The sequence below is a fragment of the Patiria miniata genome, unplaced genomic scaffold (genome assembly GCF_015706575.1).
Source record: "Patiria miniata isolate m_02_andy unplaced genomic scaffold, ASM1570657v1 HiC_scaffold_1, whole genome shotgun sequence".
Taxonomy (NCBI): domain Eukaryota; kingdom Metazoa; phylum Echinodermata; class Asteroidea; order Valvatida; family Asterinidae; genus Patiria; species Patiria miniata.
Window position 1 is genome coordinate 14671200 of NW_024037047.1, and position 72089 is coordinate 14743288.

Genomic DNA, 72089 nt, shown 5'->3' on the forward strand with positions numbered 1-72089 from the left:
TAACACCAAATCAGATGGGCTCATCGAGAAGTTTAAAAAACAAATTGGTGGACATGGTGAGTGTCATGTTGAGACCAGTTCAGAAAGACTGGGATGAGCAGTTTTCTTATGACATGATGGCCTATACTACAGTGCAGCCAAAGACAGTACGTCAGAGTCCCCTTAATTACTTCATGCTGATGGGACGAGAAATAACCGTCTCCTGGATGCTTTGACAAAAGTACAGACGAGGCAGAGGATCCACTGACCACGGACTACGTCCAAAACCTTTTGGAAAAATTGAGTGGCGCCTTTGACAAATCAAGAGAGAACATGAAGACAAGCCAACAGCGACACAAGCGAGTCTACGATAAGCAGGTGGCGGGGAGAGACATCAGAAGTGTCATGTAAGTATGCCTATACAACTCGGCAAGGAAGGAAGGGCTTTTAACCAAGCTGCAGGTCAAATGGAAAGGCCCATACCTTGTAACAGATTAGCTGTTTGATGTGACATTCCGCATCCAAGAGAGGCCAAGATCCAAACCTAATGTCGTGCATTACGACAAGCTGAAGCTGTGCGCAGGGCCTTGTTTTAGGACTGGCGGGTAAATTCCAGATCTTGTCCGAACAGTCAGCAGAAGAACCGTCAGAATTGCCGACTACAGAAGAAGAAGATTCCGTTAACGAGAAGGATACAAGCAATGAAGAGGAGAAGCAGGGTATTACAGGAATAATCCATCCGCCAAGTCAGCAAAATGATGACGAGAAAGCGTCTGAATCAAGCCAACTTGTGGAGAATGGAGTGGATGTCGATCCAAAAACACAAAAACATCAAAACCAATCAAACAGCAAAGGTATGCTGACAGACAACGAAGACCAGTTCGACTTAATGACTACGAAAAACGTCCAACTACAACGATAAAAACATCGGCCGTGGTGATTAGACATAATCATCGAACAGCGCCATCTAGTGACACCAGAGCATTAACTGGTATGGTAACGTTACACGTAGCGCGCGCGTATCCGTTGGTATGCCAGCGCCACACAGCGTAGTGCTCGTGCTACGTACGTACAGAAAATTTATTCTCACTTCAGACTACGTACAGTTCACACGCAATATGCAGCACTTCCGACCACTATTCAGACAACAATTCCGACGACGACTCCGACACCAATTCCAAAGATTCCGACAGCAATTTTGACAAGACGAAGGAGAGTCCTCAGCTGCAACTACGCAGGGGAGATCAAGATGCCGGAAGACAAGGGCAAGCGGGGGAACGACAAAGCCAAAGACCGGCATGGAGACCCTCGAACCCAGCCCCAGCCACACAAGCCTAAGTACCACTGCACTGAGCCAGGGTGTGAAACAACGACAAAAAAATCCAACCTCGTCCGGCACATGAGGGAGTGCCACAGGGAGGATTCCCGATTCCGCTGGCCGTATGCGGAGAATGGTTCACAAGGGATATACTTCCGAGATCCACATGAAAAGAACCACCGGGGTGCGGGCAGCAGAAGTCCCAGGGCCAGAGGTCCAGACCGTCTTCATCACGCCCTACCCCCAGGCAACCCGCCCCAACCCACACTCCACCTTTACCCTGCCACCTTTTGCCCCAAAACCCATCATCGAGCTGCAAGCGGCTTCACCAGCTCATCGGAAGCGACCTGCACCTGAATCAGCCACCGGGGTGGAGCCATCAGCGGGACCACACCCACGGACGGGAGAAAAGGCGTGAAGACCCTCATCCGGGAATACAGCGCCCCAATGACAGTTGATTCGTCCACATCGGAAAACGACGGCAGCGAGGCCGAACGTCATCTGCCAGAGCCTTCTCCGACCTTTATGGGCACCACCAATCATGCTAATCGCATCGAGATGACAAAAACAACGACATTTTTTCGCCACGACGACATCTGCTATGAGGAGGAGATCAAGAGGATCTTTCACTTTCCTTAGTTATATCTTCCACATTCCGTAAGGTTTTCTTATCGTTAATATTTTTCAAAGTTATAGTTATAAAATAAGATGTCATCAAAGTTTGTTATAATAACTGGTTGGTTTAAAGTTGTACACATTTATAACGATGTGTTCATTATAAGTTGTAGTTCTGGTAATTATATCTTTTACAGTTTCAAGAGTTCAGAACCATGGTTGTACTGATAATTTTTTTGGTATATTGCTGTCAAACCTAGTTATGGACCCAAACGTTTAAACCAGAGCTGAGGACTGTTTTATACAACCGTTAACATGTCGCAGGCTAGAATTAGTGTTAGGGTTAGGGTTATGGAACATCGGTGTTGGGGAACATAGGTATTGGGGAACATAGGTATGCACCCCTCCCAATGCCTCTTTTTTTTTCGACAATGAAAACTAAACAAAGAAAATTTCTTCACATGAAAAAAAGTAAAACTGCTGCAAACTGCTTACTGACTGGATGGACCTGAAATATATCAATCTTAAAATTAATGTGGCCTGACGTTGCGAACTTAGCAAGTTCTTCTTCAGAGGCTAAAACAGAAATGACAGAGGTACATACATTAACATGGGGGTGCACACAAACATGCAGGGCTGAAAGAAGAAACACAAAAGGAGGATTAGGTGGGAGAGTTGTGGAAAGATGCAGGGGAGGGTGGATGAGAGAACAAAGAAACAAAGGAAGATGGCAAACCACAAGGGGTCTGGTGTAAACAGGGGAGGGACCAGAAAGGGGAAGGATCAAAGGTCACACTACAGTTTTTACTCCCTCTCTCGATTTATCCCCAAAGGTTTGCACCTGTCTCACACTCCCTGCTTAGGAAACCTCCCACCACACCTTCAAAGGAGATGGAATCAAGTTATACATGGTGACTCTATTAAACTCATCAATATTCTCTCTCAGCAGTGTCAATTTACACGTGAGGACCTCCATCAGAATATTACCCACCTTGACTCCCAACTCAAATCCAGTTGTTCTGACTCCACGTACAGGAATTTCCATGATGAGATTGAAAGAGGTTTGTCTAACCTTGACTCTGTCCTACTCAACAGGAGAAACAAGAAGATTGGTGGCTTGCTTGCTAAGCAACAGCAACGCAGACACAGACGTTCCAGACGTCCTAGGTCCCCATCTACCACGCCACCGCCAGAACCCCCTGTCAACACTGTAGTTAATCTTTCTTCCTCATCAATATCTGACGCAGAGCACAAACTTCTCTCCAAGGGTCTCAATTTTTGTCCCGCTCCCCGTTCTGTTAACCAGGTTCAGCTCAGCCAAGATCTCACGGAATACTACCGTAGAATCCGTCTGCGTGAGTTTTTCCTGGACAGTGAACCGTGTGAGCCAGAGCCTTTTCGAGTCAAGAGTTCATGGGTACCCCCCAAGAATCGTGTGCCAGCCATAGAGACATACGTTCAAGTTATCAATTCCCAAGTCACTAACCCGGACAACTTCCCCCACAGGACTCATGATAATCTCCCCAGAGAGGAGCGCCTGGCTCTCAACTCCTTGCGCTCTCGCACCGACATCATCATCAAGCCAACAGATAAAGGTTCAGCTGTGGTCATCATGGATCGTCAGCAGTACATTGATGAGGCCCACCGCCAGTTGGATAATCGCACTAACTATACCCGCCTTGACTCTGACCCCACAGGCACTTTCTGTCAAGATATACAACAGGTACTTGACGATATGCGATCACGTGACCAGTTGTCGAAGAAAGCTCACAAATTTCTTTCTCCCTGTGATTGTAGGACTGCCAGATTTTACCTTCTACCCAAGATTCACAAGGCTGGCAACCCCGGTAGACCCATCATCTCCGGTAATGGCTCACCCACGGAACGCATCTCCCTGTTCATTGACAGTTTTCTCAAACCCCTTGTCCCACAGATTTCGTCATACATTCACGACACCCCAGACATCTTACGCAAGCTTGAAGGAATCAAGGACCAGATTCCCAGCACAGCCATCATTGGGACTTTCGACGTCTAATCTCTGTACACCAACATCCCACATGAGGAGGGTGTTCGTGCTTGCTCCTTGGCTCTGGCCAAGGCAGGACACACGACTCCTCCCATCAGTGATGTTGGCACCCTCATGAGACTTATACTAACGAAGAACAATTTTTCCTTCCTTGGTGAACACTATCTACAGGTACACGGCACTGCAATGGGCACTCGCATGGCCCCGTCGATGGCTTGCCTCTTCATGGGTGACCTCGAAGAACGCATTCTTGCCTCGGCCCCATGTCGCCCTTGGATCTGGTGGAGATATATTGATGATGTTTTCTTCATCTGGACCAGTGATGAGGACAGTCTCTTGACCTTCACTAACCACATCAATTCCTTCCACAGAACCATCAAATTCACATCGGAGATCTCAGCTCACCAAACCCACTTTCTGGATGTCACCGTCCGCAAGCAAGGCAACTCACTAACCACTGATCTGTATTCCAAACCCACAGACACCCACCAGTACCTCCACTCCTCCAGCTGTCACCCCAGGCACTGCAAAACTGGCATAGCGTTTAGCCAGGCACTCAGACTCAGAAGAATTTGTTCTAATGATTCCGATTTCTCCCGCCATACACAGATACTGAGGAACAACTTGGTGGCCAGGGGTCACAGCTCTCGCCAAGTTCATCGTGCCATTGCCAGAGCTAAATCTATCCCCAGAAATCTAGCTCTCACGGGAAAGGCCCCTGATGCCATGGCCAAACCCATGATTCCCTTGGTTACCACGTTTCACCCCAATCTCCCTCCCCTCCGCAAAATCACTAATGACAATCATCATATCCTCCATACTTCAGATCGCCTTGCCCGCGCCATCCCCAACGGCCCCACATTGGCTTACAGGCGCCCTCGAAATCTACGGGACTTGATTGTTTGAGCTGAAGTCCCATCCTTAGATGCATCCCCTCCCACCCAGCATGGTACTTTCAAGTGCAGTTCCAGATGTGTTGTCTGCCAGATTCATATCCAGGAGTCTGACTCCTTTTCTGGCCACTCTTCTGTCACTACCCACAGAACCATTGGTAACATCACTTATAACACCCCTAATGTCATATATCTCATTTCTTGCAGGGTCTGTGGAGTGCAGTATGTAGGTGAGACTAAGAATACGCTCAAGAAGCGTTTCTATGCCCATCGGTCAACGGTCAACACCAAGAAACTAGACACCCCTGTTGGTCATCACTTCAACCTGCCTAACCACTCCATTTCTGATATGATTTTGCAGGGCATTGAATCTCTTGGCCATCGCAAAGAGTCAGTTCGCCTCAGCAGAGAGAAGGTGTGGATGAATCGTCTTCGAACTATTCAACCACATGGTCTCAACATCCAACTTGGAAATGATTAATCCTTTTCTTCCTCCATTGTCCTCTGTTACAGATAATCCATCTGGTCTTCCTTGTTTGTGTTTACACATCTTCCCCCATCTTTAATCCCTTTCCACCTCAATACTGTCCCCCCCCCCGCATCATCCCTTCACTCTCACACTCTTTTGTCCGTTCCCACTCCCTGTGACCTTGATCCTTCCCCTTTCTGGTCCCTCCCCTGTTTACACCAGACCCCTTGTGGTTTGCCATCTTCCTTTGTTTCTTTGTTCTCTCATCCACCCTCCCCTGCATCTTTCCACACCTCTCCCACCTAATCCTCCTTTTGTGTTTCTTCTTTCAGCCCTGCATGTTTGTGTGCACCCCCATGTTAATGTATGTACCTCTGTCATTTCTGTTTCAGCCTCTGAAGAAGAACTTGCTAAGTTCGCAACGTCAGGCCACATTAATTTTAAGATTTAAAATGTCTTCACGTTAATTCCTGTCATTAATCAGTTTTGCTAATCCTAAGGCGTGATTATTTTAGACACTCGGTCCTACTGCAACGCCTCATCCACGCCCTCAAAAAGCCTGGCTTCTAACAGACTATCCAGCACCTTTAGAATACATTGCCCTACCCCTCCCCGCCCTGTGGCGATACGCCCTTGAGAATCACTGCTACATTCAGTCTTAGTATTTCACTCAGCAATCGTCAATTTATTATATTATTTGTTTTTAATCCAAAGTGTTCTTGGTTTGTGTGGAGAGCAAAGCAAGGGTATGTTACTTCGGTCCTCCACCGGAACCTGATCCTGATCATCCAGATCACTGGATGAAGCAAGTACGGGGATGTTGCCCAGGAAGGAGGGAACCAACCCCAGCTGGTATAGGGAAACCTCCCCAAGCTGGTACGCAGGAACCCACCCCGGCTACTACGGGGAAACCTGCCCCAACTACTACTGGGGAACCTACCCCAGCTACTACGGGGGAACCTACCCTAGCTACTACTGGGGAACCTACCCCAGCTACTACTGGGGAACCTACACCGGCTTCTACTGGGGAACCTACCCCAACTACCACAAAGAAACCTACCCCAGTGGGTAAGTCACTATGTGATCTTCTAGACCGATTGTTAAACATATATCACAATATAAATAATTTTACTGTGTTACATTTTGAATCGTTATCATTTCGTTTAAAACAAGACTTGTCGATGTCATACAGTGCTACGAACGACCAGAACGAGAGGGGGAGATTCAACTGCTATCCTTGCACTATACATTCATTCCAAATTGACCTTAGGAGCCAAACAAGTGGTCTCAATTGTGTGAACATTTCTGTTTACTACGCCGCAAGAGGGCACCCTGCTTATCTTCAAGAGCTGACTCCAGAACTGTCCCAATTAAGGGGTTTATTTATATTCAACATCGTTTCAGAAAGTAATTTTCAGGGTGAAAATTGCTTCCTGTATCCTGATTCGTTACTGCAATAGCAAGTAATGGATTTATGTGGTGTCTTTTTTGTTTCAAACGAGTATTACGCATTTTAACGTTCAATGGGAAATACTATGGCCACTGCACCTCAAAAATAACACACCGTTTCCATTTTGTACATGATATAGGATTTCCTGGCTATTTTAAATCGTTTATCATTTGAATTCAGCGTTTCTAATAATTATTCGAATTCGTCCATCTACTTCGATTTATTGCACTTCCAATGTATTATTCCGTCTCTTGTCAGACAGTTTCAAATTCAGTTAAAGCAAAATTCAAAATATGAGCCCACGTTTTCGTCCCGGAATATTCGATTTCGTCTCGTCCAAGCCAAACCGTGTTATTCAGATCTCAAATTCGTCTAATCGATTTATATAAGACGAATTCGATATCTGAATGCTGCCATTCGGCAACAGCTAAGACGTGTTTGATCTGTAATGACACATATTCTCGAACCGGATACTATAGAGGGTAACTAAACTTTGAAATTGAATGCAGAAAGACTAAATTTATTTTGTTTAAGCTTGTAAAAGAATTTTGAGGTAAAAATTGGATGTTAAGTTTGGTGAATTTGAATGAAAAATGTTTTAACATAGCCGGGAGAAAACCTATAATAATGATGCAAATAAATTCACTGTTGTCAAAAAAAACCCAATTTTTTTTGCAATGTCGTGAGATTTGCGGTGTCTTGAAAGATGTTTAAATGTCGTGAAAATATTGTGAGATATAGTGAAATAATGTATACGTTTTTGATGTATCTTAAGGGCAACTATATATTTATCTTCATTAAAAAATAGTGTGTGGAAATGTTCAATTTGTGAAAATTGGTATATTTTACCGCTTTCTACCAACAGCTGAGTGTCGAAGTCCACAGCCTCTCGGTATGGAGGACGGGTCAATCCCTGATGCTCGCATCACAGCGTCCGGTACTTATGCTGACCGTCGCCCATTTGAGGCACGTTTCAACAATGTTAACTCATGGAGACCCGAGATGTAGGTATCATAGGGGAAAACCATACATTGAGCTCCACATTTCCATCCCTTTGCATTCTGTAATATGATCGGTAGCAATTACACCATTTATGTATCATTAATATCAAAATGGAAATACCCCAACTGACACTGTTCCATCCCGATTTACTCTACAATACGACCATGAAAGGCAAGTTAGGTGCTCAGCCCCGGCCAAAGTAACAAGTGGCTTGGTTTATCTCCAGAGAATAAATGTGTGCTTCGCCGGTTTTAAAACTAAGTTTAAGACCGGTCGGAGTCTGGATGCTGATCATTACCCGAGCCGAAGGTGAGGTTATTATTAGCATCCAGACTCTAACCGGTCATTAAAAGAATGTTCAATGACGGCTAAGTCTTTTTTCCCCATTTATTAACGACTTAAATGGCTTGTATATATCATATGGTTTGGCAAACCAAGGTTGTTAATACAAATATTGCGTACAGCACTTGTTGACAGTTGCTGAAACAAGTATTCTGTGTCATTTGCTTTGTTGTTCTAAACAGTAGAAATACACAATACATCGGTGTTTTTTTTACGAAACAGGTTTTAGAGTCATTGCGTTAAAATGGATATATTAAATTTGAACAGAATGAGCAATTGCCAGTACTTTTTCGCCTATCAGTAGTTCATGAAATTTTCTTTCCAGTTATTATTATTTTTGGTGCTTAATATATTTTTTTTTAATATGAAATATATTAAGGGACGCAGCTTTTTTTGATTCGACCTGTATCACATGATTTATTTTGGGTGGATTGTCGGTATTACCTAACCTTGTTATTGGAAGTTGACAAACTAGTACCTTGGGAAACTAATATCGGCTGTACACCGTAAAACCATGTTATATTTGTTTAAAAAGCACAGTATTTCAGGGAGTCAAAAATTCATATGACACTGGAAAAGTGTTTTAAACCAGCCGGTCTGTTTTTATCAACCGTGTAAAGCCGGCCATGTTACGGGCTCTCGACCAACAGGACATTGGGTAAACTGTCTTGGGCATTAGTAAATGTGGTACTACTTCACAACCAATTTTGTTTTTAAACACCCGTCCGCCCCCATATTTTGTTCTTGTTAGTATGTCGAAATGCCGCTGAATTACATACTGTGAAAACAAGAAAGTGGTCTCCTTTCCAACAAATCATTGTATTCACAAGCGAATTTGTTTGTGTAATCTGTCATTTCATTGTATCTCATCTTCTTTCACTCCTCCCATAGCCCCGACGATTCCTGGATCGAGATTGACCTCGGTGAGAGTACTGTGTTGACAGAAATCGCCACTCAAGGCTTCGCCAGTGAGTACGTGATAGAGTACCACGTGGCGTACAAGAAGCAGCCCTCATCTCAATATCAATACGTGACGGATGGAAACGGAGACGTCGAGGTAAAACACCGCAAGCTGTATGTGTAGCTATAGAGTCAGCTCTAAAAAAAAAAGGAGTAGGCCTACATTAAGTTGATTACTTACTCTATTAACTCAAACATGTCTTCAAATGTGTGAAAGATGTAAACGAACATGTCAAGCATAACATATCACAATTATTAAGTTCTCCCGAATATCAAATAGTTTTAAATAGCCTCTGATGAATAAATATACCGAGGTTTAATGATTGCAAACATATAACGCAGTTGTTATGAACAACACAGAACCCGCTTCCTGGACTCTACCACGAAAAGCCAAGAATAAATTATTCAATTTGAACTTAAGAATTTAAGGAGCCAAAATTATCGTACACCGTCTGGTGACGATGTACTGTACGGTTCATTCAACTTCTGAATCCACAAATTAAACGTCATTTTAATGATGGTCTTGCTAGATAACGAACCATGTTTATTAGTCGGTTCAATTTGCGGTTGTTAATTATATTCTGCGTTTCAACTGTAAAAGCATAAATATGACGCCAACATCCCTGTCACTAGCCTGTTTGATGGAAGTGTGGTGGCAACGGTATCATATTGCGTAGTTTTAAATATATAAGTAGAGCATCCATCCGAACAAACCGTCATGGTATAATTCGACGTATAAATCGACTTCTCGTTTCGATGAAAGATCTAATCATTTCCATCTCTTTGGTTAGTCTTGGTGGAAGGCAATGATACTTGATAGACAGCCTAAATTGTGCAATGTGATATTGTATTCGATTATTGTTTCAGATGTTCGATGGCAACATTCATGGCGAAATCCCGAACAGTAACGTGTTTGATGAGAGTATGGTGGCAACGGCAGTGCGCATTGAGCCCACTGAATGGAATAGTTGGGTTGCTTTGCGATTGGAGTTGTTCGGATGTCGTCTCCAATAGATTCTGCTGTGTCGTTTACATAGATTCTTTTCGATAACGCTCTTATTTCTTTCAAATTTCTTTAGAAGAATTTATCACATACCTCATTAACAAATAAAATGCACTTTGTTACTACGGTTATCTATATAATAATGGCTAACTGTGGTTAACGCTAAATATTGCAATGGTAGTTATTTTGGTAAGTTATTTTAGTTTATTCTGTTCACCGCTGTGCTTCGCATGTGCATTGTGTGTATTCGACCAAGTAAAGAATTGTGTAAATGTTAAAATTAATTCATAGATAATATATAAATGTTCTTGTGATCTTAACAGGCGAAGTCACATGATTGCACTGCATTTTGGGGGGAAATTTTGAGCGTATTAGTTTTTAATAATCACTTAATCACATATTAATGTGGATTTTCTGTGTTACTATAGGTAACACATGTTATGATCGATTTTAAAAATGCAACTTGAACTCGCTTAGTACATTTTGTATACACGTTTTAAAAGGGTCAACATTCACTAAACTATTTGCTGAATATCAAAATTAAGTGTATTCGTGTTACATAATTGTATTACACACGTCATAAAAGGAAATATATCACAATATTTTTACACCTTTAATACATGTAAAACAGCTTTATTGCCTTGTTTTTTTTACTTGCTGCCTTCTTTGCAGACGTAATTGGGGAAAAATCAACATTTTAGTTGTTATGCTAATAAAAAATAATATTATCATGAGCCAAACAGTGATGTCATTCAAGGCAGAACAGTAGTGCTTTTATAGCAGTGTGTACGAATATATCAAACCTTTCTTTATTTCCTTGGAGGAAGTTCCACTTGTTACTTGTTTATCATGTTAAACAGCTTGTTTGGACAATAATAAGTATCCAATATTTGTCAAAAGTTTAAGTGTAGGTAATTTTGAAGGAATAATGTTTGCACTGCTCATATGCACTTTTGACGACGAGTACCTTGTGTGATAAAAGCAAAATTGCGCCGTCGTATATGCATTGATAAAAGGATTTGCTAACAATTATTAAGATCTTGTATGTATTGATGCAACACATAGTAATGAGCATGAAAACAAGATGAGCTGAATTGCACTGCATGTTTCCTTTTAAGGTTTGTAGTACTCTTTTAATAGACCTGAGACGTTATGACGTAATGTTTTGGTTTACACATGTGCGTTCCTACGGTAGCAAAGTTGAGACGCCAGACAAAGTAGGGACCGTCTACCAGATAGAAAGCGCACATGTTAACAATGCGTGACGTCATTGCGCCTCGGGCCTATTACAGGGGCCATAATTCACTCAGCTCTTTGGTGTCAATATTTAAAAGGGCGGAGACTACTTTATTTGGCTATGTTTGAATAACCAACTTGTGATATATGAAGGTTTTGACCCCCAAAATGTTTGAGTAATTGCACATTTACGTAATATGTTCTGCAAAACAATATCACTGTAGCTGCAGAGAAGGTAGACGTTTATTTGTATTTACATTAATTGTGCACATGAAATCAATAATTTGGGTTAAGATTTCAAACAATTCGTAGTTTACGCAGGAGTCTCATTTTGGGAAGAAAAATCAGTTGTTTTTCTTGTAGCACAAAACTACAAATATATTATTAAGATGGGATATTTGCGTCCGGTTGATGTAAATCACATAAGGTTTTGCCCTTCACCGACGTATAAACACTGTATACTCAGTGTGTTACCTACCGAGTGTACACAAGATTCGAACCAGCCAACCGATTCCGTTAGCTCGGTGGTCGAGTGTTAAGACATCTGCACTAGAAAGCAGGAGGTCGTGGGTTCGCGTCCCACCTGAGTGATTTTTTATCCAACTTTCATTCGGGAGGTAACACACTGAGTATACAGTGTTTATACGTCGGTGAAGGGTAAAACCTAATTAACTTGATTTACAAATATTATTATAATGACATTATTAATTATTATTAATGACATATTAATTCGTTTCTGGTAAGTGGTATTGTTGCCGCTGCCATACTTGTGTGAATGATGATCTCATAATTTAGGATTCCAGTTTGATCGGAATGAGTCCTATAACAACACAATTCCTGCTGTACAAGAAGAATGCATGTTTATGCATCATTTGCTTGATTTGTCTTTTTTTATTCTAATTTCATATTTGTTTTTATGGTTTAATGTGGTTTTCTGTTTGGTCATATACCACGTGTCATAATTATTAAAACAAAAAGTATAGGATAAAGAGTGTGGCTTATAGAAGGTAATTTTCTAAGAAGTGTCATTGCAGGAGGAACAAACAGATGTCTGTATTCGTAACGGATCGGTACATCTTTTGCTATTCAAGTACTGTCGTAATTGTATATTGGAGTAGTAAAAAGATCTTGACATAAAGATATTTGTCAAAATTCCAATTTATTTGTTCTTCTTCCTGATTGCCAACCTTGCTAGATTAGTAATAACACTATACTAAGGCCATTCTTGGAGAAAATAATCTCTCTGCGCCAATGGACCAAGCAAAGATGGGTGTCGTGAGGGGGGGGGGGGGGTAAGAGGGCTCGCCCCCTCCCTCTTAGAAAAGAACAACAAAATGGAAATGAGATGCGAGCCCATACCGCTGTTAATTTAATGGGGGTTGGGGCAAATCGTCACCGACACCACAAAGAAAAAAAACTCCACCGTGTTAATTCATATTTTTTCGATCTTCAGGTTTTTTGGGGGGAATTTTCAAACATAATTCATCAAGACCTACCATTGCACGAAGGTTCAAAACTTCAAGAGGTTTACTCTAATAATTACGCTTGGCAACTTTTGCGCAAAAGTGACAATTTTCGTTTTCACGAAGTAATTGCAAGGCATATGGTGCGCACTCTGCTCAAAAGTGAGCAAAAATGTTTTCACGGAGAATTTCTCTCCTTGCGCTCAAGAAGAATGGGGCGCGTGTAATAGCAAACTTAGTCTGGAGAGCTTCGAAAATTTTCGCTGATTCCCCACAACTTTATAAGGAATGTACCTTCGACGGAGCGAGCACCTTTAATGTTTAATATCAAGTGGCTGTATGGAATGACTCCATGACAACATGTAATTTGAGCCACCCGACCCTCACAACCAGCCCATTCACCCCTGATTAACCTCTGGCATGTCTGGAGTATCTCTCAGGCCCCAAGCAGCCGTTAAAACCACAGACTGAACTCTATTTGACATTCCATTTTGGTCACAGGGGTGATCGAAACAATCCCAATGTATATAGTGCATTTGTACACAAGCCTATGTAAATGTGCACAAGCACACAGATATCTAAAGTGTTCCTATTAATGATCAGGTCGGCTCTTCAGCGCATGCACAGGACACTCGGCCTGTGATGAGAATATCCAGCCACTCTAACTTTTATAACTGGTAAACCTTGAACATGACTAAAAAAAGATGCAAACAAATAAACGAATCAACAAAGTTGACAATCGTACCAGTCGGTTCCATGATTGTTAACCTACCCCTTGACCTTGACGTAGACCTTGTTCCCTTGCTCTAAAAAGCATTCAGCATGTAGATTCACTTCGGAGTCATCTGGGGAAATATCTAACCGGATAATATTTGACACAGCACGTCAGTTGAAAGGTACGTTGCACTGGTAAGTACTTGTGACTAAAACTCAATGTAACACTCTTTTAACCTGCAAGATGACATTTTATGGCTTGTTTCTTTCATGCTGAAAAACAAACCTCCCTCTCGCAAACTTGAGGCATATCACAAACAGCGCGTCCTCAATAGACAAACTTTGTTTTTGATATGCAAGGCTCTAGCGTCGGCACGGAAACGTGTACCGCCATTATTATACCCTTTTAAAGCTTGGAATCTTAACTTTATCCCTGGCAGGTATTGGTTTGATGTTTAAAATAGTTTGAAAATTTCGTGTTCAAATAAAGGCATGTCCAAAACAAACTCAACCGATTTCAAGAAAAATCGATGAAGCTGCACATCAGATGCAAACTCAAGTCAACCAGCTGTTGAACTAAAGAAAAAAAAAAAACAGTTGATTTATGTTACAAACACATTGAACTTGAAACGAAGAACACTAGAATTTAGTTAAGGTGTAGTCTACGTCGATCGAAAAAAACAAACAAACAGAGAAAGTAAAAGGCAACGAGATCGTCACATCATGAACGTGATGGAGCATTTCCACATTAGAAAAAAATGCCCATGGTTGATTGTCCTTGAAATCGGTTCAGTTTGTTTTTGACATGCCTTTAATTGAACACAAATAATGTCCAAACTCCTTTGGAAATCAAACCTACCCAACCTATGTTCTGACACCCCAAAGTTCCGACACCCCTATGTTCCGACTGCACATATTCTTATCCCTAACCCTATCACTAACCCTTACCCTCACCGGGAGTAACACAATCTTATGTGCAGGTTGTCGGAAAATAGGGGTGTCGGAACATAGAGCTGCAGTCACCAACATGAACACGTCACAATGACACAGTATGGCAGACAACAGGCTTTATTAAAATAATCACATTTAAATGGCTGTTTCAAGTGGACTTTAAAACTTGCTTCGGTGGTTATTTGGGAACTTGTTTACCCGTGCTATTGCGTTAACGGCCATCTCTGTTGACTAACTCAGATTATGTATAACTATGATGACAGGCACAAACTTCAAGTGCAAAGTTGACACTGGCCAATAATAAGAGAAGGAACAAGTTGACACTGGCAATGCAATAATAAATCACACAGTTTACACCGGCAACCGAAAAAACCCGATACATTTAGAGAAAAATATTAAAAATACTAGCACTTATTTTGTTTAATATTAATATATGTACGCTTAAAGAATGATTATTTCGCAACACAATTCTTGGTTTTTTTTTTCTTCTTTATCTTTGGACACCTCTAATCAGAGATAATATATACAGTTAATTGAAAGGGATGAAATGTCAATCTTATAAAATTGGCAGCAAAGTGGTTGAAAGGAGATGAACATGCCAGCAATCTCTCATTTACATATTTGTCTTTGCCAATCATTTGTTAGTTCGGGCGATTCACAATGCAGTGCGCCACCAATAGTTTGCCATGGAGAGTCAATTTTTCAAGTTTACGGTCGACAAAGCATGGCCCATTTGAATAAGTGTTAGTAGACAACTTGAGCTAATATGTTATAGATTGTGGCATAGCATTCTGCCGCCTAACAAAAAAACTCCAATTTTGATAAAAAGAAAAGAAAAGGGCAAAGATATACTCGAATCATACGTTTACGAACTTTCTGACGGGAAAACTAACAATTTCAAATGTCCCGCGCTGTGAATTTGTCGACCATCTCCCACAATGAACTTGGGAAAATTAACTCTCCGTGGCAAACTCCTGGTGACGTTGTGAATCGCCCGAGTTGGAACCTATCATTCAGTGATTACATAATCATTGGAACGTACGTTTAGGTTGTTCCAACTCAATATTGATTGGCAAAGTACAGGTAAGTGCAGAAGGTGGACTAAGTAGAAATGACATGTTTCCGATACTTTGACATAACATATGATCAGAACACCCAAAAAGATAGGGAAGAAAGTGTCTTTTTTGTATTTATGAAGCAAATTGACCCCATCAAATATTTTTTTGTTCACCTACAAAACATACGATTTTCAAATGTACCATTTTTATACACACTTTATTTGTGATCCAAAATGGGATCTCACAGCACAAACGTACAGTGCGTTTAACGAACACCACAATTGCCAATAATCATAGATTCTAGTTGCGTGTTTGCCACATCTCTCCCTGTTGAAAAAAGAAGAAGAATGTTTTGTCATAATCAAATGCACCGATGTTATTTTGATAAAATCAACGTATTCTGGCTTAAAAAGAATCCACCTGTTAGAATATTACGCATCCGTTATCCATCCGTCTACAGCTATATGATTATGTACAACTAAACAACAAAAGAAAAACCCCAAACAACTTCTGTCTTGTTCAGAACTTAATCTATTAGCAAATTATTTACAAATATTTTCACTTAAGTCCTTAATACAATAATTTGGCTGATTAATGAAAAAAAACAGGGGTATTTACAGCTTTTTAATTCTCTTCTACAAGATTATTCAAGTTATTATCAAAGTCACACTCAAACAATTAATCTCGAGCATTTTTTGTTTGATACAATTCTGAGTTTAAACTTGTTTCAGTCTACCGGTGTAAAGAGGAGTCGGGCGCAGATATCAAGGAATAAGGGACTGTCTGGATCCTGACACGATCTTTGGAAGTACCGCGGAGCCTATCCTTGGTTTTGGTAGCCTCAGGGATCCCCGTCAAGGTTCATGTCTTGGGTAGGGACCCACAAATCTCAACCATCTAATAATTAAAAACATAGAACAATACCCCAAATAGTCTATCAAGTTTTGCCTAAGTGCTTAACATTTAAAAGAGCAATTCAGAAAGACCGAATTTCAGTGTATATTTAAATGTAATTACGAAATTATTATTATCACAACCTTTAAACACTTCAAATAATTTCTTTGTAACAATTAAAGGTCACATTTCTGCTTCAACTTTTCTTACATCAAATGTTTCAAAAATCAGTGCTAATCAAATTAGCCGTCCCAAGTCGGGGGGCAGTTGCAGCACTCTGAAAGATCTGACAACAGGATGCAGATATAAACTGGGCTTGATAATTTTGTTAACTTCATGTTGTGCACGTCGACAAAACGTTGATGCAGATCAAGCCATGTAGCGGCTACAACCTGGCAATGGTTTTCAAGCTCAATTAGCCTGAAGTAAACTATGGTTTGTTAGCATGGGGAATGGTGGAATGAGTAATATTAAAAGAATTGTTGCCCTTAAAAAAAATATAATAATAATTAACCGTACTGACTTTCGGGCTAACAGCAATCCTGTATTTTATAAACACAAACCACTAAAGGCCAATGATTTTTACCTTCTACAGCTTGGGAACTTCATGAACCAGCTTTCTAACAATAACCTGCCTAACACTATCTGTTCAATGTTTTGATAAACCAGGATGTTCACTGTTTTTTAAAAGGCGTTATCATGACATTCATCACACCTGGGCTCGTACTACAACATTAACTCTAAACCTGTTCAACATGAATGGCCCAAGCTGTGGAATTCTCTCAATCCGTCTCTTAAAAAGGTGTCAAACGTAACATTATTCAAACGCAAATATAAAACCCAACGAATTAACAAATATAAGATGATATTATGTGCATGTATGTGTTGGGAAAAATTAAAGATTTGATTGATTGATTGATTGAAACTCATAATTTATACAAATATATTATTTTGTCTCCACAAACTGACTTGAAGTAGTGTATACAATTACAATAAATTAGGTTTAAAATAAACGCTTTCGTTGTTTTGGTTCACTGAGCTGTCTCAATGTTGTTTTTGCAAATTAGGAAATCAGCCCCGAACTAAACTGTGTTAGATGAGAGAGGGCAGCCTTGACGTCGGATCGCTCTTTAGAATTTGATTGCCTTAAAGTTCTTCGGGGAAGGCACTACGAAGGTTGCGATTCTCACGATGATGTGGTGCTCGGACAGAGATGACTTACGATCGAGCGTTACCACTGGATCAGTGGACGGCCACAGTGGATCATTGAAAAGCTACAATGGAAAGGAAAACCCTGTAAGGACCAGAATCCTTTACAAATGGTTCACTAACCACCATACGCTTCAAAACGCTTGCTTCGCCAACTACTTCCGAATGATTTGCCAAACGGTTCGGGCTTCCTCGCTCACAAGCCAACTGCACTCCGCGACCAAACAAATGAAATACTTTGGTTTCCTGGCTAATGTTGAGATTGGGTGATTAGTGACCAGTAAATCTTTGAAGTCGAGGATTACACACGCCTTTTTTTATGTGAATCTAGGGTGTAAATGGCCTTCTTTGTTCCACAGCTTGACTGATTGGCAAGAGGCCTAGCACTTTTGATGACCCAAAACAGTATTTTATAATCGTTTGGGGCAAACGTTTGGTGGTTAGTGAACCATTTGTAAAGGGATGCTCGTCCTAAGATTTCGAAACCTTCGTTTGCTGCAGGTGATGTTTTCCAAAATGCCTCTATTTCTTCTAGGGCAAAAATAAGACCCAATCAGTGACATACCTAGGGGAATGGCCACGCGGGCATGCCAGCCATGCCATGGGCCTCAGCTCCCGTTCCCTCAATCGGTTGAAAATTACTGAATAATGTGTGCGGGCGACAGGTATTCCTTACTATTGCTATAAAAGGGCGACGCTTTTCGATCGGCTTTTGTTAATAGACCCGTTGGAGAAGGAATTTTAGTGTCGCATATGGCCCAGATGGATTCCTCGTGGTCCAAACCATAAGTTTTATAAGAACATTCGTTGGGGTTGGATACAGTAAACCTGTGTTAGGTGACATTTTAGGTCCGTGTACAAGTATATTAGAGTGTTGCCCTATCTACCATAACAGTCCTGAAGTTTAATATGCCTTTGCACCCCGCTAATGGATTTAGGGTTAAACCATTCGCTTATGATTATTATTTGAAGTGTCATTTTTTTTTTTTTGTGGAGACCATTCCTCCTCAAAACAGAGACCTTTGAATTGTTATAAACTATGACCAAAGCCACTTCAGTTGCATTGCAAGTTCAACACGGGGTTTACCCAATATTCCCCAATATCCATGTTCCTCGATATAAAAATAAGCCCCGAAATCATTGTGGTTAGTGTCAGGGTTACATGATTAGGGTTATGGTTGGGAAACATGTAGGTATTGGAAAATATAGGTATGCACCTGTTCATCACTAGCTATAGGCCACTGCTCTCTTTTTTTCTGGAGCACACAGTTCCGATAGCATTACAGATGTGAATTGCAAAACTAAATGTTGATCCTATCACATGATTAACCTGTCTTTAAATGCCGTCTTTCCCCGTTCTCACTCATGCTCCCCATCTATCCGTAAATGTGTAGTAACTGGGTACCACTATTGTAGATCCTTACGTCAATACCGGTCGTTTTTGTTTGTAAATAGGATCTCAAACTCGATAGCCTTTAACCTGTGATGTACTGAGATTTCTGAAGACCGAGCTAGGAGTCCCTCTGTCCATTTAGGTAATGTAGTCGCGAAACTCTTAACGCTATAAATGTTTGAAATATTACAACACTTCCTTCTCCAGGCGTTTACGAATTGTGAACAGGAGAATGTTTGGACACAGCCGTCGAAGCAGGGCGACGCAGTCTCCGTGTCGACTGAGTCTGGAAGAAGAGTTTCAGTAACTGGCACAGGGTCTCTACGGCCTGGGTGTCTGCGATGGGTTGCTGGCGGGCCCAAGGCGTTCGCTTTCTGGAGCATGTTGTACTTCCTGTTGAAGGTCTCGGGAAATGTGTATCTGGGCACCATCATCGACACCATTGAGAAGCAGTTTGAGTTGTCCAGGTAAGGAAGTGACCAGCTGGTTCTGGATACCACAAGGTGACGCTTTTCATGATAACAGTATTTGTTTTGTTAGTAGTAAAAAAAATGCATGTACCCTTTGCGTGTATGGATAAATATCAGTGAAAATTGTACTGACTGTGGTCAATACCTAGATTTAATGCTGGCTTGACAGAAAATAAATGGTAGCATTTCCCATTTACGTTGGAGACAAAAATGTATCTAAGGGGACTTTTTGTTTAACTCGCCCTGTTTCCACCTACATTATTTTCAGAAATAGATGCCTATTTTCTTCATAATTAATTCGTCCTGATTCATATGATGATCCTGCGTCCAATCTATCACTGGCCTTAAGGATATCTCCGTTCATACCCAAACCCGAGAGAACTGGTCACCGCTAATCTCTTACAGAAGAGTTGGCCCCGGGGTACTCAAAAATTATCCGGTACAATAAAACATAAAATAAGGGTCACAAGCTCCTATGATAGGGCGTTGGGACGAGCGAGTCATCCACCTCACCCCCAAAGACTTCACTCACTGTTTTCTTTCAAGTACCGAATCTGGTGCCCTTGCCATTCTGAATGATGCAATGGATTTGGCCCTGGTCGTCTTTGTGGCTTACTTCGGCCAGAGTCGCCACCGGCCTCGCATCATCGCCGTCGGGTCAGTTATAGCCGGCCTGGGCGTCCTAACCTGTGCTGTGCCACATCTACGGCTGCCTCCGTACACCAGCGCCCCACTGGGCTGCAACGACACGGACCAGTTCGTGGACTACTGCTCAGATGACCCCAAGGACAAAGCCAATCCTTGCTTTGTGGAATTCGAGCAGCCAGCAGAGAAGCCCATAGTCTGGCTCATTATCGGTCAGATAATGCTGGGCATTGGCAACGTGCCCATTAAACCTCTCGGGACCACGTATATCGATGATGCAGTCGGCAAACATACCACGCCAGTTTATCTTGGTAAGCTTTCCATTACAGCTCTTAAATTCCTATATGAGTTCCAGGTCTCATTTGTACCTTTAACTGTATCTCACTGAAAAATTACTGACTGACGCACTCACACACAGTCTCTTGGGACTTGGCTAGGTTGGCTGATGAAGAGAGACTTAAAGTGTTTGTGTGTAATGTGATTATCTTGAATTGGGCTAAATCAATCCCAATGTGTACACCAGAGGCAAAAACATATTTTCTAGTGAATAGCGATTCTGAATCAACTGAATACGATGTGTAGCGATAAGGTACCAGCTTGACCAGACTTGCTTTGTTTTGCTTCGGTGAATATAGTTAGTAAGAGTATGCTATAGTATCAAAGTATCACTATTAATACATAAGATTGCATTGTCCAAGAGGATTTCTCACACATATAAACTAAGGGTGTCGCAAAGCACTGCAATGAAAAGTATAACATTAATTGCAATGTATCTTCATTTATCGCCATCGTTTACGTCTATCACCGGCAGCTTTTCTCTTTATTGCCGGGAGCGGCGGCTCCGTGGGCGGGCTGCTCCTCGGCTCCCTGACCAATTCTATCTTCGTGGACTTTGACCGCGTCGCCCCCGAGGACCGACCGTCCTTCCCGCAGACCGACCCCCGGTATATCGGTGCCTGGTGGCTGGGCTTCGTCATCATCGGCTGCGCGGTCCTGCTGATCAGCGTTCCCTTCTTCTTCTTTCCCCGGCACCTGCCTAAGACAAAAGAGAGGATAAGGGAGGAAGAGCAACATGCAGAGGAAGCGAAGGTAAGCTATGAATATTCACGGGGGCGTGGCTCACTTGCCTGAGCAGGACACATTCACCACGCTCATTCACACACACGGTTAGTCGTATATATAATCTGCGTTGGGCATGGTTGGCAATAAGCATGGTTGACAATTAGACTTATTTCTGGCTCGTTCTTAATTTCGTTATTGGACTTGAATAATTAAACAAGTAATGAATATTAAGTTGCCAAATGCAATATAATCATATAGTAAGTTAACCTTAAAACACACCTCTATTTAGTATAAACCTATCCCCGCTTTCGGTTGTGCTTTGACTTAGGGTAATTTGCTTTTCTTTCTTGCAATCCAGTAAGTGTCCAGGCGTTAAATTATTATGTTCGATAGACTTCAATATAAACTTTACATGTGGAATGTTTAGTCTAGCTTATTAAAAATGATATCACACCGTGCGGATTATGAAATGGAGGAAATGCTCTTTGAAACAAACTGATTCAAACTGTCCCTTTGTTTTGTAAAATCCAAAGAAAATATGTACGTTGAAATGTAAACTAAGGTACGATGTGTCTGTTTAACAGGAGACTTGTTCAAAAACGAAGAGTAGCAAGGATGTTTTTAATTGCCATGTTTGCCTTATAACGTAATATTTGGTTCTTACCGATTAGGAGAACGGGTTTCAGGAAACTAGAGATGACGGTATAGAGCTGGAGTTGGACGAGCTTTCAGCAAGTGAAACTGGAAGCGACGGGGCAAAGGACGATCGTAACAAGGCGCCATTTATGAAAAGACTATCAGTGATTCTGAAGAGTAAGTATGCTTACTGCCCGGCCAACCAATCAAAATCCTTACCCAATCAAGAGGAGGGGCAAGGTGTGCAACCTATGAAACGTTTTGTATGAAGATTCGACACCCAACCTTTTTTTGTTTCACTTTAAGATGTCTTTTACACATTTACTGCATACAAAAGCTTTATGCCGTAGTTCCTTAGTTTGTACATGTATATAATTGAACCTATGGGTTTTTCTTTAGCCGTGTATGTCACTTGGCGTTAACGCAATGTCACAATGTCCCAAACTAGGTATTCCAATGTCATGTCAGGTTGATCAAGTCACACTTGTGTCCTTTGATGTGACTGTCTACCAGTCAATGTGTCACCTTATTTGTCAAGCAAACACCTCAACGTGCCACCCTGTAGTCACTGACTTCAAGACATGGCACCTTCAGGGGTGGGCGTGACCACTGATAAAAATAGCTAAAAAAAGCTGCAAAAGGTGTAAAAAAGCTGAACTTTGGAAATCTCCTATACTTTTGTACACAGCAAGTGGGGGAAAAAGCTGAAATTCCAAAAAAAAAAAAAATGAAATCAGCTTTAAAGCTGAGATTTCACACCCCTGCATCTTGTATTGTTGGCTGTCCGATGTGTTACCTTGTTTTGATTTGTCACTTTGCCATTGTCTTACTGCCTACCTGATGTGACAACCTCCGGATTAGCTACTGACATGTATAACATACCATTTGTGCCTGTTTTGGTTTGGTTTAAAATTAAATTTGTTTAAAAATGGGACAAAATTCTGCAAAACGACTTTTCTTCACCAAAAATGGCCATCAAGCTCTTTGCTGGACGTTGATCAAATTTAAGTGGGCGTCTAAATATGGAAACCCTCCATCCCCCCAAAAAATACGTTGCGGAATTTGTGCTGACTTTTCATAGGGAAATATCCAAATCCAGTTTCGTGCCAAGAATAACCAGGTTACTGCTTTAACGTATTCCCCTTTTCATTATTTGGAGAAATGCTCTATAGCTACAAGACGATGCTCACGAATGTGCCACTGCTCTTGCTGTGCCTTACTACTGCAGCTTCGTCCGCTATAACCTCGGGTTTTGGAACGTTTGCGCTGAAATACTTCAGAGTGGAGCTGGGAATTAGCACTTCACTGGCATCACAACTTGCAAGTAAAAACAAAATCGATCCGGCACTGTTGTAATAGTTTTGGTTCCTTAGGGTCTGTTGCTTCATTAAACCCGGTAAAACCCAAGACCTAACAGCAGTCGAAGATAAATGTAATATTCCCTTCTTTTTTTAACCCTTGGGGTTAAAACTTACAAAAACTTACCTGGAACAGCTTGCACTAATTAGTAATGATCAAAAGAGAGGGCTATTTCAATTAGTTATGCTACAAACAGACCCATTTTACTTGTTAAGCAAATTTCCCGAAGTTCGTATCAATATTTAATATGTATTTTTTTTATTATTATTGTTACTATTTTTTTTAATATTAATAGACTTTAGGGCCTACATTATTTCCTGTTGATGATCATAGATTCAGCCCATCCAATTAAACAAAATTAGTGGAGTTATAATTATGCAGTCAGACTTTTAAATGGACATATTTCAAAATGTTTGGTATGTGTTAGTTTGTGTTTTCTCGACTGCAACTCCAGCATATGGTTTGGAATTTACGATTGCATGTTCTCCCAAGTCGGCATTTATACAGCATGTCAACAAAGTGTCCGTCTGACTGTTTTTGAAATAATTATAGTACCTAGAGGTCATTTTTGGATGTGTAGATATTCATAAGCCTTGGCCTCAACCCCCTTGTGAAATGGCGAAGGGGTATACCGGAAAGGAAAGGCGCAGTTGGGTCGAAGGTTACACACAGTGACACATGGACAGCGGTCAAACTGTTGCTGGGCAAGCAACACTAACTGTTAGCGTTATTAGTTCAGATCATGAATACAATACTTAAGTGGATGAGTACAGGTGAAATTACAGCATGAGAGCTTGTGGTACAATCAGGAATATGTACGGTTTGACGGGAATGCATATGTGTACCTTTGTGCCTGTAGTTCTGCAAAACAAAGGAAAATAAACCACTTATTATTTACTAAAGCGTACGAGGTGAGGCGTGCGTGCCATGTATACACAAATGTACTTGATATACCTCGGTAATAGATTGTGATGTTTTATTGGTCGAGAACCAAGCACGTGATGTACACCCTAATTATGTTAGTTAATGTATCATGTTGGGGTACACCCATCACATGAGTGATGTACCCCACAGAGTACATTACCCCACTGTTGAACGTGTTGTTTTACTATTCAGTAACAAGGTAAAATAATTTATGTTTCTGTGCAGCGAAAAAAAAAATGCAAATATTCACGGTGCAGTTATCATGGATCTTTTCAAAATAGTACTTCCGCTATTACTACACGGCAACTGGAGGAAATCCACAATTTCAGACGCTTGGAATCTATTACCATGGTATAACAACACAATCGTTGCCTGCCGGGATTGGGGTCGATGGGTTTTGTACACTCTCGGGTGTACAAAACACAATGGACCCCATCACAACAGGCAACAATTGTATGATGTTCAATAACGATAATTTTCGTCAGACTAGGCCTAATACTTTATGCTTAAATCATGCCAATTATGGGTGAAATCAAATGGAGGGTTTTAACGGTTTGCAACAACGAAAATGCGGAAACGGGTCTGAAACACTTTGTCAATGCTCTATAACGTTTTCTGAGCGCATAAAGCAATGAGCGCGGGACTTTCTGCAGTGGCGTAGCCAGGAATTTTTCAGTGTGTGTGTGGGGGGGGGGGGGCACGCCCCCCCCCCCCCCCTCCCCTGCGCCTACACCACTGACTTTCTGTCACCCTATGGGTTCCATTTATTTTAGTCACGCATCACTGCAAAATTGACAATTGATCAACAACAACCAGCGTACAATGCCTTGATCGATTTCAGTGCTGCGTTATGTCAGCTGTGTACAATTCTGCATGTTGTGAACAAAGGCTGAATTGGTTTGGCATTGGAATCATTTGTCATTAATATTAGGTCTCGGCATGCAGGCAAATTATTCCAATCCCAACAGCATCCCGTTTCATAACATGAAGGATTTTACACAGCTTACTTAACATAGTACTGAAATTGACTAAGGCACGGAACTTGGTCACAGTGTCCAAAATGTTGTTGTAATCAATAGATACGTGTGAAGTGATGTGTGACTAAAACTAAATGACACTCATAGGGGTTGAGACCGAGACTAAGGAGCATCTGCACATCCACAAAAATACGAAATTTGCATGGTTTTGTAGTTATTGCAAAAATAGTCGAACTGACACTGTTGGGGTTGTACTGTAATGTGTCATATCGTCTTGGTTCTCTTTCCCATAGTTGTCGTCGTTGCCTGCATGGCCGCTGGTAACGTGATCGGAGGCTTAATCATCAGGCGTTGGAAGTTGTCACCAGCGCAGTGCACCTTCATTCTGATCTTCGGTGAAGTTGTTGCTATCCTGTGCATGCCCGCCTTTCTCCTCGTAGGGTGTAACACAAAGCCTGTCGCTGGTGTCTCAACGAACTACGCAGCTCCTGCACCCTTCGACGGGCTTCCCGAAATTACCCAGTACGTAAACAGCCCCTCCCCCAAAGAAAACAAATATTTACATTAATTAATACAGGATGAGTCAAAAAGCGGAACCCAAACCCCCAAAAGAATATATGATAAATGTGTTGCACCAGAAAAAAAACAGACTTGAAAGCCAATGTTCAAGGTACTTTTACATAAAAAAAATGACTTAAATTGGCAATCCGTTCGGAAACCATCACCATTTTAACACAATGTTCCCTTTTTCACTCATCATGTATGATAAAGTAACAGCAATCTTCAATACTACTAGGCCTGGGCGGGTAGTAGATTTAGCTACTCAATTACTTGCAAGGAAACTATTGCGAGTACTCGCAACGAGATTATCAAATGTCCATAAAAACATACAAAAATGGTATACACTTGACATGAACGGGAATTACTACAGATAAACAGCGTGGAAGACATCTCAAGGACCGATATGTTCTTGATTGTGCAAAATGTGTAATTTATTTGAATATCCAGGGACCCCAGGAAGAACAGTTCGTAGATAACTGATGTGGCCATAAATATGGATTTGTTGAGAAATTGGGGAAGAGTCAATAACACTGCGATTGTTTGGGGCTGATCAGCATCAAAACCCTGAACAGACTGATCAAATATCGCCAGTTCATATTCATTTGTTATGCCAATTGTCTTCATGCAAAACGTGGTTAATTTAGTGGCAGATTACTTGTGTTTGTATTGGTGTTATTTGTATTCTTCGTGTATCTGCCAAAATAACACGGTTGCCAAACATTTAAATGAACGGGTCATCTCATTGAATATCTGGGATGAATAGCGGACACATTTTTTCCACAATATACCTATATGATAAGGGGTTTCAATTAACTGAATAGGTTTACTTTCCAAGAATCTTGTCGCAAATTTAAACGTTTTTATACAATGTCTTTAGAATTATGTAGCTAATACTTGGTACAGCGAGTCGTAAAGAGAGAAACTCGTAAACCCTAACCATAAGCCAAATCCTAACCTAAACCCCAATCCTAAAGGTAACCCTGATCGTAAAGCCGGTACAAGTTTCCGATTTTACCGGGGCACCGGATCACCGGGTAATCGTACCGAGGTGTGCGCACAAAACTTCGGACCGACCTGGCTGTACGTCGCGCGACCGGATGAAATTAACTATGTTTGATTGTTTTCCCGTACGATTTCACAGATGTCACCAGAAAGGTGTGCGGGCAGCACTGCGATTTCACCGGACGCGATATTTTTGTTAACCAGTCACATGAATTTAAAAGTGACGGCAGCCATTTTATCATCATGTTACTCTTAATCATGTGACTGATCATCATACGACGGATTAAACATGTAGAACGACATCTGGTATGCGTACGGGTAACGTTGTGGTCTATCCACTACGATAAAATCAAAAACCGTACTGGTGATGGGGTGATAAGTTTAACCGGTAAAAACGGAAATGCGTAACACAGGTAACCTGACTTATTTGCCTCTAGGCCGCTTATTTTTCCAGACTCGGTTCAGCAGGCTGTGTCGCCGTGCAACGTCAACTGTACCTGCGGGAACGAGGACTACAGCCCCGTCTGCGGTGCCGACGGCATAACCTATGTGTCCTCATGTTACGCTGGGTGCGAGGTTGTGGAGAGGGCCAAAGACGACAGAGGAAAATGGATCAATGTAAGTTGTTGAGTGAAAGGTATTCATGCAGGAATCTGACATTTTTGTTTTTTAAGATACGAGGTAGTTCAGAAACTCGTTCGGACGTCTCAGTATCTCAACAAAATGTTTCAACTTGAAATCAATACGTTCTCGCAGAAGCAATATATAATTGAGCTAATGTATTTTAGGTATAGGTACGTCAACAGAAATATTAACGCACGCATGAAGTCTTAAACATCACTACAGACATACACTCACTGTTTTGCCGCTGATACGGTCTCTCCGAATTTCATGAGGAAAAATGCTCATGAATTGTTGTTTTTTACTGTTTTCTCAAAAAGTGTTGTTTCCACTGAGCTGAAATTTCAACAGGGTCATGTTAAAATCGTTCTTCCTTGGATTTTTAGTGATGTTATTATTGGACGCGAACGAAATATACATGAAACGCAAATGATCCTAAGTAAATGCCTTTAAGCATTGACAGCCAGTCACAAATTACAAATTATGGCTGTGACTCTCCTTGGTGACCTCGATGACCTACACTCGTTTAATATTAGTCTCTTTCATTTATCAAATTGCATTCTTATTTTGCAGAGTTTTAGCGAGTGTCGTTGCATCCAACCTGGTGGCGTGAACGCAACGGCCATAGACGGTGAGTGCGCAGACGATTGCCCGGATTGGGTTGTGCCGTTCATCATAACTATCTGTGCCGCGATGTTCTTCAGTAGCTCTCTCGGCAAAACGGGCTTGGCACTTATAACATTGAGGTGAGTGCAATAGTGTTATAGCATTACTGTTATTGTTGAAGAGCGCCATCTCATGGTGTTAAATAAAAGACGCCGTAGAGGGCCGTGTACAGGTGGTCGCCATGTGAATTGGCTATTTCTTGTGCTCCTCTAACAATGCCACAGTAAGAATATAGTTTCGGCCCAAGACTGGATTTAGATTTTGTTCCTCTGTGATGCAACTAGTCCTGATCTCTAACAGGTTTGCCATGCCACCGCAACAGTGGAGGGCGCTATCACCAATGAAAATCAATGATGGATTCAACATTTCAGTTATTACTGTGTTTGACTTATGAACGATGGTGAATGGTTTCGATCCCTGCCAGGAACATGGTGCTTTTGCCCTTGGGAAAGACACTTCACTACGATTGCCTCTCTTCACCCAGAAGTGTAAAATGGGTACCTGAGAGGGTATAGTCCGAATGTGCACTGGCATTGGTTGCCGCGTGGTCTCGTGACCTGATGAAAGCGTCATATTTGTAAAGCCCTTTGATATTGTAGATGCATTAGCACAACTATTATTAGTATTATTCGTCTAAATAAACAAGATCGACGATTCTGCAATAATGCTCAGTACTGTAGTGGCGTCCATCACAAGACCTCACAAGACCTGAGAAGTCCCTACAAGTCCATCACATGTATGTACAAGTCTTTACAAGCCCCCACAAGTACCCACACGACCACACAAGTTTATTACAAGTAATATATATATATATAAACAGTCCATACAGGTCCTTACAAGTCCGCACAAGTCATGACAATTCCCCACAAATCATTACAAGTTATAAACAATATCGACAAATCAGTACAGTTCAGTACTGATGTCCCGTTCATCACAAGTCATCATACGTCCTCAGAAAACTGCATAAGTCTTCACAAATGCTCATAAGTCCAACAAAGTTCTGCAAGTCCCCGCAATGTCCCCATATGTCCCCACACGTAAAGTCTTCACAAATCATCAAAAGTCCCACAAGTCCCTACCAGACTCCACAAGTCAGTCCACACATGTCCCCATACTTCAGACCCAACAAGTCCCAACAAGTTTCCACAAGTCCCTACAAGTCCTCAAAGTCATCATAAATCCCAATAATTAAGTCCCAATAATTAAGTCCCTCACAAGTCATCCCGTCTCGAGATAATGAATTGAAGATATTCGAATGAGCACTTTAATTCGACAAACTTTGACAAAGGTGCTCATTTGCTATTTTCAACCCCTGTTACGGACTTTACTTAAGAAATGACTTGCAGATTTACTTTTAACCGGACTTGTTATGTAGTTATTCTGGACGTGATTCCTTACAATATTTAATACTGGAATTAAGGTTGTCATTTTAACCTGCACAGAATTGTCGATGATGATATGCGAGCAACGGCTCTCGGCTTCCAGACACTTGTTCTGAATCTCTTGGGTAAATATCATCATTGCTTTGGTGAATTTAGAGGATCACATGGTTTATGAAACTTATTCCCATGTAAAGTCTTAGTCAAATGTATTTAAATAAATGATCAATATAAATAAAAGTGCCACCAACGTTTGCTTCACACCTCCCACATTCCTTCCTCATAGTCGTCACTCTGCAAATTGTAAAAGATGCTGTAGTAATTCACGTGTCCATCGCTTACCTGCAGAATCCAACCTCGTTCCCATTGTGTCAAGCCGTAGACGCTCTCCCAACTACACGCTCTCTCAACCTGATGTGGGAACATTTACAAGTTCTTACATACGTGTGTAGATCTTGAAGATCTTTTTTGTTAGGTAGAATTGACCTAATTATTCACATTGAAGGTTAAAATAAGTAATACACGATGGAAAAAAAAGAATCATCAAGTTCACGATAAAAATCCATCACTTGGATCAGGATACAGGAAACTAGTTTCCAACACAAGAATTACTATAGGAACGAGGCTTAAAATATTTAACTCATGCATGGGGACGAGGTTGTTTGCGTTTGTAGGTGAAAAACAGCCCATATATGCCTTACAGTCAGGGAACACGCTTAAATGCTGAATAGCTAAATTGGTATAGCAACAGAACGATAATCCGGAGGTCGCAGGTTCTAACCCCGCTCCAGTTTAATTCTTTGTTCAACTTTCCAAATATTGTTAATATTCTCCTGGTCAGTTTCCCTTTGTTGTTCATTCGAAGAAACCAAAACAGTTTGTATGAAAATCTCCAACACAATATTGTTGAGGGCGCTCTCATGGATTGACATACCTTTTAGCACACCTTTTGAAACCTTTGCCTAGATACATTGACACTCATATGCCACCTTTGTCGTCCACGAGTAAAGGTAATGTTTATTTTATCCTATGCACCACTATGCCGCCAAAACTGTCGATGATGTACACGGCCATTTTGGCGCCATGAAATGAAATCGGGAATATAAGATAGGCATTATCAAGATAGTCAATATCAACCAACACTCGCGTCTATTGAGGATGGGAATCATCGAATTTGTCATGTTCACCCCCAAGCTATCGAGAACATTCAAAATGTAAACTTGACACGCGCACTGAAACAAAATCCAACTGTCAGTAAAATGTAAACTTCTTTAATTAGAGGAGTCTAACCTTCATTTCTCGTTTTCTTGCACATTTGTCTTCTTGCTCCCTTGTTTTCTTGCAAAAAAACTAAATAATAATCAGGGGGAAAAACTCACATCAAGTCGGCTCAATGCACACTTATGCGTAGGAGCCCATTCCCCACAAACATTGCTTCACCTCTTATTCCAAATGTTTTTATTTCTGCTATCATTTTATTAAGATTGTCATTGTCATTAATATTTTGGTACTGTTGAAATAGACTGCAACTGAATTGAAATATCATCTTTAAACGGCAGTAAAAACATCTTCTATGAGCTCCCATGATACATTGTGTGCTTTCGTCATTAGATTCTTTAAAACAGATAAGTGATCACCAGTGCCAGGTTTTTTTTTTGGTTATCTAGTGACTTTGCATTAACTATATCTTAATTCGCTTTTATCAGGATATTTCCCAGCACCCTTGTACTTTGGCGCGGCAATCAACCTGGCTTGTATCCTATGGGGATACAGCAACGGTGATAGGGGCGCGTGTTGGTTCTACGATATCGACCTGTTCAGATACTCCTTCCAGGGTTTGATCGGGGGCATCAGGGTGATATCGGTATTGGTGCTCTTCGGAGTTTTCTACACCCTCCGCAATGTGAAGGTGAGTTGCTACCCCCAGACGTTTTGGTTGTTGTCTATTCTGTTTTATATTTCCTCTGCCAGGGAGGTTATGTTTTCATCGGCGTTTGTCTGTTTGTTGGTTGGATGGTTGGTTTGTTTGTCGATTAGCAAGATAACTCAAAAAGGATATTCACGGACTTGCATGAAATTTTAGGGGTGGTCCTCAGTAAAAGTACAAATCGATAACATTTTGGAAGTGATCAGGATCTGGGTCTGGATCAAGGATTATTTTAAAGGATTCGTGAACCTTTATGCGAGTTTTTCTTGTGGGTGTACTGAAAAGATTGCGGGGTATTGTTTAGCCTTTGCGGAGGTTTTCGCTCTTTTGGGTGCTTTCTAGTTTGTTTTTCTTTGTCGTGTAGTTGGGTTGTTGGGGTGTTTGTTTGTTTGTTTTTTTGTTTTTTTGTTTGTTTGTTTTTGTCAATTTAACAAAATAATAACTCTGTGGTTACTTCATTACCTTTTTTTCAGGAGAAAGAGCGCAAGGAAGAGCAGTTGAAGAAAACTGAAACTGAATAGGGGGAGGAGTTGCCCTTTTTGTCAGTGACTGCCTGAACTTCACCAAAAGAGACGATCTCATGTCCTCTTGTGAGGACTTTGAATGTGTGTTTATTGAGATCCAGCGTGATGGTGCTTGTAATCTTGTCATTGGTAATGTTTACAGAGCTCCTGGCACATCCACAGACATTTTTTCCTTTCATTTGATATTTGCCTCAACAAGATCACGAATGAAAAGAAGCTGTGTTATATAATGGGTGACTTCAATCTTGACTTGACAAATTATTCCACTCATCAGCCTACAGAGGATTTTGTGAATACTCTTTATGCCTATTGTCTTCGTCCATTGATAGATAAACCCACTCGTATCACACCCCGCAGCTCCACTCTTATCGACAATATCCTTACTAACAATAATACCAATATTTCTGCTTCAGGTATACTTTATGCTGATATTTCTGATCACCTTCCCCTTTTCCAGATTACTTCTGACTGTTTCCAAGGCAATCATCCTTCCCCAAGTACTTACATCGTACGTGACATCTGTAGCGCTACACTCTCAGCTTTTAAAGCTGACATTGAGCACACAGACTGGAGTGAAGTCTACGATTGCACCAATGCGGAGACCGCATATGACGCCTTTCTCAATAGATTTACTGTTCTATACAATCACCATTTCCCACTTGTAACAAAAGTTGTTGGTAAAAGCAAGAAGAATCAGCCATGGATGTCCCGGGGAATACTGAAGTCCTGTAAATTTAAACACAAGCTGTATAAACGCTTCTTGCGTAATCCTACAATGGCAAACAAACAGAGATACAAAAGGTTACGTAATCGTCTCACTCAAGTTATTAGAATGGCAAAGAAAAACCACTACGCCAGCAGGTTCGCCAATGCAAAGAAGGATGTCAAAAGCACATGGCGTGAGATCAATAATATCTTGGGCAAGAAAAAGAAGGATGATCTTCCTGATAATTTCCTCAATGCTAATCAGTCTATTTCTAATCCTTCCACTATTGCTGACACCTTCAATTCTTACTTTTCTTGTGTCGGGTCAACGCTGGCTAGCAGGATTCCTTCCACCGATGTTCACTTCACAGATTATCTGCAGGATAGAAATACCTCTTCTTTATTTCTTTCTCCCACCGATCCTTCTGAAATCTCACAAGTTGTTCATGAACTTAAAAATGCCAGTTGTGGGTTTGATGATATCCATTCATCAGTAGTTAAATCCTGCATATCCTTCATCTCTCATCCTCTTGCGCACATTTTCAACCTGTCTATCCTTACTGGTGTCGTTCCTTCTAATCTAAAGATAGCGAAGGTAACTCCTGTTTTTAAAACCTATGACCGCCGTGACTTTTCTAATTATCGGCCTATCTCCGTCCTTCCATGCTTCTCAAAAAATACTTGAAAAGCTGATCTATAAGCGACTTTCTAACTTTCTCTCCAAACACCAGCTTCTTTATGATCATCAATTCGGCTTTCGGAACAAGTATTCCACAGATATGGCGCTTATCCATCTTGTTGATTACCTCTCTAGCTCTCTCTCTCTGATAAACTACACTCTGTTGATTTATTCATTGATCTTTCTAAGGCTTTCGATACGATTGACCAATCCATTCTCCTATCAAAGCTTGAGTATTACTTAGTTAGAGGCGTCGCTCTTCAGTGGTTTGTTGATTACCTATCAAATAGAAGACAGTATACTACAGTAAAACTGCGATTCGTCTCCCATGACAATCCACTATGGCGTGCCACAAGGCTCTATCATTGGCCCTTTGCTGTTTCTTCTATACGTTTCTTCTATAATAATCTTCACTGTAGTTCTCCTCTCTTGTCTTTTATCCTTTTTGCCGATGACACTACTATTCTCTTCTCACATTCAAACTTTGCTTCTCTGATCAACATCTTGAATTTCGAGCTTGTTAAACTTTCATCTTGGTTCCAAGCGAACAAGCTCTCCCTTAATTCCTCTAAGACTAAGTATATGATCTTCAGTAGGTCATCCAACTCCAGTCAACATGAAGCTGTGAAGATAGATGGTACTGCCATCTGTAAAGTTCATTCCACAAAATTCCCTGGTTTCATTATCGATGATAAACTCTCCTGGTCTCATCACATAGCCTCCGTCTCTAATGTAATAAGCCGCAACACAGGTGTACTCTCCAAACTCCGCTCGTTTTTACCTTCCACCACTTTATTCACGCTATATAACACACTGATCCTTCCCTATCTGAACTTCTGTAACATCGTTTGGGCACGCATTCTTTAATCAAAGTCCAGAAAAGAGCAATTCGCATATGCACCCTGACTCTCCCCCGTGACCACACCGCACCTCTGTTCGCCAAATTACGCACACTAACACTCATCGATATTAATAAACCTCAAACAGGTATTCTAATGTATACATTTACCAATAATCTCCTGCCCTTCACATTCTCATCGTACTTTACCTCTGTTAATAATATTCACCAATATCACACCAGATCTCACAAAAACCTGTATGTACCATTCACTCGCACTTCCTACTCGATGAATACTCTACGCTTCTATGGACCACGTCTCTGGAATGGACTTGACCCACTTATCAAATCTCAATCCTCTGTAGGCAGATTTAAAAATCATAAGACGCATCTGCACGCCCATTATATTACATAGCTTCTCCGCTTCTTCGTTTCTCTCAGTTTAATTTGCCTGCTTTTTACCTCTTGCTTTGCTTTTTATTTATCTTGTCATCTCTGCCGCTGCTCCTCTATTGTTCTATACGCTTCCGTTATTATTATTGCACTTTGGTAATGTTTATCACATTTGTTTGTCCTTTTCTCTAATTGTTTGTTTTTCCTTATTTTTTTTATTCTAAACGTTCGTCTATCGTGTGAGATGTTATGTATTTGTACAGGCATGTTATATGTTATAAGCTTCGGCTTTTTTTAGCATGCCTCCATCAGTATAATTTTTCATTATTTTGTATTATAATCAAATGTTGTGAAAAGATGGAAATAAATGTTCTTGAAATTGAAATTGAATAAAGTGAACAGCTGGTCCTGCACCAAACAACACGAAGAAGAGATAAGCTAGAGCGTAATAAGACATAAATAGGTCAAAGACAGGTCAAGTAATCCTCATGGTTTTAACATTGAATTACTGTACCGTAAATGTTAATAAAAACGTTTAAAAAATCAAAGGTTGGGGTTAAACGTAGGCCTAAGTAAACCCTGGATAAATACTGAACATTTGACAACTTTCGTTTAATATTAGAACCACAACATTAAGTGAGGCTTAAGATTTGCATTTTGAAATCTGCCTGTAAATACTAATGCGGTGACAGCATTGATTACATTTTGAACGACCCTTTTCTCCACAAGTGTCAATATGATTTGTTATTAACTTGTACACAGATATCCTCTTTGAATCATATTCTGCACATTCGTCATATTGTTCAGTCGAAACACTGACTGCGTTCTTTATTTTTTTAGACCGATTGAAAAGCGTACGCAGATATTTTCATATTTTGTTTCAATACATGGCCATCCAACGTCAATTTTAACAGTAATAACTACTTATAAAGCGCCTTCCCTTTTATTTAAAAAATACACAAAGCGATGTACAGTGAAAGCCACTTCTTCAAGCTAAAACATTAATTAGTAAGACAAAACGTTGTAGGGCTAATCGATACAAAATTATGGGGCACTCAAATGAGGTGTCATTGATCATCCTCACTTTGTGTCATTTTTTTAGAGTGATTTTAAGCTGTTGCCTACTGACACTAAAATCCCAGTCAAGTTTGAAAGTGTTTCCTTTTTTTCCCAGTCAAACACGACTATACAGTGTGTGTAAAAAATGCGAACAAAATATAACGGACAGTCAGACAGAGAATGTGTAACTAATACGGAGATAATAGGTATGGTTTGAAAGATACGCCTTTCCAATTTAGAATAAAACATCAACCACGCTTTTAAAACGGCCGATTTGTCATGTGTTATTATTACAAGAACAAATTTCAGGTTCAACATTTTGACCCCCCCCCCCTAAAAAAAAACGAGCTGTTTGGTGCTAGTCGTGCATTCTGCCACACATGCTCCACCACTGCATGATGCAGACGTGCGGGAAACAACGTGTGTAATGGTGTTGTTGGGTGTAAATGTTTACACAACACATGTCGTCGTGTACCGTATATTGAGTCGTCTGACAGAAGCTGGGGCTAATTTCCAAGAGAGGGACGATTACGGATGGAAAAAAAAAAACATTTGCATATGCCACATAATGTCCGCTGCTTTGAAAGTAAAGCATCGTTGTTTTTGTGTATTTTCTCACAAACAATGCGTCATTGGGTTAGCTTCATCTCACCTACACGTTAATTTAAAAAAATAGGATACATGAACAATCTTAAAACAAATAAAAACATCGGCAATTTTAGGACGATGTGTCACCTTAATGAACTACTGCACAAGACAAAGAATTGCAAAATTTGAGGTTTTGTTTGGTAGTTAGTTACTATAATGCCACTTTATTATTCTATTGATTTGTTTGAATTTTCATTCATAAATAACTAAGAACGTTTACTCATTCCTATTGGTCGAGAGCCCGTCACGAGGCCGGTCTTAAACGGATGATACAACATCGGCTTGCTGGTCTTAAAAACTTTTCTGGCGTCACATGAAATGTTGACTCATATAAAGTTTGGTACCTGTTACCGTTTTTTTGGTTAAATATTCAATCTTCTTTAAGGCCTAGGCCTACGCCCTATATTACCAATGAGTCCGTATTTCGATAGCCCTATTATCAAGTACTCTGGCACCGCCGCGTTCTGAGCCACATCGCACTTTATGCGCCATGCGCGCGCCAATCTCCTTATAATGAGTTGTTTACGAATACTCGCGATAGGGAAATACCATAAGATAACTAGAGGGATATTTCGAAAAACATGAAGTAAAATTGTTAAACAAAATCGTTGGAAATTAATAATGTTTGACTTGGTTTGAGCTTTGTATAGAAAACTTTTGACTTTTTGACCGAAAGGGTATTTAATAATGAGAATAAACATGTGCTTAGCCGGTATTAAACAATATGTTTAAGACTGGTTTGGAGTGTTCATGCTGATAATTACCCTCGGCTTCGGCTCGGTCAGTATCAGCATCTAGACTCCAAACTGGTCTTAAACCAAATGTTTAAAACCGGCCAAGAACACATTTATTCCCATATTATGACATGCGTCATTAAATACATATCAATTACACATTCGTATATAAAATTATCCCTCAGCAAAAACAACATCAAAAGAAAAAGAAATTGTGTACAGGCATGCATTATTTATACATAGGATAATAAGGTTCCTTAACTAAAATGTTGTTAAAGACTCGTTTACATCACAAAATAGAGTCGATCAAATACAGACATCTGCTTAGTCTTCCCACATTTAGACCATTGCATAAACTATGATATTGTGGCGAATCTCGATTTCTTCGAGTGTTTGACTGTCTCGAGAACCTTCCAGACGAGCGGCAGTCCAGATGGTCCTAGGGCGATAATCCGTTTGGAGACTGTCCGTCGCCGCACTTAACTAATTTTCCCTTATATTGTTCGAATGACAAATCTACCCAACCAGACAAGAAATGGGGCCCAGACACACAAGCTCAAGCTTCGAGAAGTCTCTTTTTAGTCAGCCATGCAACAACTGATATGTCTTTATTAAGAACTCCTCACGAAAAGGTGAGTACTTAAAAGATGGGGTTTCCTTAAGGGGACGGGTTTCTTAAGGGAAGTGAGTTCCTTAAGGGAACGGGTTTCCTTAAGGGAAAGGGAGTTTCTCAAGGAAGGGGGTTTCCTAGGCTCTAGACGACCCTCCGAGGTCTCCCGAAGGCAGATGCTGATCTTCCTGATGAGCTCGACCCTTCGTCTCCCGCGAGGCAGTTGTCGTTCCCGATACGTTAGGAAATGGGCTCCCAAGGGAAGGGAATTACTTAACCCTGCAGGCTGCGCAGGGGCTCACGCGCTAGGCACCTTTTTTGTTTCTTAACTTTTTTTTATGAAGCTATCGCCCATTCCCTTGAAACTACATGTATTCATAAAGTGAATCTTGTGGTTTGAGATGGTATGGTCGCTTTTCTTGTAGGAGTTCACTTGGGGGCCAGCCGCCCATTGGGAAGTTGGGCCTCCAGCCAAAGCCCATTCCTTTGTGAACAAAAAAAGTTCTCTGCGTTTTACATACCGGCGTCACAACAATGTCATCAATCATCCTCTACTGCTGGCCCAGTGACAGCTGTCTAGAGCCTTTTTTTTGGGGGGGGGGGATCCAACATGTAATGGTCGATCCAACATGTAATGGTCAATCCAACATGTAGTGGTCACAGTGCATGCAGTGTATATGTACATGACTGTGCAGCCACAATGTCTGTGAGTGACCTACTTGAGGGGATTCAATCTTTTATGGGTTCGGGGGACCTGCATTCATAATATTTAGACCATTAGAGAAAGGATTGTGTCCACAAAATAGTATTTTATACGCGATATCAAAACTGCCTCACGTGTGAGCACCTCAGCTACGCGGCGTAAGTTTTTACGCTTCGCAGCTCGCAGGGTTAAGGGAAGGGGTTTCTTTAAGGGAAAGGGAGTTCCTTAAGGGGAGGGATTTACTTCAGGGGAGGGGTTTCCGTAAGGGAAAGGGAGTTTCTTAAGGGAAGGGATTTACTTTAGGGAAAGGGTTTCCGTAAGGGAAAGTGAGTTCCTTAAAGGGAAAGTGTTTCCTTAAGGGAAAGGATTTTCTTAAGGAAAAGAGATTTTCTTATCGATAATTCAACAATAAATGTGCTTCACTAACAAGATCTGTCAAGTATGTCTAGGAAAGCAAATGGGGAATTCCTACACAGAGGGGACAATAATAAACCCAAATATGCTGTCTTCAATCAAACGAGTGTTAAGCTTCACTTAATCAAGGATCAATTCCACAATTGCACCACTATTTTTAAAAGAAAGGGAGTGTGTATCATTAACAATATAGCTTTGCGGTCACTCCCTGACACAACGCTCTGTCTGTCTTCACGAAGCTTTTTTTACTCTGCCACTCTACGGCGCGCCAAAACAGTCTGACCAGAATCCGCGCGAACGCTGCTTTTATACCCGTTTCTAAAAATAGCGCACAAGCTATGGCGGGCAAACCAAAAACATATAAAAAGTATGGAGCGCCGACTACATTTCGTTACAATTTTATTTACACAGTACTTCATTCAGTTAGTAACCCCCAAAGAAACTCGCTTAATGCCATTCATGTCGTATAAATCCTTTGATTGTGACATTTGTAATCTGAGCACATAACAAATTCGAATAGCGCACAAGAAATTAGTAATTTATACTCAAGCAAAATATTAATAATTAAACCATTAGTGTGAATAGGCAACACGGATTAAAGGCTAAATATGTGTTGTTAAATTTTATTTAAGGAATAAATAAGTGCTGTTAAAATTCAATTGAATTAGACATTGAAGTTGATCACAATTAACATACAAAAAGTCACGCGTATTACTCTATAATTTGCACTTACTTAAACACACAAGCAAAAACTGCGGTATACAGACACCTAAACATTAAGTAAAATATTATTTAGTCAGTAGGCTTATGGTCAAAATCATCTCCCATATGCAATGGTACATTCTTTGAACATTTCAGGTATTATTAACGAAACGCTATAGAAGAGTGTTTCCAGGTATTTTTTTTTTTTTAAGCCAAGGTGTAGAATGTACTATTGATCAACAATTTTTACTGACCTTTTTGTGGGCGGGTTGTCCATTTGGAAAAGCTGGCAAAACAATTCCAAAAGGAAAGTCAGAAAAATCCAGAATTTTTGCAGCGGATGAAAAAATTGAATTCAGAATTACATTCAAAATTTATCTTTAGGGAGCGGGGACACATTTCAACCCAAGTCAATTTCCTTTCTGAATGTGGTATCGGCAGTCTAGGCAGTATTTGCAACGAGAACCTATAACGATGGGTGAAAAATGCATACATCGATATAAAAAGCGATCGAAGTCTTGAGGTGTTCTTATTTGACATGTTAAAGTGCAGGAAATATAAATATAGAAGAAATTATTGCGGCATAGTTTTCCCAGGTCCTCGGTGTATCGCTTCATTGAAGATGAAGTTGGGCGTTTAGCGAGGAAGACATCTCTAAGATATTGGTTCATTGAATAATGAAGCGCAGATAAGTCTTGACTGACCCGTTTCCAATGGACTGCGTGCACTGGTCTATGCGGTTCCCCATGGAGAAGAGTGTGAGATATTGAGTGGGGTCTGACATACAATTTGGAGCGAGCTCACTTGGTTTATTCAGCCATGTTGGAAACCTGGATTGTAACTGTGTAACAGCTGAGGGCGCACTTTAAGTATACTTTAAATGAATTACCGAGTGTGGGAGCATACATTACATCTCCTCCTCACTTAAATATGGAACTGCAATAAAGTCCATATGTTTACATGATCATCAGAGTTCAATTTCCTGTTCAAAACTGTCAAATTTAAAGTTCACATGAGATATTACTTGCAATAGCTTTTGGCATATCAAAGCAATGATCAATGATGTTTGTTCGTAATAAACTGCAAATTTCTTTTTGATCTGGAATTATTTGACGAGTAAAGTGACATTTTTCTGTTGTCTTTTGGACTCATGAAAAGTGAGAGTTTGGATTGTTTGTTTCTTTTTGTTTCTTTTTTTTTATTTTAACACATGCTCTGAACACTAAAACTACAAATCTAATAACTTGAACACTAAATACAAGTATAGAACACAAGTATAGTGGCTATCCAAGCCTTTTGGGGCCTTATACGGTGTGGGGTATTGAGATCCAGTCTATTCGGTGGTTTCCGCTTCCTCTTGGGTAGCGTCTCTCAGTGCTAGGTGGTTATTTTGCTGTCTGAGGTACAACAGATGGTTGATCTGCGCTGGGCTGGATGTCGGTAGGTGAATGTGTTGGTGAAGTAGGTACTGGACGATTGGGAGTCATCTGGGCACTGGTATCAGGGACAAGTGGGGGTACGGGATTTGGCTGCTGGTTGAAGGAAAAAGGCTTCCCAGTGTCGACATCAAGAAGTTGGTCGATGTGTCTGCGCCAGATGGAGTCGGGGCAAACTCGAACCTCGTATGCGAGGGGGCCAGTTTGGGAGTGGATTATGCCTGGAATCCACTTCTGACTGTCTCGATAGTTGCAAGCGTGCACAGGTTGGCCTGTGGTGCATTGCGGTAAGCAAGGAGAAAGCTGCACATGTTTCTCCTTGCTGCTGTGAGGGTGTGGACGAAGCGCTCGGCAAGTCCATTTGTCGCTGGGTGGTAAGGAGCTGAAGGTATGTGCTTCACCCCAAAGCGTTTCAGGAAGGTTTTGAACTCCTCTGACTTGAACTGGGGACCGTTGTCGCTAACAAGTTGCTCAGGGACACCATGTTATGCGAGTATGCCCCTTATGATGTCAATGGTCTGGATTGATGTCGCGGTAGAAGTCTGGACAACTTCCGGCCATTTTGAATGCGCATCCCAAGAATGGGCCAGCTTAGTCGACGTGTATTCTCTACCACGGTTTCGCAGGCCATTTCCAGGTATGAAGTGGGGCTTTGGCTACTTGCAGAATGTCATGGTCAATTCCCGGCCACCAAGCTTAACCTCGAGCGAGATATTTCATCTTGACTACTCCGAGATGACCCTCGTGTAGCTCATCTAGGACTTGTGCACGCAGTTTGCCAGGGACTATGACACGAAGTCCCCACATCATGCTGTTGTCGTGCTCTGTGATTTCGTTTCTGCGACTGTGGTATGCTGCTAGGCTTGGCGGGATCGGTGTCTGAAGGCCATCCTCTCATGGTATACTCGTACACCTTTGCAACCGTTTTGTCTCTGGCTGTTTCTTTGCGAACATCGCTACTGGAGACGGGTAGTGTCTCTAGTTGGAACACCTGGAGTATTTCGTTAGTATTCGCTGGTTCAGACACGGTCTCACCCAAAGGTTATATGGATAGCCCGTCAGCGTTGCAGTGCTTAGCAGTGTTTTTGTATTCGATGGTGTAATCATGACTACCAAGAATAATCGCATACCTCGCAAGTCGTGCAGCAGCAGTTGAAGGAGTGCTCTTCGGGGATTGAAGATAGAGGTATGTGGTTGGTGATCTGTCACCAGAGTGAATTTTCGTCCACATAGGTACAGATTACACTTCTTCACTCCCCACACCAACGCCAGTGCCTCCTTGTCAATTTGAGAGTGTTTGCGTTTTGCAGTCGTCGGTGTACGTGATGCGCAGGCGACAGGGCGCTGTGAACCATCAGGCATGACGTGTGACATATACAATACAACACAATACAATAAAGTCATTTATATAGCGCTCTTACTCAAAGATGGTTTCACCGCGCTGAACAATAAATAAATCACACAAAAAAAATATGCTGAACATTAACAAGAAAATTATGAAAACATGAATCTCAATCAAATAAATTTGTCTTAAGGGTCTTTCGAAAGACATCCAAGGAAGGACACAGTCGGATGTGCTGCGGGAGATCATTCCAGAGCCGAGGTGCATGTGCCTGGAGTGCACTGTCACCAGCTACGGTACATGTTCTGGGCACATGGAGCAGGGTCGTGTCCTGACTGGAGCGGAGGCCAGGTCTTGCAGAGTGATGCGGCATGATGAGGGAGTCAAGATAGGTCGGAGCTTTGTTGTGAAGACACTTGTAAACAAGAGTCAGGATTTTGAATACTATATGTTGCTTGATGGGTAGCCAGTGTAGGTGTTTCAACAAGGGAGTGACGTGATCGCGTTTTTTGGCCTTGAAGATTAGTTTTGCTGCACGATTTTGTACGCGCTGGAGTCGTTGAATTTGGGATGAGTTGACTCCATATAGCAGAGAGTTACCGTAGTCGAGTCTCGTTGCTACTAATGCACGGGTGGCGTGCTCACAAGCTTTATGGGGCGAGGCGTCACAGGCTAGTTTCACTAGAAGGTCTGGATCATAGTGTGTCAAGACCTCATCTGCTGTAATCAAGGATTTGGCCTTCTCGAACGCCTTCTCACAAGTAGGGGTCCACTCCCACTTGTGGTTCTTCTGCAGGAGCTCATTCAGTGGATGTAGCTCAGTCGACAAGTTGAGTAGGAACCGGTGGTAGTAGTTTACCAGGCCCAGGAATGAACGCAATTGGCTCCCATTGGTGGGTTGTGGAGCATTTCTGACGGCATGAATCTTGTCTTGGGTTTTGTTTAGGCCTTCATTGGTTATCTCGGGCCCACAGAAGATCACTTTACGCTTGAAAAATTCGCATTTCGCTTTGTTCAAGCGCAGTCCATTGACCTTCAGCACGTCAAGGACCCTTCTCAGATTACTGAGGTGTTCTTCACCACTGCGGCCTGTGATGATCATGTCATCCAAGATGCACTGGACTCCAGGTATGCCGTGGAGTACCTGTTCCATGCATCTCTACCTCAGCTGGTACGGACGCGATGCCAAAAGGTAGTCTGCTGTAGACGAACAGACCCTTATGCGTGTTTATAGTCAGCAACTCCCTGGACTCAGCATCAATAACCATGTGCAAGTATGCCTGACACAAATCAAGCTTGCTGTATCTTTGGCCGGCGGAGAGATTAGCGTGGACATCCTCCACTCTCGGTAGCGGATAACACTCGATGTTAAGGTTGGGGTTGACAGTCACCTTAAAATCTCCACAAATGCGTACGCCCCCGTTTGGTTTTGGCACGGGGACAATGGGTGTTGCCCAATCACTGGATTCTACTGGGGAAATGATGCCCTGACGTTCGAGCTTTGTCAGTTCTGCTTCCACTCTGGGTCGTAGAGCGTACGGAACTTGCCTGGCTTTCAAAAATGCCGGTTGTGCTTTGTCGCGTACGTTGAGTTTCCCAGTAATGCATTTCAGTTCCCCGATCTCCTCTCGAAAGAGCTCTGGGTACTCACCCAGCATGGCCTCCAGCTTCTCCTCAGTGTTGCCATACTTGGGGGGGGGGGGGTTGAGCGGTTGTCATGGCAGACAATTTTGGCCAGTCTAATTTGAAATGAGCTAGCCAGTCTCTGCCAAGAAGTGGTGCACTGTTGCATTTGATGATGTATATCTTCCCATTGTGCTCCTGATTGTTGTAGCGAACTTTGGCATTCAGGAGTCCTGCCGGAGAAATCTGTTCTCCTGTGTATGTCTGCAGTTTTATCTTTGTCGGCTGCAACTGCTCTCCGTGGAAGAATGTCTGATAGTCAGCCATGGATAGCAATGTAATGGCTGACCCTGTGCCCACCTCCATCTTTACTTGGCGGTCGTTAATGTGGAACGTGACCCAGATAGCTGTGCTCATGTCACACGTATTATGACCCACATTGTGAATGATCATCCTGGGAATGAGTATGTTATCGTCCTGGTTATCGGTGTCTGGAATTTCCTCCATAGTTTTCACCTTCCCTTTCTGCTTGGGTTGAGGCTTGCAGGGCTTTTTCTGTGGTTTATTACCCTAGCAACGAGCTTTGGAGCGGCAGGCTGGTGCTATGTGGCCCTGTTTTCCACATGAATGGCATGTTGCATCTTTAAATCTGCAACTGTCGGCAGAATGTCCTGATCTGCCACACCTGTAGCACGATGATTGTTTGCGTCGTGCTACAGTGTTTACCGCAGAACATGAAGTTGTCTGCTGGTGAAGTTCGAAGGCATCTTCCGCTGCAGTTTCCATCGCTGTTGCAATTTCAGTTTCCCTTTTCAGTGTCAGTTTATCCTCTGCAAGCAGTCGTTTCTGAATGCTGCTTGCCTGCAAACCACAGACGAATCTGTCACGAAGTGCCTCGCTCAGGTAATCTCCAAACTAACAAAGTTCAGCTAGTTTTGACTAGCTGACACGTTCTCCCTCCTTTTGGTCACGTTTGTGAAAACGAAAACGTTCTGCGATGACCAGGGGCTTAGGTGCAAGATGTGCTGTCAAGATTTGTATCAGTTCAGCATACAGTTTTGACGATGGCTTCTCAGGTGGAGTGAGATTCTTGAGAAGTGTATACGTTTTGCTACCAATCAGGCTGATTAGTCATAAAAAAATATATATATATTTATATACCCATAATGGGTACTCACACACAATTACAAAATCATCAAAGAAAAGCCGATGAAGGCATCAACAAAAGAACGTTGCCACGACGCACAGTCATAAAACCTCTAGCATCAACCACATCCCATCACTCACCCTCCTGAGGACGGACAGAGCACACCGTCCGAAGCGTCTAGTTCTACACTCAACCAACCTGTTCTTTTCAGGACCACACTTCTTTCAAGAAGAGATTACTTTCCACAGGGTGATACCCGCAATCTTTCTTCTTTATCTCATCCGCCATGCATAGCATCAAGTCATATACATCAACAATTGACTTACCATATAAAATTATGCACAAGAATTATTTAGGATGGTTCAAGGATTGATTGCGATGGACTTATAGTCAAAACTGTTCTAATTCTTTGGATTTGAAAATAATTGAAAACGGTTGTGTGGGAAATTGTGGTTGGGAAAGACGGCAGGATTGAGGGCATCCTACATACTGCCTGGTGGTCAGGCCTTAATGATTTAACTTTGTCTCAAATCAGAAGAGGGTGATCGTCAGCACAACAACTGGTTACTGCTTTCTGACAGGTAATGTAGGCCTGCGAAGCGCAACCAGAGACCTCATTTGGCTAGGATACAATACGCTACTCAGTTGAGCCGGTCGAACGCCTTGGCGTATGCTTTTTTTTCTATATTTTGTTGTTTTTAAAGTTCCAGCGACGACCTCGTATGCTAATAAAGACGAGATTATTATTCAATACTAGGTTACGGAGGCTGATATTTTACATAGATAGATAGGTGAAGGGTTTGGCTGCATTCTCCGACAATGTCTGAGTCCGCAGACCAAAAAAAAACCTGGGTATAAATCCAACGACATAATAACGAACAATTGCCCGAAAACACAGGCCAAAGCGACCGTTGTTCCAATGCGCTCGACCAGTACGAACTGATTTGAATGCTGTAGCCTAGCCGTGTGAGTCGCTGTTCGCGCTTGGAACACTGCGTCTGATATCGTGCCTACTATTTAAGTCTTAGCGTCCAATCATCAAGCGTTGAACGCCTTAGGCGGACAGGCTAAATACCCCCTGTTCACTTACCGGGAGCCGCTTTCAATTGAGCCCCTCTTTTATCGGCTCCCGCTTGAAAAAAAAGCGGGTGACCTGTTTCTACAAACCGTCCCACGGTTAGCACTCCCGGCTCCCGCTACAAACAACCATTTTTATAACAATGAATCCTGCGGTTTCATACCCATCAGTGGCGGCTTCTACTCACCGACCGCAAAGACCTGGTACATTGCTAATCCTCTGATCTTTTGTCTGCCCTAAACATACAAGCCCCACTGCAAACCGTTACCATGCACGGCTGTACCGTGTGCGTTCATGCGTGGACCGTCTCCCGCTTTGGCTTGAAGGGTCCCACACTTCCTCAATAACAATACCGTCCCACGGTAAATGAACAGGGGGTATTTAGCCCGCCCGCCTTAATGAAAGTTATGCATGTATGAACAAGCATTTCCTGCATAAACAGCAAAGAAGGTTAACTAAATTTGTGGTCTAAGTCGGCAACATAAGTCGATCGAAATTAACAAATTACGTTGAATTACTGTATATTCTTCACTAGGTCAATTACACCAGCAAATGACGGCGTTAAACAAAACAAAAGGATAATTACAATCCTATTCTGTGCTACAGGTGTATTAGTTAAGGCTACATCCGAGCAACTCCAATCGCAGAGCAACCCAAACATCCCATGCAGTAGGCTCAATGCGCACTATCGTCGCCACCACACTCTCATCAAACTGGTTAGTGACCGGGGTGTGGTCATCAGTGTTACCGGTGAACACCTGAAACGACAACAGGATACAAGATACGTTTGGAAACTATTATTAGGAGTATCCGAAAACAGAGAAATTATTGTTATTTTTCTTTGAAAGCAGAGGTTGAATGAACAAAACAATACATCATTACCAGACGGTGCGTACTTGGCAGAGGCTCAATTTTAAATTAAATATTTATGTTTACTTCTGCAGTGTTTATTTCTAAAGAAATATATGTGGTTGTAAAAGAAAAACAACAATTAACTTCTCAAAAAGGCATATTTACCATAATGATAATTCATATATACTAAAACTAGAATTTGAATTCGAAATATCTTGATGATGCGGCTTCTGCGGGTATAGTCCAGGAGAGTTGCTCTGCTTTGACAATTACACAGGCGTTAAACAAGTTCGGCAGCATTATAAAAATGGTTTATCTGTTTATTTTTCCGGACTGTAAATTGTACAAATCAAAGGCTTGAGCAAATCGGGGATTATTCATCAGACTATTGAAATTGTTTGCGATGTAAGAGCAGGTTGACTTTCGATATGTTACCTTGACATTTCCGTTTCCATCTCTAACGTGTTCATATTCAGATGAAGGCTGCGTCTTATATGCCACTTTGTACTGCGTCACATAAGCCTCATCGAAGCCTTGTGTGATGACTCCAGACACTACTTTACCTTCAACGAGGTCCACCTCGATCCAGGAATTGGCTGGGCTATGTGCACAGAGAGGGATGAGGACTTATGGTATGACAAACATAATTATCTCTATTACTGTCTGCACTTTCTTTGCATATCCGATTGGCGCATCCCCTTTATCCTCAAGTGAGTTGATTTGCTAAAACTAGTTGTGAGGTAGTTCTATTTATGATTTTAATAAGGGATTAAACGTTTGCTCGGCCGGTTTTAAACACTCTGCTTAAGACCTGTTGGAGTCTGTATGCTGAAAAAAAAACCCGATGCGAATTCATATATACATATTCGGTAAAAACAAAATCAAAACTTTTTTGGTCCAAAGGTCCAAACAAGTCAAAAGTTATAAATTTCAAACGATTTTGTTCATACATCATGATTGTTCGAAACACCCCACTAGTTATGGTATAATCAAATGGTACTGGCACCGAATTTCATAGAAGTCAAAATGTCGTGTAACACATGAAAGGTGTTTCAAACCATCCAGCCATTTAAAAGCCGCAAAGTGACGGACTCTCGACCAATAGAAATGTGTAAACTGTCTTAGATTTTTAGGAAATTAAATCAAAATGCTACACAACTGTTCGTTTTGTCAGTGGCGCACCTGGGGGGGGGGCTCGGGGGGCTTGAGCGAGAGTAGTGCGATGGGGGAATCGTGTTTTTTTTTTTTTTTTTCATTTTAACTTATAGAAAAATTTGAACAAAAAAATTGTGAGCCCATCCCCTAAAAGCCATATCCTGGGTGCGCCACTGTCTGTTGTGTTTTATTTCCGTTGACACCTACCTCGAGGGTCCCCATGCTTTATTGTTGTGAAGACGTGCTGCCCTGGCACGGCAACAAGGACCGTGAATACTGGGCACACTGATGCGACTGTCTTGGATTGTCCCGTCCTCCATACCAAGGGGCTCTGTACTATCACACTCGGCTTTTGCTAGCGTATGAGAAAAGTAATAAATACAATTGGTCATTGTGTTATGGAGATTGGAACCTCAATGCAGACATTCGTCGGTACGAAACTATATTAAGTTTTAATTCATATATCGATCGTTAAGCCTGTGAGTCGGTCGGACGGTCGGTTGGTTGGTCGGCAGGTCGTTCGGATCTGGTGGGCGGACGGTCGGGAGAGTTGGGGCGGGTGGCGGCTGTCTGGCTGTCTGGTTGGTTGGCATACATTTTAATGGTTAATGTTTATCATGACAGGCTGTTTTGAAAGAAATGACCATTGGTCTGGTAGATCGTAGGGTAACTTACTAGTTGGCGTCGGTTTCCCGGCTGGAGTAGATTCTTCCGTTTTGGCTGCGGTAGGTTCTTTCGTACCGGCTGAGGTAGGTCCTTCCATAGTGGCTGGAGTAGATTCTTCCGTACCGGCAGGGGTAGGTTCTTCCGTACCAGCTGCGGTAGGTTCTTCCGTACCTGCTGGAGAAGGTTTCCACCTAGTACTTGGGATAGGATTCCCCATACTAGCATGGGTAGTATTCCTCCTTCCCGGACAACGCTTCCGTATCTCTTGCATGACTTGCTTCATCCAGTGATCCGGATTATCAGGATCCGGTTCCGGTGGGGGACCGAAGTAACACGTCCTAGCCTGGCTCTCCACACCAACCAAGAACACTTGAAATTACAAAGAATAATGAGTATTGCTTTGTGGGATACAGGCTGACTTTCGCAGAGATTCCAACGAGTATTTTATCACGTACGAGGTAAGGACCGTATCGTGGGAATTTGTTTGTAATCATCCATTATATGGTATGTCTTGGTGGCGCTCACGGCTGTTCCAGCGCAAAATAATGGCGCCCTCTGTCGTTCTAATCGCGGCAATCGAAAATCCCCGTAAAACGACGACACCGACACTCTTTGTGGGTCGGGCCAAGCGAGTGTTATATCATGAATATTTATATCTAGGAATATTTGGAATGTCATTGGTAGATGAATCGGTCACAAGTTCAAAATGTTTCTTATTCAAAATTGTGTTATATCTCCCTAATTTCCATATATAAATATCAGCTCACGAAAATTAAATTACTAAAAACGGCGTCCGGCAAAACTGGTGTTCGACCGAGCTGATTATCGCGGTGTGAGGTCATGTGACAAATTTGTCACATTAAAAGGTGTTTTTCTCCAAACAACAGGTTTTCCCCGATGTAAGGCCCACAACAACTTTGTTTTTGAGATACGTGCTGCATATGTTTCTGGTTTGAAGGTAAGGCCATCGGTAGATTTGTTGATATTCAGGTGTAATGAAAGTGACATATTTTCGTGTGAGCGCGGAATGCCAAAAGGTCGAGTTGGTTGTAAAGCGTACATGGTACACGCGTGTGCATCACACATAGCCATAGCGCATGATGGTTTAGAGACAACTCGACCGTTTGCGTGTTCATATATTTTGTACGGGTACGCGTGCGGATTCAACCCGTACCTAGGTTTGTGCATGTGTGGACGAAGATCCTCCATTGGCGTGATGTACATGCACATGACATGTCGTGTATTGTGCTACAACTTAGTTATACATGGGAAAGATTTCCATACATAAATTACATCAACTAGGCCTAAATTGGAAGGTAAAAAACTTATTCTGGCATGTTTGACGTTGAATTTATTTCAGGCTTTGCATATTTATTCAGCAATGCTTAGCCAAATGCCAAATCCATTGTTATGTAAACACATTAGTGCCTCAACTTCATGGGGACATGTAAAAAATGGCAATTCTAAAGTGAAGTGTTTTGTTTCTGTGTGATCCTGTTCCATACAAATAGATTTGTTTTTTCTGGATCACCAAACTTCCCACATTTTTCAGCCACTTTAGACTTTGCACAGGCCTATTGTGCATTGTGCAACCCCCCCCCCCCTCCCATAAAGTAATATAAATATTGTTAAATGGTGTCATGATACATCATGTACATGTGAAATGAACCACTGCTGTAGTGTTGGCCGTACATGTAGAGCTTGGAATGTATGGCTACATTTCTCCCATGCCCCACCCCACCCCCTAATAAAAGCAATTGTACATGTCATCCTGTTTTCTGAAAAAGCATTTCGTTATGATTTTCCATGAAGTTTGCAGTATCATTCTCCTGACAAGAGGGTTTCTCGTATCTTCTGGAGCTCTGGTGAGATGGTTGTGTGATGAGCCGTTGACTCGTCGAAATGAGCCGTACAGTGGAAGTGAATCTTTCATGATCCCGCATTTGTACATAGAGGTTCAGGATTACACAGACATGAGCATGTGTTGGGTGTATTTTTGGTAACTGAATGTGTGCAAAACTGTGTGATGCCATGTGCACTGCTAGATTTGAACAAAAAATGCACCGCCTTGATCCGACACATTAAGAACTTCTATTGTCTGCTTGCCAAGGAATCACTCTGGAATTGAGGCTTGGGATTCACACGTCACACATGATCACTTGCAATGGACTGGTTCTCGCTCCCATAATATCGGACATGTTTACATTTTAATGCTCATTTATGACCATTGATTGGATCACCTCTGTACATGTGCAGTACAATTTTGTTATTTTTTTAAAATGATATTTACATTCTGATTTCTCGTGCATGGCTATCGCAAAATTGACTCGTACATGAACCATAAACAGTAGACAAATTGGTCATGTCTCTACTGAAACTGCATTAGTGACAACCTTGTTGCCATTTTGAATGGGCTGGATCCATGCTTACATTATCATTGTGATTTTGTACATAAGGGCAGGATTGTGACCTAGGCTAAATTGTATACACCGGTAGGAATTCCTCCAGGATTACTGCGAATGAGATTACACTCCTAAGTGCCAAAATTATGAATTGAAATACAACTGGATATTAACTTTTACTGAAAATCAACTAATTGTTGACACTACTAAAATGCTATTATTAAATTAGACATTTTAATCAGTTCTTTTTTTAAGTAAGTAAATAGGCTACTAATAACAAGTTTTAAGTTGGCCTGCTTTTCCATACTTTAAAACAGATGAGACTTTTAAGTGTATGTTGATGTTGATTGTTTTTGTAGGTGTGCTGTGACCAACGGGAGACCAATGGATTTCACTAAATTGGCCGCCAACTTAAATAATGAAATAAAGTAATATATAAATATTACCCTGCCCGTTTGTAAATCTAATTTAAAAAAAAATAAAAAATTAGTTTTTAAATTCAATTGGAGTCTGCCTCTGCTTGTGCCACATGCAATGATTGGCTGCAGCCTCTACTATCTCTGGGGGAATGCGGCAATGCTGTACGTAATGTCGTGTGGCCATAGATTTCAGCAACCTTGCTGGTTACTTTTGCTTCTTGGAAGGGTTCTGGACAGAAGTGTTGTGCTGACCAGACTCGAAACCGTAACCGACCCCACCAAAAACCGACTTTGTGTCTGGTCGGGTCGATTTGTCTGTCATTTCAGTTGGGTTGGTCAGTTTTGTGTTTGAAAATTTGCGGATCGGGTCGGGTCAATTAAAAACCCGAAACAAACGGGGGAAAAAGATGGAAACAGTTTTGAAATTCACACAGCGCAGGATTTTGATTATATCTATACTATTTTGCATCGGTTTGGCCTACAGTGGACCCGACCCGAAGCAAAACACTACTGGACAGGGGAGGTTTTCGATGTTTGGATGAAGTTGATCTGGGACACTTGTGGACTGCTCGATTTTTCCTAATAGCCCAAACAGTCCATAGTCCTGGAATTGTAATACATGTACGATTTCCCCCCCCCCCCCCAGGGGAGTAAGGGTTAATGAAAAATGTTTGAAGTGATAAGTGTTGCACCCGTAGTGGTTTTACTTCATGAATATTGCTGTGCAAATAGGGGCAGGATATTGTTTCTTTTATGAAATTTTTGAACAATTCCAAGCAAACGTGCAACACTAATTATTTTCATAAGGCCGTCTGACCTACATGAGTCTGATGTAGAAAGCTCATCCTGCTTAATAATATTGGTGTTCGTAGAAAACTATTTGTATTCTTAACATGCATGATCTGGCCGGAGTCCTGCTGAATATTTCCCCAACAAACTACCGGCCTGTGCCGCGCACGGCTTCGCTGCGCTGCAGTTCAGCGGGCAGGGCTGTGCGACAACGCCGTGTCAACGCTGCGCGTGCCCCGGTGGTGTGTGCATGCGTTCACGCTCTACAGCTATTGCGCCGTGTGATGTGTGTGTCTACAGCGAGGTGTTCGTGAAAAATGGCTGTATTTTATCAGTTTAAAAAAAATGTATCTACAGCTGACCTTCGAATGAAACTTCATGAGTCATTTAAGGTGGTCCTTATTTACAAGAAGAGACCAAGGAATATTTGGGGAAAACTGGGTATCAATAATAAAACGGGATTTTCGTCGGGGATTTTTAACAACTTCCAAAACAAACAGCGACAGAAAACCACCGGCGGCGGAACCGGGGGGGGGGGGCAGAGGGGGCAGTTTTAAAAAACAGGAGCGATTTTTAAAAACGAGGTTATTTAAAATGATACAAGAGGTAAAAAAGATGTTTGAACACGTGTCTCATTTACAGGGCCCTATTAATAGTAGTATGTACTACAATGTATCTTTTGCTCAGAAGATATTGGTTAAAGTGGTCAGAAATTGCCTCAGATCGCACCACAGAGCATCTAGAATCCAAATGTTTTTCGGGGCCCTTAAGCGGGCCCCGAACCCCACGCCTCAAGGGCTTCGCGCTTCACGCTCGCATCAGTTCTGATCAAGGTATGTTCCCCCACTTTTGAAAAACGATTAACACCCCTGGTTGGGGTTGAAATTTGACAATAGGCCTTATACCTAAGTGAGTTTGGCGACACAAAATTAGAAAAAATGATACGAAAAATAGGGATATACCGTAATTTTTGGAATATAAGCCGCGCGGTGTATAAGCCGCAGCATGCAAAAATCTGCAAATTAAGATCTGAAGTGGGCGTATATAAGCCGCACCCACCGCAGCGGTTTCAATTTTGTAAGGCCTCCAAATTCTAGTCAAAAAGCTCTGAACCAGTTCCAGTTACACTACAGAAGCTATAAAAAGGGCCACAAAATTTATATCAAATCATTTTCAATCGATACTCTTACAAACAAATATGGAAATTGATGATGAGAAATAAACACCGGAAACTGCTGCCGGCTGCCCCGTCCCGGTCCCCGGCCTTAAAAGTTAGTGCATGGCCGGCTAGGCAGCCTGCGCCGCGCCGGTGAATGACAACATTTTCCCGCAGTACGTGAGAGAGTATGCAACCCAGCGTGTGTTGTCTGACTGGAGCGCTACAAATCTTGCTTTTGTGGCAACAGATGCTGACTTGTATTGTCCTAAGAATAAACAGGTCCGTTTTTATCTCAAAACTTTTCAAATGTTTGTGATTACTAGCGAATAGTAACATAAAAAATTCAAGTTTCGATCGTAACTTTCTTCAAAAATAGTCAAAACCATAGACCCTTTAGCGCCGTAGGAAACGATGCTGACATTTGTATGGACGAATCCATTAATTTTGTAAGGGGTGATTTAGTCCCTGTTTTGAGTTTTACATCGTTTCTTGAATTCGTTTCAAGAAAAAAATATATACTGTGACGTTAAACAACTTATTTTCTAATAAAGAAATGTTTCGAACACCATAAAAAGTATTATTCGTCTTTTTTCGTTTTTTTTTAAATGCAGAAATATTGGTAATTATTGTTCCCAAGAAAGTACACCCCTTCATTACCACAAATGGTGTGGTCCGCTGGGGGAAAGCATGCAGCTAGCTGCACGCCACCCATGGTATCACGTACGGCTGGTCACAAGCGTCGAAGACAGCTTTCACCGTACTTTTTACCGCTCGGTACCTTGGTTTCGGTTTGTTAATGACTTTTTTAATTGATAATTCGTTTCAGCAACACCTCTCTTCTTATACCAGTACATTAACTACACATGTGAATCTTATTTTTATTCTTCAAGGCTCAGCGAATAAGACGCCCTGTGTATAAGCCGCAGTAAACATTTTCATGGGCAAAATCAAGCCGCGGCTTATATTCCGAAAATTACGGTAGGAATAGTCCACATGCATAGGTTAGCAGACATTACGTAGGTCACACTTTCGTTTTGGACCAACTTCACACTTTTCCCATTTGCTTTGATTTTTGCTTTAATCCTGCTCCAGGAACAGTAACTGGACCTTGCCCCCCCCCCCCCTCCCCACTTTTAAAAGTGTTCCGCCGCCGATGCAGAAAACGTTACGCACAAAGCGTAATCAAACCCGATTTTTAAAGGTATTTTGAACTGTATGGGCCAGCTCAATCTCCCGATGTGTGGAAACTAAAGTTATCTGTCAGAATTACTGTATGGCACCATAAGTCATTGTGTAAGTCATGATTTAGGGGCAAGTTTGGGGCATGTTTTTCGTGTTTTGTTTTCGTAAAAATTTAGGACGCCATCTTGGATTTCCAAAATTGCATGACGTCATCACTTTAATGCACTGGAGTACGGACAAAATTCCTCAAGTTTATTACGTTATGTCTATGGGATTGAATCGGCCGTGTGCTGTTGTTGTTGTTTCCCTCTTGTTGAACCTGTGTTCTTGAAAATGACAGGCGGACCAGGTGCCATGATTTTACAAGATGATTTAGTCGGTCATTCACAAACAGTCAAGAAAGATATTTCGTAATGTTTGGGTAGGTTTATTATGTTTGCAAATGTTGTATATTCCCCTTAAACATCTGACTGCATGTTTGACCACGGACAATTCGTCGCATATCTGACGAACCGACGAATACGCGCGATTACGCGTAAACGCAATTCTGAGAAAAACGCGTTTAAAGTTGAACACATTTTACGTGTCCCTTTTCGATGCTACTTTCCCCTTTTGTACATTCTTAATTTATTCAAGGTAGTTATTTGATTGTTGAAATATATCTATTCATTTGTTTTTTACTCGTAAGACTAAAGGTTTGTCTAATTTTTGCTGTGAAACTTATTCGTCACTTCGCGAGATAAATTTAAACGTCATTGTGCTTATTCGCCACGTAAAAATATCTTATTCGTCACTTTGTAAGATAACATTTTGACTGTGCGCGCGTTTTTGCATCACAAATCCATTGCATATTCGTCACTTCTTTACAACACTACGCGCATTTTCAAAGAAATGTGTATGTTTTACAAACATTTTCTATTTTCTTTTAAGGAAAAAATATGGTAACACTTAAACCCCACGTTCGAATCCAAGTACTTGCTATAATGTTTTAATAATATACAGTTGCCTAATAAAAAAGTTATTAAAAAGGAAAATATCTCGAATGGACGCAACAAAATAGTAGGAACACAAAGCTGTGAATGCAAACTAACAACGAACAACACTATTTATTCATTCATTCATTCATATAAGACAGCAATTGTTTAAAAAACAATCAGGTTTGTCACAAAATCCCATAATTATTGTCTTCTAGGGTACAATAATCTCATTAACGGCTTGTTATCCTTAGGCATTCTGCTTTCATTAGCCGCCTAAAGGGCTCCGTTTTCGAGAATACAAAACCTGTATCTCGAAATGAATTTTGGGTATCCTATAAAACGTCGTCTTCATTATCCTAATCATCACTCACCAGCTAGACACACGTTATTTCAGTATAGGCTCATTCCAATGAGGTTTTTCTGCTCTAATTAGCCACTTAAAGAGGCTCCGTTTTCGAGAATATCTCGAAATGCAGTGTTTTGGGTTTCCTTAAAAATGCCGTCTTTGAAAGAAAATCTACAAATAAAACATAGTTTTATGTCATCATCCCAAGTATCACTTCCTGGGCACTCTTTATTTTCATTGTGGGCTTTTTCCCATGAGGTCTTATGCTCAAATTAGTCACTTAAAGGGGTTCCATTTTCGAGAATATCTCGAAATGCAGTATTTCGGGTCTCCCATTGAACGCAGTTTTTAAAGAAAGTGTACCGCATATGTTTTGAATAAATACTATTTTTATTTAATAATCCTATTTTCACCTTCTAGGGTGCACTTCATTTCAGCATTGGTTTATTCCAATAATGTATTTTGCTTTAAGTAGCCGCTTAAATGGACTCCGTCGAAATGCAGTAATAATGCTTTCCTATGAAACGCCGTTTATGAAAGAAAGTGGACCGCACGTTTAAAAAAAAATATCCTAATTTTTATCCCCTAGGAGGCACTTTATTTCAGTATGGGCTGATTAAAATGAGGTTTTCAGCTCATATTAGCCACTTAAAGGGGACCGTTTTCGAGATTTTCTTGAAATGCTGTAGACCTTTTGTGGAATTCCTATAAAACGCAGGTTTTGAAGGAAAGTATATCGCACGTTTTAAATGAATCCCAGTCTGTATAAGCCTGTCCGTCGCGCAGTCCTAGCCTAGTACATTTTGTACTCCGTTCATTTTAGGATTACAACTCTACATACACAAAATTACATAAAGGTGAAGTAGTAACGGTTATCTCTTTTTAGTCATCATTATAATGTTGCAGCGCCGTTAGTTTGTTTTGAAAGCTGACGGAAAGCGCGCGAAACAGAAGATCCCTGGTTCCCTCATACGCCATTCAATTATTAAGACGGGTGTGTGCGTAACCAATGAATAACTGGTTATTCGTCACTTCGTCAGATACTGGATGCGCGCTGTTCTGATATGACCAAGCGTCGAATAATTTATTCGTCAGTTCGCAAGACAATTTTTTTCCGATATGTGCCGATTCGTCACTTAGTGGGTTTCGGAACAACAAAAATGAAGTGTTTTCATGAATTAAAAACCTAAAAATCTGAAAATTCGAATATTTTTAACCATAAAACTCAATTAATAAAAAAAACTCCAAAATGACCGATTCGTCACTTCGTCAGATATGCGACGAATTATCCTTATGGGTTAAAGTTTATCTTCTCTAACAAAACATAGTTTCAGTTTTGCGACCCCCGGAAGTCGAAGGCGAAGCGTGGCTGGTTGTCAAGCAAAGCTAATCCGATTACTTACTAAGACGCTGTGACAGAACACTGAAATTTGTGACCCCCCCAAAAAAAAATGGGCTTTTCAACGTTGTGTTTCTCAGAAAATGTGCTCAGTATGATTGAAATGTTAAATTATAACGGAAGAAGAAATTCTAAATTTCATGTCAGTGAAAAAATCCTTGTCATCGATGCCGAAACCTCAATACTGGTTACTGGTAAAGCAGACCTTCAAGTCTGGAAGAAATCTTTCGAAAACGTCCCCAAATCTACGTTTTTATATTAATTTCTAGGAATTTACGAAAGTTGTTATTTCACGAGTAGTTGAACATTTCTATCATCTAAGTATATTCCTAATTTCAGCTTAATCTCTTGTTGCTAATGCTTGTGTTACAGCTCGAACTATCTCTAAAGAAAATCTCGACGAGGATTTTTTTCCAACACAACCCACTTGCATGGATTTCATAGCGCCGTGTAGGCGCTACGGTTGACCAATTTCGGCCCTGCAGCACTACAACGACGGGTATATTGGCATATTCATAAGCGTCACCTGACGTGTTACAACTAAAAATGTACGTAGCCAGGCCTATTTTTCCAATTTCAACGAAAAGTAATGAACATATCACAACGATTTTCAGCACATAATTGGATCATTATAAGGCGAATAAACCCCGAAAGTTGCATGAAGGTATGGTCTTCCAAACGGGAAAAATTACTTTTCAAAGATTTCCCCCGTCTGTGTGAACATGTGTAACGTAACCTTTAGAAATCGCCCTTTGCAACCACATGGCTGTGCGCGAGCACGGTGCTGTATAAGTGTGAAGACACACACATTGTGTATCGCACACTGAAAAAGACAGGATAAACGTATTGGTACTCCGTCGTGTACGATGTAGACAACCAGTTTTTTCCGTCTTTTTTTCGGGAACGGTAAGAGATTATGTTGGTTTCCTTTCAACCAGATAAATAGGATAACCAATCAATTCAAAACATGACATTTTCAGGGATTTCAGGACCTAGTGCCCCTTTAAGTCAGCGAATACACTCGCAAGTGTGGATTCTTAATTTACAAATTCACTCAGCGCTACACGACTCGTGAATCACGAATCCACACTTTTTGTGTATTTTTCTTAAAACTAAATCCACTTTCCAGTGGACATACAGCTTTTCAGAGGATATATCTCGCTATTCACCAATTACAAATATTATAATGTTTGCGATACTTTAATAATATTTTACACATGAATGACCCTAAAAGGACCTTGGGAAAATCCACGTTGGTTAACATGCTTTATGAACATAACAACAAAACCATTTCCGGTATTAAAATAAAACTTCGCAGATGACCTCATAACGGATGATTTTAATTCCATTCCAATTTAAGAAAATAGTAATGGTCAAAAGCCAGCGGAAATTTTAAACGGAATATACAATATTTTGTTTTGGTGAAATTTTCAGAAATGAACTGGTTAGTATTTTATAGCAAATATTTATATTCAAAGACCTGCTTAAAGTTTTGTATTCATAGAAAAGTATTGCTGTTCGTGATGTCTGGTTCCTTTACCCTATTTCAATAAAAAAAAAAGGAGCAATTTATAGAGGTCGGGGCAGTATTCGAAAAAAAATCAGGGTTTTCTAACGATGCTGTGCCGACATATCGTTGGAAATCGATTCAAAGAAATCCTCTTTTTTTGGAAATGACAGCACACCAGGTGTCATGATTTCAAGGGATGCTTGAGATTATTGTTCACTTTACAGTCAAGCCTAAGGTATTTCATAATGTTTTCAAACATGAACGGTGAGGGGGGTCAAAACAAATGCCGACCCCTAAACAAAACAAAAAAATAAACGAAACGAAACGACGACATCGCGCTATGTGACGTCACCTTCGGTGTGCATTTATCTTTCGTTTTGTTTCATTTAGGTTCGTGTTTGTTTATACCAACAACGCGTTTAAGTTTTGTAAATGAGTATTGGCGAATACTTTCACAGCAGCTCCCCTCTAGATTTAAGTATTTTTCAATCAATATCACACATTTTCTACTAGAGTGCAAACATATGCTGTTTAAAATTCTTAGGCGCAGCAACGAAACTCTGAGTCGGGAAATTGAATTGATTACTACGATAATTGATTGATTTAATAACTGTATTGTGAAACTGCCCTAGTTCTAAATGTTCATCACTCACACAAACACAAGGCCAGAATTGTAGTCGTGGTGGATTTCCCCACGTTATTCCAGAGCCCAAAAGCATCCTGTACCAAAAGATGTACAGGAGGAAACTGATTGTGAAGGATACGTGCAGCGACTTGTTAAGCTACAGTTCAATTAAACTACACACGATAGGGATTCAGAAAGTTTGGAAAAAAATTTGCTTACCTGTTATTGCTGACAGCATCAGAACCAAAACCGCTGCTCCGTCCATTCTGCCAGATTAAGTGAGCTTTTGTAATGTCAGAATCCCTTTAGTCAGTCACACACCCACAATTCGGCACTAGCCATGTACAATCAACAGCTACAAACGTGGACTAGACCAACCTCACAGGCAGGTAATCATTGTATTTAGAACAAGACCCGAAACTGTGGGAACTATGCAATGACCGAGATCCGTTACGTTGATCCTGTATTGCGGTAGTTACACAACACAGTAGGTCCCCACCGAAGCTACGCAGCCGCACACACTCGAACAGGCTAACGTCATAGCCAACCAAAATCCTTTATTCACGAGTCGGCCATTTTAAATTGAAAGCGAGGTAAACACTTCATTTTTGAAATTTGCTAGTAGAAAAATTGAAAAACAATGAATATTCATTGCTAATTAAAAATGTTGTAGGCAATATTAAAAAAAAAATAAGTTGAGGCTTGACACACACTTCAATTATAGAATAGTCACATTATAGTCGCATTCAATAGTTTGAATTTGTAATTGTAAAACTGATTCGGGGAACACGATCGAAAATGGTGTCCTATAGTGAATGCAGTCTATCCAAAGTTTGCTTGAACTCCACCGTGGAATAGGAATTTACATTTTTCAGATTGATTCAAGCTCTCAGCATGTGTGGAGCTTAATACCAGAAGTAGCTAGGAACATGGCATTCAACTCTGTTGTTATGAAAGTGTTTGGTTGAATGAAATTTCTCCACGAAATGCAGTCCTCCGCAGTTGTCAGTAAGCTAGTCGGAAATCGATGTGAAACAGCGCGGCAACGGTAGACTGCCTATAATTTCTAGCAGCAATCAAGGCTCAGTCCCAATTTTGAAATGTCTATTATTGTAAAACGAATCATACGGATCCTTGGAAAACGATCTGCAGCGACACACCTTTACTGCAATTACGAGACTGTGCCCTTGATAAATTCATCAGCATTCACATTAGACTTGAGGACCATTAAGTCGCTAGGCAGTCGTGTTGTGTTTGTCGGCGGCCCCATTACTACTAGCATGGCGTTAAGTATCGTGTTTATCATTTGCTGGCCTAGCCCAGAAGTGTCTAACGACTTGACTAATATGACTTTGTACGGATAATATGTACGCACCAAGCAAATCGCATGTGCGTTATGTTTCCATAGAGAGAGGGTCACTGATAACACACCTGTATTGCTGTGGAAGAATCGATTATTATAGTGGGAAGCTATTGATGTTGGTCAGTGTATGCTTAGGCCTATGTCTTTTTAGTGAAATGTTCATCAGAATATTAAAATCAGTGGTATAAGTATAATAAATTAGAAACAGTAATATGCCAAATTATTGTTTTCCGAATAAGAAAATGATATGATGGAATACCAAACGAATACCAGGAATAAGCTTTTGATCCCTCGAGAAATGGGATTAATCAATACCACAATTACAAGTAATAATAATGTATTACTTGGTTATTATATTTTTTTGATGTGTATTACGTTTATGAACGTGCATTTTCAACCCAAATTGTAAAGTCCAGCACAGTAGACACATTAAACATGTCACAATTGAGTGCCATGCCGCGCCAGTTCATCACTACGATTCTTTGAGAAACATCAGCCTCTAACAAATTGGAAAAGCAAATATGGTTGTCGTATCTCTACTCGGGAATCGGTACATGATACGGTACGTTGCCGCATTTAAGTTGCCCTTTTCTGTATGTCTAATAATTAATCACAGAAACCTACAATATACCAATCAAAATGGCCTCTTTATACAAAACGTCGGGTGCCCGACAGAAGGGCATATGAGTGCTCTGACACTAAGTGCGGATCCAGAGGGGGTGAATGTGGGGGTGTCGTAACCCCCCCCCCCCGCTTTGACATATTATTTTGATTTGTTTTACAATTATAGTTATGATAAAGAAACCGATGACATTCTGCTTGTCCGCAACAATCGGACAAACACAAATTTGACGGGCATGACCCCCCCCCTGCAAAAAATCTTGGATCCGCCCCTGGATGCAAAATATCGCTTTTCGAGAAATTTGCATTGAAAGGCTCTAACGTTCTCATACACGTATCATAAATCTAAATGATCAATATGAAATTGATCTGAAACTGCAATTAATGCACACGCAACTGGTCCTTGGTATTGCCAGGATCGTTGCTTTAATTCATTTATTTAGCCTCGAGTCCATTTTTTTTCCAACAAAATTCATACAATAATGCCGCAAGGGTTTTCTCTTCATGATAAACTGGCTTGCGACCTAACTAACGGTGTTCCTAATTAAACGACAACCTTGAACGAATCCCAACGATGCGGCACTGCGTGCAGTCGCTCGTTCACTGTGGCTCAATGATAAAACCGCCGACAAAGTGAACAATAAAAGCTTTGAAAAATTCAAGCCAGTCCCATTCAATAACGCTGCAAATATTAAAAATGCAGGTAATATACACGCTAAGTACTAAGTGGCCTGGAAATAATGTGAAGTGGATCAAAAATGCCTCGCAAATTGGCACACTCCTCTTCTTTGTTAATAATCGATACAATACGTGGCCACACCGTACGTGAAACGCCTGCCTGTTACCGTAATAACCACAGAAACCAAGTGAAGCGTTGACGAGATATTACCGCGTTTAACACCCGGCCATCACTGCGTACAATTAATCATATGAACAGGGGCGAATCCAGGACTTCATTCGCGCCATGAAAGTTGTCGAGACTGTCCATCAAAAGTGATAAAATCTTGCCATAGGCCTTCATGACATGCAGGAACGAGAATGGGTGTTGATAAAAAAACAGCAAAATATTTTGTAACCAAACAAAACAAAGCGTAGAGAGCGAAGCGAACGGAGCGTCCAACGGCTGGGGGTCAAGGGCCAGCCTTAGGCCCCCTTCTTGGGTCCAGGGGCAGCGCCCCCGATAGGGGTTAAGAGGACGAAGCACCTGGGTTTTTGCATATTTGAAACCTGTGGAAGGCAGTTTTGGGCGATCAATTTCATACATGTATTTTCAATGAATACAACAGCAAAAGCAGCCACATGTACATTGTGATGCGTACTGAATTGCTTGTTGTACCGATGCCTTTAGCTCCACAACTGCCGTACTTGATGGGAATACAACACACTCATACAATGCTTCTCCGGCCGGGAATAAAAACCTTACGGAAGCAGTTGCCGACCACGCGTTCAACTTCTGAATGCGCCAGTAAAATTTGGTCGCACCATGACCAATTCCATTTGATTTGTATTAATTTGTCGATTTCCTTCGGATCGGCAGTTTCGCGCTCAACGAATTTGATACTGCGCAATAGTCGTAGCCTTGTTGCCATTTAGTGATTGGAGGATGAACGACGTTCATTTGATGGTGTCTTCATATCTCCAGTGCAAGTAGCATGCAAGCGCGGTCGCAAGTAGCGCTGCTTACGCACCTGGGATCCGCACTCAGTATACAATACTTTCAAAATCATTTTAGTGACGGTCTGTTTTCATAAATGAACATCATAAAGAAAATAGATTTCCAATTTTCCATATGATCTAAATTACATCTTGAGATCGTTTAGACACACCCCCATAAATGCATGAACGTGAATACGGAATTGAATTGTTAAGTAATTAGTTCTTCCGGCCCTTTTAAAAACTGTTTAACTATTTTAAAATTAAAACAATGATTGAAAAGAAAAGCAGGGATCAATTTAATACGCATAATATGTACATAAAATTAATAAATTTACATTCGTAAAATATTTTTTTAAAGAAAGCATGGATTATTGATACCACAAACATCTACACGTACACCCACACCGCACCGCATATTCGTATAAAGAAAGTTCGCACAAGGTGTTTTTGTACACTGACCTATGAAACGTGATGGCGTCATTTAATTTGGTTATGGGGAAGCGTGGCCGTATCGCACGGTTAGGCAGGTACACGTGTTTGAGGCTGTTTGACATATACGACGCTATATCGGAGACATGGCTCCGTAGATAATGGGTGATACTCAGAACCCGACATTCAGGCTAGTCAGAAATCGATGTGCAACGGCGCAGCACCGCGTGCAAAATGAATTTACATCCGCTGATACGCCCATTATTTCTAGCAGCAATCAAGGCTAAGTACCAATTTAGAAATGTCTATTAATGTCAAAAGAATCTAACAGATCCTTGGAAAAATCTGCAGCGACACACCTTCATTACAGTCACGAGCAGTCAGTTGCCGTGTCGCCCAAAGAGAATGTCAATGACGTCATTGAACAGCGATTTTCGACTGGCGCGATTAGAACGACAGAGGGCGCCTTTATTTTGCGCTGGAACAACCATAATCTGCCCGCTAGCAAAGTCATCATCTGGGAACCAGCCCATTGGAGGATGAATCGTGGGTGCCCTAACAAAACCAGGTGAAGACCCTAATGGAGGACAGTGGCGCCGCGATCGCAGATGAACTTGAGACACTGATGATGGGACAGGACGTGTGGCGTGTATGTCATCGTGCCCGACACAAGTAGAATCTAACAAGTAATTAATTGTCTAAAATAGTCATAATAGTGCTTGCGTTTCGATAGAGGAGCCTTGTGTTCCGTATATGAAAATGAACGATTAAAGAGTCACGTTATGTCAAGTTGAATTTGTATTTTATGCGGCTATATGACATGCATTTCTCGCAATAACAAAACATATCTCATTTCGATGAATATGCTACTGAAATAACATAAGATATGTTACATAGGTAAGAAAAACGTGAAGGGTTTCTTCTGATCAGCACAGATTCATTTTTTTATATTGCAGTTTTTCTGTTTTATTCAAAGATACAATCAACAATTAAATAACAATAATATATGTACATGTACAGTTAATCGTCTGCTCTATAGGTACTACTGAATTACACAAAACGAAAATTCTAACAAAACAGTTTACTCGACATGACGAAGCTGGAGTTCCTGCTCAAAAAGGATGATAAGGTTGGAATACTGGCAAAATTTAAAGCAACTCACTGTTTATTTACCTATAATAGTGAGAGTATTCAGAAACCGCACAGAGTCACCTTTATATGCTACCAATAAAACTATACACATTTTACGCAACAAATTGCCGCATTTTATTTTTTTATCCAACAAGAGCAATTATCAATGCTTTATACAACACAAACATCAAATACCTCTTATACACCTATCATACAATTTGAAATGAGAGAAGAATAAATAATTTAAGTTTTAAAGGTCATTACACAATTTGCTTTTTTGTTTATTAAATCCAATAAAACTGCACATTAAAACACATTAAAATAGGGTGTGTAACAATCGACTTGAGTGTTGAAGTTTCACCTAGATAGAAACTATGCATTTTGAGATTATAGAACACCTCGCTACACTTAGATCTAATACGTTTCCATTTCCAATGGGGTAATTCTGATCTTAAAGATATAATCACTCGGGACATGATTTACTTTCCAATGGCTAGTATACATGACATCAAGATCGAAGTGGATTTGATCGGAACGGATTTTATCAAAGTGGATTTTCACAGTGTGCCTGTTGAAACACTTGTAACATCTTCGATTGTGTTTGAAACAATACACTTTAAGGCGATATAGTTTCACTTGGTACTGTGTATATTTCAGTCCTTTCGTAAATCTGTTTCATTAGTTAATCCGAAACGTGTGCGGTTAATTACCAAAGTTGTCACAAGTCTCCACTGTGCTGTATGGCATCATGTTGTTTTCTTCTTATTTTAAATACACCGAAAATATTCATTATTAAAATTCTATAAGTTGCTCATTCAAAAATAAACGAATAACACTGCAAGTGCCACTTGAAGCTACAAATATGCATGTATGCGCCACAATGCGGACAAAGAAAATAACCTAAAACATAAAAGGGCATTGAGCCATCAACATAATTACATTTTATTTCGCGACTCTGGTATTTTTTTTCAAAGCTACTCTCAATCACAACCATGCAGTTTGTAAATATCATTTAATATTACATATTTTACAGTGAGTGCCGCTGGATAGCAAAATCAATTCGTGAGCCATCAGGCCAATGTTTTTTTTTTTTTTTTTAGACTTTCATGAAATTAATAAGAATATCTATATTCCCCTGTATGGAATTCATCAAATTTTATCTGGTAACCTCCGAATGATTATCTGCTATTTCGTCCTTAAATAAAAAATAATCGCGCCTTGTCTAGTGGTAACTTTCAGTTTTCGTAACATGCAATGAGAATCAAATTCATGATCCAACGAGTTAAAGCAACCGCGCGCGTATTTCGTTTCATCGGTTGCACGCGCATCGCTGAATAAAAAAAAAACCCGAACTACTAAAATAAATTACAACGGTGCGTCTTGGAAACGCTTTCTTTCGTTGATTTCTTCAAAATAACAACTTGCCAGAAAGAACAATTTCACGGGAGTTTTCAATCTTCTTACTGGCTTTCAAACGAGTACGTTTTTCAACAATAATAACGTAAGTAACTTTTGGGATATCAGCGAAAGATGGACTGTAAATTTAAAGCCGGTGTCCATCATTTGCAGCTATCCAAGAAAGTAACTGGCGTAATTATTGTTGAAAAACATACTGGTTGAAAAATAAAAAGGGGACTAACCTCCCTGTGAAATCATTCTTTCTGGCAAGCTCTCATTTGGAAGAAATCGACGAAAGAAGGCATTTCCAACGGTGCGTCTTAAGACACACCGTAAAACATTTTAAATTAGTAGTTCGTTTTTATTCGGCGCAGTGCGCGCAAGCATTGGCACGACGCACAAGCGCGCGCGGTTAAAATAATTCGTCCGATCAGTGCGCCACGTTGCGTAAAGCTGCAATTCAAAACAATTCAAAACATGATTTAGCAACTTTTGATTTGAAAATGAGATCCTAGAATGCTGTTTTTTCGGAATATACAGCTGAAACTGAGCTGAAACTTCATCAGGTTAGTTGTTCAGTACCTTCATTAGATTGTGAACACTTTTGTTGCTTCAAACAAACAGAATGCACAAATTACAAACGACGGACTACGTCTTTAATCTCGGTTACATCCAAGTAATTCCAATCGCAGTCCCACACCGGTACTCCATTTAGTTGGCTCAATACGCATTACAGTGGCCACCGCACTCTCATAAAACAGGTTAGTGACCGGAGTGTTGCCATCAGTATTACCGATGAAAATCTGTAATGAAAACAAACAGTTCCTACAGATTATCTCATAATTTTCATTCAAATATCAAGCGACGATGCAGAGTTCCATCAAATATTTGGAAACAATGCCCGTACACAGCATCAATAGAATTTGAATAAATACATTTTCACAATAGGCATTTTAAATGTTTCTTTTGTTATTTTTTTAACAGTCCTTGCTCTTAATGACATTCGATTTTAGTCTCTAAGCAAAGTTAACAATATGAGGTTTATTTTAATATAAAAAGGTTGTTTTGTGTCTGCAAGCCAAACTCATTCAAAAAAAATAATGTGTCGCATTGCTAGAAAAAAAATACACTTTTAAACTTTCAATTTAAGCATGACACCTATCACAACCTGTCCTTTCCGAAAACATTTCGCTTTGTTTCAGTTAATTTCGTTTTGATGATCGTTTTGTTTAAAGGAGTCCTGAAATAAGAAAGTCCATGAAAACAGAAAATTTGGGAAAAGTATAAAAGATTGGTAAATTTATATATGTTAGTTAAGTATTCAGCAAATACAAACATGGGATCATTGTAATGTATTCACCGTGATGTTTCCGCTTCCATCTGTAACGTGTTCAAAGTGTGATGAAGGCTGGTTCTTGTAAGCCACCTTGTACTGCGTCACATACCAATCACCGTCGCCTTGTGTGATGACGCCAGCTATCAATGAAGCCTCGATGAGATCCACCTCTATCCATGGATCGATAAGGCTGTGTAGAGATGAAAAGGGGGAAAAAAATATCGGTACTACGAACAAACCCGATCCTGAGATGAATTGACAGAGCTGAGCTCGATCATTTAAAGCTAGAGTCCATCATTTGCAGCCATCCGAAAAGTAACTGGCGTAATTATTGTTGAAAAACAAACTTGGTTGATGCTAAGGGAACTAAACTCCCTGTGAAATTATTCTTTCTGTGAAGCTGTCATTTTGAAGTAATCAACGAAAGAAGACATTTCCAACGGTGATTCTTAAGAAGCACCGTAGGAAAATTTAAATTAGTAGTTCGTTTTGTTATTCAGAGCAGCGCGCACAAGTATTGGAACGACGCACACGCGCAAGCGGTTGTTATAATTCGTCGGATCAGTGCGCGACGTCGCGTATAGCTGCAATTCAAAAAAATTCAAAACATGATACAGTAACTTTTGATTTGAAATTGAGATCTTAGAATGCTGTTTTTCTCGGAATGTACAGCTGAAGCTTAGCTGAAACTTCATCAGGTTAGTTGCTCAGTATCCTTCATTAGATTTTGAACTCTTTCGTTGCTTCAAACGAACAAAATGCACAAATTACAAATGATGGACTGTAGCTTTAAACTCATTCTGGACAGCATTCTGAATCAATTCCGCAAGTGAAGTTGTGATGTCATGTTATTTCTTCATGCGTATAGAGTTCATACAAAATAATACGGTACCACGTGTAATATTCCTCATGTATTACCTTCTTGCTGCCCATCCACCGTTATAGTTCAGCCGTCCCTTACTGGCAGGCCAGTTTTGGTTATGATCTGACGCTGTCATGCGGTCATCAGTGATGGTACCGTCTTCAAGACCGAGGGGCTCTGGGCTTGAACACTCAACTACTGGTAACAAAACAAAAAATAAAAAGCTAGAGGTCTATGTTTGTTTGAAACAGAGCAAAGGGCTTTTCCGCATTAAATATCTTTACGCTTTTGAGTTTATGTAAATGTACATGTAAATTTATTTTTTAGAGTACAATTTATTATACTCACCAAGTTCAAAGTGCAATTTATGTAAAAGTTTGCTTAATTATGAACTTAGTATTGAAGTTTCAATATATGACGTTCCCTGTTGCCGTAACGAATTCGCTTCGTCGATAAACCAAATTGAATTCAATGCAAAATGTTTAGCCTTGAAATTAAACTAATCATCTGAGTATTATTTATTTGAACAAATCTGATTTTGCCAGGTTTGAACTGAATCTGATAAAAGGAAGTGCGGAATTTTGGAAGCGGAATGAAATATTAAAAAAAAAAATCCTTAAAAATCAATCGATAACGTCATGGTGACGTGATTAAAGATTTTGCATACTAATACCATTATCTAGCTGTCCACCAAGTTTCATGACGATCAGATTTTCCCTTATATGTGTTTTCAAATTCGCATTTTTATGACGTCATGGTGACGCCACACATTTAAAAAAAAATGTAGTGCATAAACCTATTACCAAACAACCCAATTACAAAGATAATTTTCAATTTAGCTTGCTGCGTTCGTGAGATGTCATGACTTAAAATTTCAAAAAAAATCGAAAAAAAAAACCATAAAAACACACGATGACGTCTCACCTCAATGTTTACTTACACATCCCAGTCTACCTTCATACCGAGATTCATTCTGATCGGACTTACAGTTTTGTAGATATAGGATTTTAAAAATTTGCACATCTATGATGACATCACGTGACCCATGTTTTCTGCAACTTAATGCCAATAACCTTAATCAACATTTACAAGGGGAAAAAGAATAAAACTGTATTTGGTTTCATGCAAATGGTATATCCCACTTCTATGACATCCCCCAATGTATTATTATTATATATATATATATATATATATTTTTTTTTTTTTTTTTTTTTTTTTGGCGTTTACATTCAGGAAAACGTTTCTTAAATCGGTTAAGATTTGATGTGATGAATACTAAAGATCACGCGATTATTTCTGAAGACAACTCTCTCACTGATTGGAAAGACAATTTTCTTTTGTTAAAAAGAGTTAGCATTACATGTTTAGTAACAGTAAGCTTAAAGCTATAAAAAAAAACGGCTATACGTTTTTGGCCTACCTATGGGAACTTTTGTCGCGCGACTGCAGCTGAAGTAGGTTTGGATTTCGTAAGAATCCTCGCTCAGGAAAAGCTCGTCCAGGTAGAAGGGCGCCCACTTGCGGTACGACGAAGCAGATATGCGCGTCCCACCGAGACGTATAGCGGTGCATTCGCACGGATCTTTGTACGGTAAGAACCAACGGGGTGGGATTCCAGATTGTGGGTTGTACTCCGATCCGATGAAACAGACTTTGTGGCACGACACTATCACTGTGTATTTTATATAAATGTACAGACAAAAAATAATAGCTAGCTTAGAAAAGTAAAGAAAACCTGCTCAGTTATATCCTTATTGTTGTGATCAACATCAACCGAAAGCGTTATGAATTGTTACATTACAACAGTGGTATAAGGCAAGGCTGGTAGCCATTTACCCACAAATGGAGCGAGCTTCCCAAACTGTAATTGGTCCATTACATTATGCATATTTAAGGCACTGTTCTCGGCAAAACAATACCAGCATAGTACGATTAAGGTTTTCTAACTAATGTAATTTATGTCTTTCTTGGTCATTTAAAACCAAATAAATAAATTTGAATTACAGGTTAAGGTGTCATTTTCGTTGTTGTATAATTCTTAAAAACTAAACGTTTACTATATTAATAAATACAAGTGATCACATCTTTTGCTTTAACTTGTTCATGCATAGAATAAATCATTGAATTAAATCATTCAATCTGATTTATAAGATTGTTCACCTTTGTTGCTGGTCAAGTGGTTTTTGTTTACTATCATCTAGATCGTTTATTTTATAACTAACTCTTAAAAGCAAAGTCTTGGACAAAGACTTGGACAATGAAAATGTAGGATTTACAAGGCCGAAAAAAATGGCTATTTCGGATTAGGAAAACCAAAAACATGAACAGGGACGAGGGGGCTACTCGCTGAGTTACGTGTTTCAACATCTGATTAAGAGCAATGATGTTGCTGGAAACGTAAGTTTGAATTTGTAAACAAATGTAGCGACACGTAATTAAAACAACTTTTTGCGTTTAGCTGACCATACCTGCGTTGCACTGGGGAGACAGTCGAGACACATGTCGCTGCACAAACAAACGCACATGCATGTAAATATCGCCATCTTTGTTTACTGTTGCATTCAGTAAAGTTAGTACATAAGTTTCATCAAGTTTTCATCCGTTTTCATCGTGTTCTACAGTATATATTTTCGTCATCGTCGTTAGTAAACATCTTCGTCCATTTCGTCTTCGACAACTGTACATAACTGTTATTCTTCGTGAGCGTTATTTCTGCCATAATCGGTGGGAATAAAACCACAACTGTGCTTCGTCGGAACGCACGGCTCCTACCAAGTCGAGTTGCGCCGCCGTCGGACTATACCCACGTCGACTCTTTCTAAGTCGACGTTGGCAAATAACAATAAAACTCCATAAAAAATGTTATTTTTCTCTAATCACAAAGTGTCGGGTTTATTTTCTTCCATGTTGACACTCAGAGCCGTGGAAGGTGATTCAAATTCCAGCTGATTTTACTGATGACTATTGATTTGTGTTCACGTCTGTCTTCCTATACCCCGTTTCATAGGTTTATTTTACATGTTTTTTTGCGCGCTCAGTCTGCTCACCACTCGCCTTACCAACTTCACTCTGTTTGCATTCCTTAAAACTTTGAACTTAATCGTGAATTTAAACTTGAAAAATGAAGTATCCGTATGTACTAGAAAATGTTGTTATTCTACATGTTGGCATTGATGGAGTGGAGTGCCAATGCAGACAAAAATGATTTTGTTTCCATTTCAAAGCAATTACCGTTTTGAAAGACAGGACAGGACACAGGCTGTTAATGGATGTGTTCATTTGTGTACATTCGTGTTAGGAAATAATGAAACGATAGGGGTTGGTTTGCCGTTTTCAAAAGGGAAAAATAGGAAGACTTTATTGAAACAGAAAGCGTCAGCGATGCACATTTTTCAATTTAAATAGATTCTGGTTTGATTCTGACTTTTGTCATTTTAGTTCATTGTATTCCAGATGGCTGTATTCGTTTATTGTTAATTTTGAACTGTCTTCCAACACTGGGACAGTAAGGTTTTGATAGTTTTTAGAGCATTGACTAGTACCTTAAGGATGATCGGGCATATAAACCCAATCATCGGGCATATAAACCCGATCATCGGGCATATAAACCCGATCATCGGGCATATAAACCCGATCATTGTTTATGAATTGGTTGATCGAGCTGATGCCCGATCGCCCTTTGGTTCCGTCCCGGCTCTTAAGTAATTAATTGTTTGTTTATTGGGTTCGACCATCGAAGTAATGATCAGTTTGAAAAATATGTGAGCATAATGTACAGACTAAAACTCATGCTGCTAGGAATCCAAAATTGCTGTCATGAACACAAAATACATTAACTTTTCACTTTTTTATTTCTTTCGGTTGATATTGTTTGGGGTGCATTTTAACAGTTCTCGTATGACACAATTATTACCCCAAAAAAAGGAAATACTGAAGGTGTTATTTTACGTAGCCGTTGACTCTGTGACGGTAT

The 72089-nt window shown here is 40.6% G+C and overlaps 4 protein-coding genes across 4 annotated transcripts in view; 1 reads left to right on the forward strand and 3 right to left on the reverse strand.

The window, feature by feature from the left end:
* The first annotated feature begins 17446 nt into the window (after positions 1–17446).
* LOC119723571 (solute carrier organic anion transporter family member 2A1-like) lies at positions 17447–35671 on the forward strand. Its single transcript, XM_038194295.1, has 12 exons — positions 17447–17669; positions 19183–19442; positions 19992–20401; positions 20902–21179; positions 21824–21965; positions 22948–23112; positions 25342–25570; positions 27049–27229; positions 27806–27978; positions 29341–29405; positions 30984–31186; positions 31678–35671. Exons 1-12 carry the CDS (start codon positions 17565–17567, stop codon positions 31723–31725), a joined length of 2259 nt encoding a protein of 752 aa, XP_038050223.1. The 5' UTR covers positions 17447–17564; the 3' UTR covers positions 31726–35671.
* A 7423-nt stretch (positions 35672–43094) lies between these two features.
* On the reverse strand, positions 43095–43649 carry LOC119730651 (uncharacterized protein K02A2.6-like). Its single transcript, XM_038203644.1, has one exon. It carries the CDS (start codon positions 43647–43649, stop codon positions 43095–43097), a length of 555 nt encoding a protein of 184 aa, XP_038059572.1.
* A 2754-nt stretch (positions 43650–46403) lies between these two features.
* LOC119730660 (retinoschisin-like) lies at positions 46404–59585 on the reverse strand. Its single transcript, XM_038203654.1, has 5 exons — positions 59540–59585; positions 48522–48881; positions 48054–48201; positions 47127–47292; positions 46404–46597 (listed from the first exon to the last, which is right to left on the reverse strand). Exons 1-5 carry the CDS (start codon positions 59583–59585, stop codon positions 46451–46453), a joined length of 867 nt encoding a protein of 288 aa, XP_038059582.1. The 3' UTR covers positions 46404–46450.
* Positions 59586–66574: 6989 nt separating this feature from the next.
* The window catches only part of LOC119730669 (retinoschisin-like), a 5597-nt gene continuing 82 nt past the window's right edge, over positions 66575–72089 (reverse strand). The window contains exons 2-5 of the mRNA XM_038203664.1: positions 69516–69788; positions 68173–68311; positions 67279–67444; positions 66575–66721 (exon numbers count right to left, since the gene is read on the reverse strand). Coding sequence (XP_038059592.1) covers positions 66575–66721; positions 67279–67444; positions 68173–68311; positions 69516–69788 — 725 coding nt within the window. The remainder of the gene's footprint in view (positions 66722–67278; positions 67445–68172; positions 68312–69515; positions 69789–72089) is intronic.

Coding starts and splice junctions, on each gene's coding strand:
- LOC119730651 (XM_038203644.1), bottom strand. CDS start 43,649: ATGCTGGGTGAGTACCCAGAGCTCTTTCGAGAGGAGATCGGGGAACTG.
- LOC119730660 (XM_038203654.1), bottom strand. CDS start 59,585: ATGGACGGAGCAGCGGTTTTGGTTCTGATGCTGTCAGCAATAACAG. Junction 47,293..48,053: donor AAAGCATGGGGACCCTCGAG/GTAGGTGTCAAC, acceptor CTGTGCACATAG/CCCAGCCAATTCCTGGATCG. Junction 46,598..47,126: donor ATGGAAACGGAAATGTCAAG/GTAACATATCGA, acceptor TTGTCGTTTCAG/GTGTTCACCGGTAACACTGA.
- LOC119723571 (XM_038194295.1), top strand. CDS start 17,565: ATGATGTGGTGCTCGGACAGAGATGACTTACGATCGAGCGTTACCACT. Junction 17,670..19,182: donor ACAATGGAAAGGAAAACCCT/GTAAGGACCAGA, acceptor TTCCTTCTCCAG/GCGTTTACGAATTGTGAACA. Junction 25,571..27,048: donor GGGCTTCCCGAAATTACCCA/GTACGTAAACAG, acceptor ATTTGCCTCTAG/GCCGCTTATTTTTCCAGACT.